The sequence below is a fragment of the Ornithodoros turicata genome, chromosome 1 (genome assembly GCF_037126465.1).
Source record: "Ornithodoros turicata isolate Travis chromosome 1, ASM3712646v1, whole genome shotgun sequence".
NCBI classification, from domain to species: domain Eukaryota; kingdom Metazoa; phylum Arthropoda; class Arachnida; order Ixodida; family Argasidae; genus Ornithodoros; species Ornithodoros turicata.
Window position 1 is genome coordinate 120,749,471 of NC_088201.1, and position 72,089 is coordinate 120,821,559.

Here is a 72,089-nt window from a genome sequence, read left to right on the forward strand (position 1 = left end):
ACAGTGTGCGCAATTGTGAAACCACAATCTGCCAGAACAGAATCTTCTGGCAACAGATTGTCCAGTATACCACATGACTGTGTGATTGTTTTATCGCTTCTCCCCCCACCCCAACCTTCGGAAATGAAGGTAACTACACCTTGCGCTGCAATGCCTATCAGGTACTTGACATTATTGTGATGCTTATAATGAGATCATGTGAACGCTTTTGCAAGATATGTCGATGATCTATCGATAAACATCTCAAAGCAGTCTAATATTACAGCAACTTGCACGCCAAACGTGCTTCGGAAAGTCATTGGCATGGACTTTCTCAAACATTCTCGTAACGGCCAAATTATCAGACCCTTTAGACAGACATACATCGCATTTATCCACTTCTAAACAAACAAGCCCATACTTGTTTGTATGGGCTTGTATGTGCGTATGGGCACAGCCTGGCCTTCAGTGCTACGGTCGTTGAAAGCACGATCCTAATTGGCGGACCCTTAGTAGTTACGTCACGTCGACGAGTAAGCAGGCTTTCTGTATCTAGGGTGATGGTGGCCTGGCTGTGGTCAACCTGACAACCAATAGGAAAGCGCCAAATAACTAAATTCGATTTAGTCTTTGAGTCCAACGTCTGTGGTGATTGTATTTGTTCGTCTCAATTGTTCGGAGCTCTGAGCCTGTAAAGTCCACATGGCGGCTTTTGCGGCTTCAGTTCCTGCTACAAATTATTCGTGGAAATAAACAGGAAAAAACAGTGTTTAATTTCAATGTGGAAATAAACAGCTTGTTTTTATTCGAGATTTCGTATTTATACAAATACATATAAGAGCTGTTAGCATTGATTTTCTCTGTATCCCCAAGAAGTGAAACGAATTCCGAGAAACCAAGGCCGGTTAAATTTGAACTGAGATCAAGCGTTGCTAAAACTTGGAAGCTAACGCTCAATTCTGTTTTGCAAACGCTAGTTGGTGACGTGATGAATGTTTCAGTAATAATAACCGCCTTCTGTGAAGCACAGTTAAGCGCTCATTTCAAGTTAAGGAACCGTTGATCTCGGTCCAAGCGCTAATCGGCGTTGGTGAAACCGGGCTTAACAGGTAAGGGCAACTCGACAACACATGCCTAGAATGCTGTCCCAAAACACAAACACAGATTCCATATAACGGCTACGCACTGCTGGGCACATACAGTTCGGTGACAGGGAGGGGTGGTGTTTTTCTATTTTTATCTTTTCGTTTTCTTTTCCCTTTCTGTGGGGTTCACATAGAGGATCTCTGTGGGAGTAGCGGAATTAGTCAGGTGACGAATTCAATATCTTCCCTTTTTTATATATTCAAACTAATTTTCTCTGTGCATGAATAATTGACTTCAATAGTGAACACGTGAACAGTGAATATCGAACTTCAGAATAGCGAACTTGCGAGCAGAGCACTTGAGAAGTAGTCAGTAGTAGGTAGTAGTAGTAGTTTTTATTTTGTGTTGGGGGAAGGTGGGAGTTTATGTTAGGAGTAGCAGAGCACGTCCGGAGACGAGTTCAATTTCTCCTTCATTTTTTCTTCTTACAGACAAACAAGAAGCAAACATTTTCGCAGGTGGGTTATAAGGTCCCGACATCCGGTACCACTTCTACGTGGCGTAGTAAGGCGTGTGCAACTGGTGAGCGACTGATTGGCTAAATTTCATTAATGGGCTTATTAATTAGACATCTTCTGGGAAATGCGTGATAGAAGAATTGGAGCCAGCCATTATTCGAATCCATCCGTCCTTGTTAAACACCCTGGGAAGCGAACGTATCCTGAGATATAAATTCCCTAATTTTGCTATGCAAAGGATCCGAAACCAGGACTACGCGCATCTCTAGCGCAGACACCACACGACCTTGGCCTTATGGGAGCTGCAGGTGGAGGCGGCGTGCAATTTCCGAGCGATCTGCCTGCCTGCAAGTTATCTCAGGAGAGCGATATCGACGACCCTGTCCTGACCATCCCCCGTCTTTCCTCCTCTCGATGGCGAACGTCTTCCAATCTCCGAGCATGAACGTTAGCCGAAACGATACACTGACATTTGGATTGCACTCCACGACATAGATTTTGGCCCTCGTGCACAAGTGAAAGCAGACGTGAAAGCGATGCTGTGGATGCATCGAAAGGGTCGCGTACCCGGCATGCAAGAGCACTTATGAGAAACCTCTGGGTCTGCTGCCAGGGGCTTCCTGGTAACGCAGAATAGCAGGCACCACCTGGCATTTTATTAAAATTTATCGGCCGCCCCACGGAGACCACATCGGCGACCCGCCTTAGGAAAAGTCGCGACCTCTCTGGAGGTCGTGAACCACAGTTTGGGAACCACTACTGCCCTATTGCTGGTGGGTGATGTGGACCTTCGAGTAAAAAAAACAAACAGAATCTATATATCTGTGTATGTGTAAATATGTTTGTAAAGCACATAGGCCTTTTCTTTTCTTTTTTTCCTGACTTTTACCGTGTGATCCAGTTGAGATAGTGCTTCTGGATGTGGAGTGTGACGTCCAGACGACTCTGGCGGTAACTTATGGATCCTGTCCTTTTTCCTTGCCTACCACTGCACAGCTACATAATACGTTCCCCTTCTTCGTTGTATCACGTTGATCTCCTTGGGTAGAGTCACGTTTAGACGTCACTAAATAAGCTACGCTTCAGAGCATCGACACTGAGGAAAAAGGGCGAATTGCAGCCGCCATGTTGTTTCCGTTTGACTTCCAGCCCCACCTCTAGTTCGGCAGTAGAAATAGATGAAGATAAAGTTGGGCAGCTGAAGACAACACTTCGAAGGGCGCTCCATGGATGGCGTTAGAGGTAAAACGGAAACAGCATGGCGACTCCGATTCGCCCTATTGCCTCAGAGTGGATACTCTGAAGCGTAGTTTATTTAGTGACTCTAGTCACGTTGACTTACCTGCTTTCCCATTTGTGCCCTTGTTGGCGTCAATAATTTTATTTTTATTTTTTATTTTTTTTGCGGCCTTGAGAATAACTGCAACTCTCGCCAACTTTGTTTCCAAATAAGTTATAGCCAAGGATTTTCCTAGCAACCCCTAACACCCCCCAAATCTTTCAACACCCTAAAAAAAGTATGACGCAGAACGCCGCAAAAGCAGCTGATACAGTATCACGTCCCGCTTAGAAGACACCCTCCTGCCCCGATGTGAGAACCCTGGGAATATCCCTGGTTATGGCCGTGGGCCATCCTAAGAACCGACATAAGCCCTCCCCCTTTCCATCAGACTCTCTGTGGTACCCGTTAACTTATTAGCCTCAGTGGCTGAGAGTTTGCTGGAGTTATACACTGCTTCTTGTGACGGTCCTGTAGAAGAATATATGAGGGAACGTAAATGTCACCCGTCTGGATGCCTTCCCCTAGCGCCTGATTTCATCCCCTAGTCAGTTTCTTTGCTGCGGGATGACTTTCGTGAACTATGTTGATTTCGTCATCAGTATCACGCACGTGATCCGCACGTGATCGTGCATTAGTTCTTCAGCTTAGTGCCTTCTGCATTCTCGCACATTTGTACAGATGACCTAATGCGTGGTTCACACTAAAACTTCTCTCCGTTGCGGTTACGGTGCGGATCCAGTGCGGAGGCGGCTGTCGTACGACACGCTGTTCAGACATATGCGTTCTTGATACGTCAAACGCTTGTGGTTGACCAATCACGTCTCCACTCCACCACGTCTCCATTCCACAGGTAGCCATGAACGGGCAACGTGATGTGGTCGGCGAAACTTTGAGGTGTATTGAAGCGTATCTGCGTCATACAGAGCGCGTAAACTGGCCACTTGTTGTTCAAATGGCAGCAGCAGCGCTTCTGCTGAAAAGAAGGAAAAAACGTTGGAAAAGCACGCGACAGCACAGCAATGATGCGCTTGCGCGGAGCGCGTTCGCTCATTGGTCAGCTGCATCTCCGCAGGTAGCCCGTACCGCATGGAGTTCGGTCGAGCTCAACTCTTGCGGTGCGTGTGCTTTTCGGAGTGTCGTGCTTCGTTGTCATGACAACCGTGTCGCGCCGCATCCGTAACGCATGAAAATGCAACAGTGTGAACCAAGCATAACTCCCAATCATCATCACTAAATAAAGTTGTTGCTGTTTGGTTCTGCCTTCGTGAGAGCTGTGGAGGGGTTCCTGAAGTGGCATCAACATCACCATTCTCCACGAGGAACGAAGGGAAGCAGAAGACGTTTTTGAGGAAGAAGAAGAAAAGGAAGCCACCCATGGCCGACCCACCCGAGACCAGCGGTACCAGCGGCCAGTCGAGCCCGGTGAAGAGGGTGGGACCGCACCCGTACGTAGTCTTCGCCATCTCCGGAGTCATCATCTGCATCCTTGCCACGGGTTCTTTCTTCGCGATCAAGAACCGGATCGAATTCAACCCTCCTCATCAAGTACGAACAGTATCTGACAACGGCCACATCCATCGTGCCCATCAGAAACGAGACACGGATACAGAGACTGAGACCCTGCCCACTTTGCCTTATTTGTCCGGCATGCACAAGAAACGCGCTTCAAGATTCAGCGGTTGACAGTTTCTATTATTCTGCGTAAGCATCATGGGCAATATCAACGACCACGAGAAAAATGGTCTCAATAAAGTATTAGAAGAATCTCTGGCTGAAGGAGTTGTGTTTTTGTCTATGTCAAATATGATGAGAAAAGCATTGACAGTACCGACTGAGATAAATGCCAACGGTGGAAACTGTTTTTACTTGACCAGCTCCCGTGGCATAGCGGTTAGGATGATCGCTTTCCACGTTGAGACTGGGAAGTGACACGGGTTCGGAACCTGTCACCGGCTGTGCTGTCTGAGGTTTTCCCTGGGTTTTCTGAAGACTTTCCAGGCGAATGTCGGCACAGTTACCCCTAAAGTCTGTTCAGGACGCATACTAACCCCCTTGTCCCCACTACTTCCTGCTGTCCTCCTTCCATCTGCCCACAACTGTACGCCGCTCATAACCACAGTTGCTTCGTTGCACAAACGTGGAATTAATTTTTACTTGAGAATCAGCTGGCAAGAAAAATGCAAATGACATAGGCAAAACCTAGAGGATTTGCCTAAGCAAATTGGTTGGCACGTCAAGAAACAGCTAGCATTCGGAATAGGGCCAGTGAGGGTGCTGCAACGGACAGTCGGCGGGAAAACCAGAGTTCGACCGAACCAGGGTTCGGTACAAATTGGCACTTGCAGGGTTGACACTGATATTTTTCAGTGCCTCACTCCAGAAACCGAATCGGGCCTGCACGCCGCATTCCTACCCTACAGTTTTTGTTTTGCCTTCGTTCGCAAACCAGGCTCACCGGTCTTGACCAACGACACTTGTACTTAACTTTGGTCTCAACGCTTTGCTGCACATTTTTGATTCACAAACTTCTTCACAAGTGTTACGCGTGTGATAGCATTTTCAACAGCTTTCGTTCATTTTGTGTGGTACCTTACTCACCTGTATTAATTAACAATATATTCTAGCAGCACCGTAAAAATCGTCGTACACTGTCTATGTCACTGCTTCACATCTGGGTGGCAACATACGCTTTATGCAGTTCCTCATCGATTGCAGGCACAAAGAAAGTGGCAGCTGCCCTAAAAAAATTGAGTGCGATTAATGTAATTAAAGGGAGACTCAAGGAAATCCGAAACTATCATAATGGCTGTGTAACTAAGTCCAGTACATTCTTCTGAAAAGAGAAATAAAGTTTCTTACGCAGTAGGGGACTCGCTAGTTGCCAAAAGAGCTGGGAAGCTCAAAACCAAACCGAAACTTCTGAAGGTTCCCTTTCCGACCTCCCTGTACCATGCGTGACGTCACCGGTAGTCTCGTGTGGGCCACTGTCTCTTTTTCGGACATGCGCTTTGTAACTTCTTCGAGCCACATGGATGACCAGTCATCTGCTTCCTCCATTTCGTTCTGAAATATTTGCTAGCGGTAAAAGCAAGACCTACAGAAAGCCGTACATGAGGAATACTGGGGAGGTGAAGCCCAGTGTTGCTGGACTGCTTTTAAATGGAGGAGCGCCTAGTCACTCAAAGGAAATATCCCTTTTCTAATTATCTGTGCCACTTGGGGAAGAGAACTGTATTGATGAAAGAAGGAAGTCACTGAAAGGTTAGCCAGCTGTAGGACAGCCCTACAGGACTAGGAGGTAGGACTGTCCTACAGCTGGCTAAACTTTTCAGTGGCGTAATTAATTTCTCAGGCTGTTGAGGCCTTGTATGTATGTGTCCCTTGTATGTGTTCCAGCCTAAGAACATCAATTGCCATCTTGTTCAGAAATTGTATTTACTGAAATATTATGCGGTACGGATTGATGTCGCATTGTCACTTTTGGTGCGGAGTCTCACTTTAATGCGATGACGATGAGTCGGCATTATACGTTCGTCTTGCCTCTCCTATGCGTCTTTTCTGCTCTTATATTTTTTAGATGCTTTGATTAGTATTTTCACTAGTAGAAGATCCGGGATCCACTGGAGAGCGTTGCAGTTTAAACTACCACACGACATGAGACACAAACTCAGCCACTCGCGAAACTCTAGGTGAGCGCACGAGGCACGTCTGAATACATCCTGAGACGAGGGGCAACTGATGGTGCTGAGTATATTTCCCCGCTTTCGCGCTTCCGCGTGACGGAGAAGAGCAAATCAGCTTGCGGAGCGCAACCTGATTGGCTCTTTTCCGTCAGGTACCTCGCTGTGCACGGACACCTCTCTTAGCCCGCTACGACGTCGGCTTTTCTCCAAAATGGGGCTTCTAATGCTAACGCAATAAAAGTTGCACATTACTATTATTTGGGAGCTCGCTGACAGACATCACTGTTGCTACTGTATTCCTCCGTCGTTAGGGGAAATGGGGAAGGCTCCAGATGCGGCGTACGCGAGAAGTCGTATATTTCCTAACTGCTGGGGAACAGAAAGCTGCTTACGATCTTCCACGATGTCAGCGTGATGACAGCGTGAGTGTCCCATGACAGAATGACGTGCGGCCCATTCTGGAGTTTTTTTTTTTTTTGTCTCTGCCTGACTGGCGGCTAACCAAACTTTACATGTTGGAGCGACGAGCCCTCCGCCTCTGCTTCGGCCTTCCCAGATATTGGACTAATGATGCAACTCTGCTTCAGGCCCGTATGCCTTCAGGCTCGCTTTCGGCTGCTTATTGTGAGCGCCTACCTGTCACAGTGTCAGAATCCTCTTGCACTGCGAGACAATGCCTCTCACAAGGATGCTCGGGTGTGGATAACTCGGCAGTGGCACCCCAAAAATATTCCGCAATTAGTTTCGTCCCGCAACTCCTCCTACCATTAAAGGTTTCGCTCTTGGATATCCTCCCACTTGATGCCCCTCCGGACCCTCCTTCTGCGCGCGTCATTGACATCTTCCTTATGAGTGTTCGTCATGTTCACTTGCGTACCCTGCAGACAGTGCTAACAGGCAATCTCCATCAATTTCCGCACCATCTAGTGGTGGCGACCGACGCATCTGTCTTAGAGAAGCACTCTCGGGAAGACCTCTTCTTCCTTCAGCTCGACTTCCAGTTCCCGATGCGGCTCCTGGATTTCACCCCTTCATTTCATAGCGAGTTCCTTGCGACACATTTAGCCCTCAGGAGGGTCCCGCCCTCCTGGGAGAGGGTACTCTTGCTCTCTGACTTCCTTTCAGAAGTTTCCGCTTTGACGACCCCCTCCCAGGCCTTGTACTCCCTACTGCTTCCTCTTGTTCCCTCGCACGTGCGCGATATCATCATTACGTGGGTTTCTGGCCACCGTGGGCTTGCTGTAAACGAGACTGCTGACTGCCTCGCGAAAATGTCCCTTTCTGGCGCGGTTGTTGGCCTTTCCCCTCCCCCTCGCACATGTTCGTGTCGCCAGATACAAACAGCTATTACGCTATCCTTTGGACTCGTCTTGCGTCCAGCGTATGTCCACCTGTCGTTCTCGTGGCAGCCGACTTCCTGCTTTTCTCGGCAGACAGAAGTCTGGTTGACGCGCGCCCCTTCTCTCGTCCTGCCTCTTACTTTTACCTTCACCGAGCCGGCCGCTCTTTATTTCCCGCGTGCCCCCACTGTGGTCAGGGCGAGACTTGTCGATCACTTCCTCATGCACGCTAGCCTTCGAGGTCCCTCCATGTCCTTCTGCTAGGAGTCGCCGTGTTCCTGTCAGTTCTCCTTTCGTTTGGAGCCTCCTGTTGAGATAGGTCTATGGCAGCGGGTCTTTCGTGTTTCCTTTCCACGCACAAACACAATATCCGTCAGTTTGTCACAGTCGTCCCATAGTCTAGTTGGCCAATTCCATAGCCGTGGCCATCTCCCTTGTGCTTAATGGACATTCTCCATGGGTAGAAGAAGAACGAAAAGGGTGTCCCATGTAGACGATGTTGCTATCATTGGGAAGAAGAAGAAGAAGAAAAAGTTGCTTCCCGAGGTTCTACGGTCTTGATATTAGAACCAAAATAGCCTCCCACTTGCGTCGTGGACTCGAAGAGAATGTGCTCGCGTGCTACACTCATGCCACGTTACTTTGCGGGTTGGCCACATACCGGCGCTAGTCTTTTCTGAAATAGCCCATTAGGGTAGTCACCCATTTTTACGTAGGCGCAATCCTGCATACACATATACTCACTTATCCACGAACATTCGTCATACGTCATATATACGTCAGATATAACCTGCACCAAACCTGGCCTTATATTTCATCACTGCCACACAGATGTCATCTGGCCGAATTGCCGAGGTGAATCTCCCATAGTGGCTCATATTTTGATTGGACGAAGAAGAGGAAGAGTAGTCATATCAGCGGCCGGGACTGTTCTTCCGATCAGAATGTCATGGCATGCTTGGGCTTTCTACTCATCTCTCGCTCTTTGGACGATAGCCATGCTCTTTGTAACCCCCGAACCATCCAAGACTGGGTCCCATTGCAACTGGTGGAACGTCTTGCTAACCCTAATCTCTGCAGCCATAATGTTCCTGGGCTACATCAAGCTACGTGTCATCCACAACAAGACGCAGTCCCGTGTTCGACGAATCAGGTCCACAGGAGCTACACGCAACCATTCTTCCGACGATGAACGGGAGAAAATCACTCAGGTCCCGCCGCAAGTCATCCGTTGTTATGACCAATTGTCTGCTTTCGTGGCCAGGTACTCGGAAGAAATAATGCAGCTTGACGAACATGTGCGTTCCGAAGTTCGGCTTTGTATAGATGATATGAGCAGATGGTATGCCGTGCTTCGTTCCCTCAAGCAAGGCATGTGTCTGGGAAGAACACAGAGTCTGTGCGATGTTCCTCAAAAGGATGTACGAACAACCAAACCGTCCGACCACAGAACTCTCCAGGACTGGAAGACCTCATCAAGGAAACGATCGGGCAAAGATAAGACTGAGGTAGATCTGTACTACGATGCACTGGCAAATGACCCTTTCCGAAGATTGACATCAGCTCCTACGGCTTGGGCTGCTGTTCAGGCACTGCAGACTGGCTCGATGAAAGCCAAAGATATCAACGGTCCACTTTCGAGGCGAGCGAGTTGGGACGTCGAAGAAAATCTACGCGTTGGTGGGTACGTACTAAGATTTCCCGGAGAGTATAGTGCCTGGGATAGTTTGTTTTCAAGACGAAACAATATCACGGAACCGCAGCATCACTCCATACCAGATCTTAAGAGCATACAAGGCGGAAGTGTACACCACATAAGAAGTGAAGGCACGACAGATTCAAGTGTGTTGACCGAAGACAACTCTCCTCAATAAATGTTCTTCTTACCCTGCTATAGTGTCTGTTTGCAGTACCAACCAAAGCTCGTACATTAAATACTTCTTCATTCGTACGTCTCTTTGATGTGTATTTTTTTTTGTATCAGAGAATCACTTTCTTGTGATGACATAGCGTGTTCGTAGTGATGTGCTGCATAGCCTCCTATGTAGCCTCTGTATACAGGAGGCTACGTGTGGTGTGATGGTGTCTCTGACAACACCGGACTTCTCGCACGCTCACCTGGTCCACTGCGTCTGTCACTTTTACTTTTACTTGTATTTTGCACATCGTTACATACAGAAGTCGTCTCCTATTCGGCGTGCGAAATTTGGCGTGATACTGCTACGCTGGCTATTCCTTGTTGCGGGAAAGGGCCTCCTCCTCGTACCCGACCCACAAGGCCTGTCACCCACAGCGTTTGTGGTGTCTGTTTCTTGGACTTATTATTCTCTCTGGAGATGTACACTGCAGTTCTGAGCTCATCCGACTCCAGTACTACAAACCCAATAAGCTTACTTATCAAGATGGTCTGTTTATGGGCAGGTTTGCATTCAGTCCGTCGAAGGATTCGCTGCTTCAAAAAGAAGTATTTTTTTCTTTCATATGGGTAATTTCATTTTAAATCGATCAAGGTCCGCCGGTGACATTTTTTTATTTCAATGAAAAAAAAATATATGTTACAACCGACCATAAGCGAAGACGAAAGCAGGTACTCGGAGCAACGGAGCAACAACAAGAGCGTACTCGGAGCTTCCTACGATCAACCAGTCCACAGATGGTGAGGGGGTAAGGCCAGCCATCCGCAACTCCCCAGAGCCCACACAACACTGGGCACAAGACCAATGAGAATGCAGCGATTGCTCCCTCAACCCTCCAATCAGAAGTCCTTCCATCCGGCTCGCAGTCTGATCGGTCCTGGCTCTTGCGGACTTCTGCTTTCAATATGTATCTTCGATTTGGTCTGCACTAGCTGCACTAGTTCTGAGGAATGCGGCGAGGGTGCAGTGCGCGTGCAAAGCCAGTTCGTGCAGTGCAAACAGTGGTGCCCTGCCTTGGCTTTCAAAACGAATGATTGAGTGCAAGTGCAGGCCTATAACATCTGCTCCTCGGGCTTCCTGCGTGCGCGTGTATGCTTTTGGTGCAGCGTTCTTCATTTGTTTGCGGTTTTCCTGACCGAGGTAATGCGAATACGCGTGCATCATGGCCAGGCAGCACTGCAGCTACTCGCTTCAGACAGCGAAGAGGAGTTGGACGAAGTGTACATCTCACTTGCTTGTGCCTTGGTAAGAGAAGATGGAATTCGTATTCCCAGCTATTGCGAAAGTGCGGTGGCCAGGTACCAAGAGCACGAATGTAAGAGACTCTTCCAGGAGTCTCGAAAAATGTTCGGCTCCTTAGCCTCTCGTTTCAAGGCATCGTCTTTCTTTCCGAAAGCTGTGCAAGGTCGGCGATATCAGCTGAGAAGACTTGCCATCGTAGTGGATCGCATTCGTGTTCCCGGCTATCAGGGGATAGGAGTCTTGTTTTCCCTATTCGGTCCTTCATCTCTGTATATTTTTACTAAAAGAAAAAGACACGATTCTCGACCGCTCCAAAGCTTGCGCCTTTTTCCAACACAGCAAAGACAAGTGTAATACACTCCCCGTGCAGGCAAAAATTCGAATCACCCGTTCGATAGGTCTCTGATATGGCCGCATTATCGCTACCCACGTGTTTATCGCGACAATGCAACTGGTATCGCATCGCACACATACCAAGTAACCTTCAGCGTTACAGACGTGTCGTCTGTTCCGTGCACTCGTACTGCACTTTCTCTCCAGCGAGTGCAGCCCTCCCGTGAACTCGTGCAGAACTAGTGCTGCACCGTAACAAAACGAATACGCGAGCGCAGAGGGCACGAGCGGCACTGACAAAACGAATACAGAAGTGCGGCACCGCCTGAACTAGTTCAACGAGTGCAGCCAAATCGAAGATACCTCATATTGCCGTAGGCCATACTGGCTTGGGCTTGGCCGATCCCGGCTACCACTGACTTGTAGCTTTCATTCTCGCCGTAAAGCGATTACATGCTCCGGAAGCAACTCTGACAAGTGTTGTAATAACAGAGATTTATTTGACTCATTATACTGACGCAATTGCCTGGCAGGTTGGTGCACTTACATGTACTGAGCGTACTGAGTCCATTGTGTAGTGCTTCCTGCACCCTGCAACAAAGTTCAAACTTGCAAAGCACGCATATCGACACAGCTTATTCCCAACAATGAACAACTGTCATATATTTGCGCACAATCTCTTGATGAGCATTGGCCATCCTTCCTCCATTTCGTCTTAAAGGATTCGCTAGCTGTAAAACCAAAACTACAGAAAGTCGTACACGAGGAATACCGGGGAGCTGAAGCCCAGTGTTGCTCGACTGCTTTTAAGTGGAGGAGCACCTAGTCACTCAAAGGAAATATTCGTTTTCTAATTAGCAGTGCATCTTGGGGAAGAGAAATTGTATTCAATGAAATATCATACGGTACGGATTGATGTCGAAACTGTTACCTCAACACGCTTTTTGTGCGGAGTCTCACTTTAATGCGATGACAATGCGTTAGCATTAGACGTTCGTCCTGCTTCAAATTGCATCTCGTATGCTTTTTTTTATTTCTTATATTTTTGTATACATTGACTAGTAGAACATCCGCGATCCATTGAATAACGTTGTAGTTTAAACTGTCACACGACATGAGACACAAGCTCAGCCGCTCGCGAAAGTCTCAGAGAACGCAGGGGTCCTATTCCGAGCCACTTTCGAGCGCCAGCGACGGTGTCGATAGAGGAGTATCGGTAGAAGGCGATAACGAGCGCTGGGAGCGATACTTGCCAGTTTTGGTATTCCCATGTCGCTGTTAACGACAGTGCGCTTGGTTCGTTGACTGCCGTTAGAGGTTAGGACGTCTGGGAACGAGACGCCGCGCTGTCAGCCAATACTGTAGCAGGAGGAGAATCACGTGGGATTCCTTTTGTTTTGGAAGCAGACGACGACGACGACGCGTTGACGATGGAGAAGAAGTCTCGCGCTTCTCGCTCAACACACGAATAATATGAAATTGTGTTGCAGTTGGTGATAGAGCGCAGCAATTTATTCACGGATATTTTGCTGACGACCTACACGCAATTGGAGTCAGTGGGCAGAATTAGGCGCGATATTAAATTCCCAAGTGGAGGAATGTAAGTTTTAGGCAGACCTTTGCGTATTGTGCTCTGACATGCAGGGATAGTGAGGAGTTGCCTCCGCGGTGAAGCAGTTTCAATAAAGACGTTTCATTTGATCCAAACACGTTGTCGCCCGACCTAAACACCGGCGCAAGTTGTGGCGGTGTCCATTAGTGCCACGCGGAGAAACTTGCAGCCACCTTGACAGCTCTCGCTCCAATTAACGACAGTATAACCCACCATAACGACAGGGTGGAGGCTGTCGTTCCCGTGAGCGACACCATCGCGTACGGGCGACGCGTTTGGAGCGCAGGGAATACCACATTCTCATCGCTAGCGTTACGTTGCGTCACATACCATGTGTTCTCGCTCCCAAACGACACGTTCGCGCTACCGACATAGATCGGAATAGGGCCCCAGGAGACACGTCCGAACATATCCAGAGACGAGGCGCAACTGAAAACGGCTCCAGGCTGGAGGTCATCGCCAGGTTCCAACAGCTCCCCATAGCGCTCATAGTTTGAGATAATTCACACAACACTGGGCACACGACCAATGAGAGTGCAACGTTGTAGAAATTATGCAATGCCAGTCGGCCAATCAGGTGCCTTAATTTTGGCTGACCTTTCGACCGGTTCTGGCTACCATCGACTTCTACCGGATTTCACGTCTACCGTCGTTACCCAATATTCAAAATAACTGAAGCTTCTTTTGGCTAAAAGAAATATTTATTTGACACAAGGCACTGATTCAAAGATCCGATAGATGAATGCACTGTGAATACAAAGTCTACTGCGTTGCTGACGCACTGTAACTAAGTTCGAACTTGAAGCAAAACGAACACAGCTCTCGAAATCGGACGGGGCCCGCGCTTGTTCTTCACTCTCCAACCGCTCCAACGCACCAAGCATTACAGTTCCGGAGTTGATAGACTGTTCGTTGGATAATAGTCGTGTCCAGGAACAGCACAACACACATTGAATCATATCAACGCATGAATAAACCAGCGAACACTTCTACAAACTGTTCTGCCGATTGACATCACCGAACCACGGAGCGGAAAAGGCGCTTGTGTGGCACGTAATCGTAATCCTGTCTTTGTTGTCAGGCCTCAAAATCTGACGGCGCCCGAACGCGTTCTTCACGCTCCAACCGCACCAGCCCACGAAGCATTCCAGTTCCGTAGTTGATAGACTGTACGTGGGATTATAGTCGTATCCAGGAACAGCACAACACGCGTAGAATCACAAACTGTTCTGCCGATTGACATAACCGAAACACGGAACACAAGACGGACGGACGCCGTGCCGACCGATGCGAGCTATTTCGAAGCTATGCTGAAACCAGCCCTCCACAACTCCCCATAGAGCCCATAGTATAGCTAAATTCACACAACACTGGGCACATGACCAATGAGAGTGCAGCGATTGCTTCCTCAATCCTCCAATCAGAAGTCTTTCCGTCCGGCTCGCAGCCCGACCGGTTCTGGCTGTTGCTGACTTCTGCTTTTCATACTGGCCTGTACCGGCTACCCCTCACATCAGGTCCCCCAAACTCACCTCGGAAAAGCGTGCAACGAAGAAGGACGCCACTAGATACCCCACTGTTGCCGTTCCGGCTCACTTCAGCGCGCTAAGTTTAGCGGCAAAATGTTTTTGTTGCTTCTGCGAATGAATCTAGTCTTTATATGTCCAAATAAAACGCGTATAACAACTTCCTCTGTCGTGTTTCACTTTTTGGTCCCGTTTTTAAACGTGTTGAGCGATCGGAAGGATCTAGTGCACGGCTGCGTGCATCACATAGCGTACCTGTCGTACCAGGCGCCGCAGGCGCTGCAGTCGTCCATTTCTCCTTCGGTGACTTGGCCTAGCTTGGATTGTGCTTCAACTGGATCTTTAGCGCGCTACAATCCCCGGAAGCCAACGTCTGGTAACAATGGGGTATCTAAGGGCGGCCTCCGGTATTGCACGCATCGGGATAGGAACAAATACATGGGAAAATGGCGACCTTGGGGGACCTGCCTCACATTTAAGTCTACTAGCTTTCATGCACGTCGTAAAGTTATTCCGTGATTCCCAAACAACTCTGAAAAGTGTCGTAATGAACAAATTTATTTATACTGACACAATCGGCAGGTTGACACATATACATGCACTGAGCGTACTGAGTCAATTGCGTAGCGCTTCCTAGCACACTGGAACAAAGTTCAAACTTGCAAAATACGCATACCAACACAGCTTATTCCCAGCAACGAACAACTGTCACATACTTGCGCACAATCGCTTGATCATCATGTCCTTGCCTGCTACACGTCAAACATAAAATGCTCCTTCATGAATCGTATTTTCTTGTCACCGCTATGCAGATCTGACGGCGCACGAACATGTTCATCGAGCCAGAATTCACGACAACACTTCAGTTTGAAATCCGATTGGCTCTTCGTAGACCGATGCTTGTGGCGAGAAACAGTACAACACGATCAAAGGCACCATAATACACGGATAAAACGGCGATCGGCGAACGCACTTGCCTCCCAACGAAAGACACCGCCAACGCGGCGCCCACCGTTCAAATTTCAAATGAAACCGCCGAAGGAGAAGCGGAGAACGCAGCACGCAGGCGAGGAAGCGCGAAGTGCCGTTTTCAAATTCTGGCAACCAATCAGGACACGCTTGTGGCGTCCGACCAATAGAGAGGCACGGATTGCTTCGTGCGCAGTAACACGCATTTTGATACAGATTTTGCGAGAGCTGTGGGGGGCTGCTGAAACGGCCACCGGGACGCTGCACACACATGCGCGCGTACAAAATGCGATCTCAAAACGTTGTCCAGGGATGGGACACTCCCATTGCTCGCAATGGGGACGTTTTTCGTGCAACAGCAGCGCCAAATACGACCCCAGTAGTTGCAAGACCAATTCTGCGCATGCGCATTCGCTATGATTTTGGATAAGGCGGTGGGTACCGCATTCGTCACGAGGACGCTGTTTTTCATGCTTATCCAACATGGCGGAGCGCTCTGCGGCCTCTCTGGTGCTGCGGTTCTGTCCCTTTCATTTATTATTCTACTGGTTTACAAGTCGTACGTCAGAAAGTGACACATATATTGGAACGGAAACACTGTATTCATCAAGCTTATTCATAGATATGCAAATAAGATGTCACTACTTTTCTCGAAATCGCTGCACAGGCGTTGCAAAGAAGTGAAATTACATAGTTAACAAACACATCACAGGGTTTCTTCGCAACAAGTCCCTTCTGGAGCAGGCATGCTTTGTGACTTGCTTTCCAGTATCATGAAGCTTGGCTTTCAGGCGGTCTTGATATTTGCAAGGTTTTTTGGCATGTCCAATGTGGATTTCCGTACGTACACAACGCTTCCGGGAAGCAGTTTCGAAGGAGCTGAAAATAATCGATCCAATGTGAATCCTGAAATTTCTGTTTCTGCACGCACTAACGACCTTCGCAGAGATATGAGTATCCTTACCAGTGCGCTTCTGCTTGGCGTATATCCGTGTATCCGGAACTGGTGTCTATCACATCTGCGCAATACAAAATCACATAGCAGTTCATCCACACACCCAGGCACATTCATCATAACTCATAATATTTCTACGGTTGCTTACTTTGAAAAATACAGGTTGGTACAAAGCGCACACTAACGCACCAGCTTCCATCTTCCACTGCTGCCACTCCGACGATCAACGGTTGAAAGCTCGCGCCCAAAGTTTCGGATTGCTTGCTGGCGGTTGAAGGAATGTGACCACGTGACACACACATTCTAAATCGAAGAGAAGGAGTTTACTCAAAGAACCGTAGGCTCGCACTTTGTTCAGTTGTTGTAGAAGAAGTACACCTATTAAGTCAGGTTTTGTTTTCGTAATGAAGAAGTCTTGCGAAGTGATGGCGCCCCAATCGATACTACCGTGGCGACATACTTGGCGCGGCCGCGAAACTCTGGTAGTGGCCCTCCTGTGCGTTGTCGACCAATCGGAACGCGCACGCAGCCTGGGCCAATGAGCTCGCAACGTTGTAGACTGGCGCAGTGGTACATACTCTACAGCCGCATCCTCGGTTACCTGAGGAGGACTGCCATCGCACCGCGAAAGCGAGGAAGGAATCTCAGCTGGAATCTTTCCTCGCTTTCGTGCTTCCACGTGACGGAGAAGTGCAAATCAGCTTGCGGAGCGCAACTTGATTCGCTCTTTTCCGTCGGGTACCTTGCTGTAGACGGACACCTCTCAAACCCCGCTACGCAACTGATGACGACTCCAGCTGAGTTTCATTCCTCGCTGCCAGCTGACGGAGAAAAACGAATCAGTTTGCAGAGGGCAGCCTGAATCGCTCTTCTCCGTCACGTGCCGCGCTGTACACTGACACCTCTCTTACCCCGCTACGACGCCGGCTTCTCTTCAAAATGCTAACGCATTAAGAGTCGCACATCACTACAGCTTGCTGACAGACATCACTGTTGCAACTGTACTCCTCCTTCGTACTAGAAATTGCCTCTTTTCTTGCCATGAAGATTCCAGTTCGGGCGTACGCAAGAAGTCCTATATTTCCTAACTGCTGGGGACAGAGCCATAGCCAGGCGAGTTTGCTCTCGGGGCAGCGCAATTCTGAAGCGCCTCCCACCACCATCGCTGCCTTCAAAAACCTCGTAAAGAAAGAAAGAAAAACGTCCATTTGCACTTCTGGGACCGTAAATTCTTGTCTTCGTGTCTCCGGTTCCAGCGTTTTGTATGCACCAGCTTGTCTGCGCCCTCTCTCTTTTGCCGTACATTCAAATTCTCTTCATTCCTCCTTGATACTGTCTAACCAACCTGCAAGGGATCGCCGTTCGCCGCCCTCTCTGGCGAGGGCGCCCGGGGCAGCTGCCCCTCTCGCACCCCCGTCGCAACGGCTCTGTCTGAGGAATAGAAAACTGCTTACGATCTTCCACGACCTTGTGATGACAGAGTGAGTTTGCCATGACAAAATTATGTGCGGACCATTTTGTTGTTTAGTTTGGAGCTGTCCTTTTTTTATCCAAGCCCGAGTGGCGGCTAACCAAACTGTACATTTTGGAGCGGCGGGCACTCCGACTCTGCTTGGGCCTTCTCAGATATTCGGCTAATGATGCGATTCTGCTTGAGGTCCGTATGCCTTCTCTTAAGGCTCGCTTCCGGCTGCTTACTGTGAACACGTACCTGTCACAGCGTCACAGTTCAATGCATCTCTCAAGGATGCTCGGCTGTGGCTAACTCGGTAGTGGCACTGCAAAAATACTCCGCAATTAGTCTTCGCCCCGCAACTCCTGCTGCCATTAAAGGTCTCGCTCTTGGATAGCCTCCCACTTGATGCCCCTCCGGATCCTCCTTCTATACGCCTTCCCCATAAGTATTCGTCATGTTCCCTTGCGTACACTGCAGACAGTGCTAACGGGGCACCTCCATCAGCCCCCCACAGCTCTCGCAAAATCTGTATCAAAATGCGTGTTACAGCGCACAGAGCAATCCGTGCTTCTCCATTGGTCGGACGCCAGAGGTGTGTTCGGATTGGTTGCCGGAATTTGAAAACGGCACTTCGCGCTTCCTCGCCTGCGTGCTGCGTACTCCCTCGGCGGTTTCATTTGAAATTTGGACGGTGGACGCCGGGTCGGCGGTGTGTTTCGTTGGGAGCCAAGTGTGTTCGCCGTCTTATCTGTGTATTATGGTGTCTTTGACCGTTTTGTGCTGTTTCTCGACGTTCTCGTCACAAGCATCGGTCTACGAACAGCCAGTGGGATTTCAAACTGAAGTGTTGTAGTGAATTCTCGCTCTATGAACACGTTCGAGCGCCGTCAGATTTGCAAAGCGGTGACAAGAAAATAGGGTTCATGAAGCAGCATCATTTTCTGTTTGACGTGTAGCAAGCAAGGGCATCATGATCAAGAGATCGTGCGCAAGTATGTGACAGTTGTTCGTTGCTGGAAATAAGCTATGTCGATATGCGTGCTTTGCGAGTTTGAACTTTGTTCCACTGTGCCAGGAAGCGCAATGGACTCAGTACGCCCCGTGCATGTAAATGAGTCAACCTGCCTATTGTGCCAGTATAATGACTTAAATAAATTTCTGTTCATTACGACACTTTTCACAGTTGTTTGGCAACCACGGAATAACTTTACGGCAAGCATGAAAGGTAGTAGACCTAGAGGTCAGGGGTAGCCGGTAGAGGCCAGTATGTAAAGCAGAAGCCAGAACCGGTCGGGCTGCGAGCCGGACGGGAAGGCTTCTAGTTATGTTTGTTCGGGGGACGGTGCGTGTTTTCCGTCCCGATTATGTAGATACTATCGACACATTACAATGGAGTACGACTAAGAACCAGTTACATTTATTTCCAAAAGCCCCGGAGCAGCCCTACATCAGTGGCGTCCAGAGAGCATCTCCCCGCGTTTTCCCTTTCCAGGCCGCGGTTCGTCCCTTGAAGTCCCTAAAATCGGGGTTCCGTCTCTGTTTCTCGGAACGCGCTTAACGAGCGTCCTTTGGCTATGTATCACCATGACAAGCAGGGCACATGTTACTCAAGGTCAGTCCCCATCGCCATGGACTGTGGAGAGACACTTAACAGGACAGTGGAAAGACACTTAACACTTCTGATTGGAGGATTGAGGGAGCAATCGCTGCATTCTCATTGGTCGTTTGCCCAGTGTTGCGTGAATTTACCTATACTATGGGCTCTATGGGGAGTTGTGGAGAGCTGCCGCCATAAGTTTCCGCACAATCTGGTGGTCGCAACTGGTCGCAAAGGGTCACGCCCTCCTCGGAGAGTGTGGGAGAGGGAGCTTTTGCTCTCTGACTCGCTTTCCGTCATTTCCGCTTTGGCGACCCCTTCCCAGGCCTGGTTCTACCTACTGCTTCCTCTTGTTCCCTCGCACGTACGCAGTGTTGTACGTATCGCCGTTACAAGTAACGCTGTTACAGTAATCGATACTTCTTCGGTATCGGAGTGCGTATCGCGATACATTCTTAAGTCGGTATGGGGAAAAGTATTTCTGTTACAATTTTATGGTAACGCGATCTCTGGTAACGCAATCTCTGTATCGTTACCGATACCGATACTTTTTAGTGCCCCACCCTTTCTTCACCGACCATATTTCTCACTCTTATTCATTGTCAGTGGTCCGCCTAGCCCTTGACAAGAAGCTTGTGGGCACGCCTACGCGCTCTGTAAGAGGAATTATGGAATTACACCAAACACGTGTTCACCGTTTTTCTATGAAACTGAAGGAAATAACCACGCTGTGTTCAAAAGACCAGTTGAGGTCAACGAACAGAGGTCGAGACTTTGACAGTGCGCTCTGGATTCCACTGGTAACACTGTTAAAAAAGACCGTAAATTTACGGAACGCCGCCCACGGAATCAGCGCTTCTCTTTTTCATTGCTCCTCCAATTCCGTAGCGGCACATGAACCGTTGCTATCCCGTCGTCTTTTCCAGGAATGAGTAGAGCAATATCGCTGAAAATGAAATATTTTGTTCAGACCACGTCACGATTATGCTAGCAGAAATATGGAAGACGATACATGTCTTCAGCGAACCACATATTTACCGTTTTTAAACGATCCAACAGTGATATTGCAATATTCGGGCCTAACTTTTTGCTCGGATGAATGTGGCAGGCTCAAGGACGCCGGCGTCTCGCCGTTAGCGAGTGCGCAGCGCGGAGCAATACAACATTGTCACCTGAGCCGCTAACTGGAAGCCCGCGAAATTCTTTCCTCGTAGACGCATGAGACGCTCCGTGAAGTTTTAAGTGTTTGGAAGTGCATCTACTGTTTGGTCTTTGGCCGACTGTACCCCCGCAAAGCAAAGGTGAGTTCAAAACCTGTTTCGTTCTTCCACCGCTATACCAAGTCAAATACGAGCACCACTTGTAAGCATGGTTGCAAAAATTGTTTCGTTGCATACGCGTCTCAGCAAAGGTGTGCAACAGCAGGAAAGCAGTGTCTGTGTGTGTCACCGTGTGTAGATCATGAGTAGAAACGTAAAGAGTTGCCTAACGTTCAGTCGTGCAGGGGGAGGCTACTGAAATAATTTGTGTTTTGCTGTGATCTCGCACAAAAAATTGATAAATGTTGTGACTCTATTTCCCCCCCTTGGAGCTGGAGTAATCGGAATTCCTCTGTTGTGGAATGTTCGTGTGAAAGTGTCCCAATCTCCAAAGTGAATATTATTCCGATATGGCCTGTTATACTGTCCATTGAAATCTGTTGCATTTGCACTATAGGAAGGCCTCCTGTTTGCAAAATTCCGATCCTCTACAGTTTGCAATTCATCAAAGAGGTCACATTTCACAGTCTTTCCAAACAAATGTACCTTTCACTAGTCTTAGCGGCGTCAAAATTTTCACCAGTAACGGTTTCATGCTCGCACAGCTGAAGGCTGTTTATAAATGGATCCCTTTTTTGTACTCTCTTGGTAGGTGATATACGGGTGCACTTTGTTGCTGCAGAAATTTTCTCCTCGTCGAGCTCTTTTCGACCATCTGCTATCACATGAAGATTTTGCAAGTGGTATTCCTTATACCATAGAGGGACGTATTGCTGCTTCCAAGAACTATAGAACCAATTCCTCCATGAGTCATCCTGACGAAATGCCAACACATTCAACACAAAAAGTATTGTCTAGAAAGTTTTGTTCTGTGGCTTCTTGCAGCCAGCCGTGTGGACAGTGAAGAAGCAGATATTGCATGCTGAAAACATCACCTCATCACAGGTGCATTGTGCACTGTGAGTTGACAGTCCCTTCTTGTGTGCTTCAACAATCTCTATTCTTGGGACTCAACATACAACAGGACACTATCTTGTGGTCTCCAGAGACGAGTACAACCTGCGCTATGGGAAACCGGTACACATCTTTGTGGAAACTGGCCCTGAAGTGATGCCAATTTTTCTTTTTCGCATAACACCATCAAGCCTTCTACCAGACCTCAGGCTATACCATCTTGAATCTCAGAGACAAGTGTATATTGTTGTGTGCGACCCTCAGAGTTAATGGACAGTCATCCATATTCAGCTTATGAAGTAATAAACTCTGTTGTTGTCTCCCTCAGAATATCGCTGCTCAGCCATGATTATGGAAGTATCTAGTCTGTTTAACCAAATTTTTGCAAAATATATACGCTACTTCCGGTTTTGCTTAATAACTTAGTTTTCTGACACAGAAAGTTCCATATGAGAGGTACATATCTTTCCCTGTGCATGCTACAGTTGTTGCTATATGTGTGTGGTTTTCAGAGCTTGCTCAGTGCTGCTTCTTTTTCTGTTTTTTTCTTGTTTACTAGACGTTTCTGAAGATCAGGAGTAGAGATCACAAAACGAAAAACTTTGTGTCAGTAACATGTCTTGAGGAGCTAATCAGTGTTGCTGTGGGTCATGGAATTTGTCAGGAAGGCAACATACAGGTATGCCACTTTTGTTCTAACGTTTATAATGCTCGTATGAGCTTCAATTGCATTGTTGTTCTAAAAAAACTTTGTAACACCAGTTATTTCTTTCTAGGTGTATTTAATGGATGAGTTATCACTTCGCTCTATGGTTGCTGGTGCTGAGAAATGCCTCGATGACATTTTCATTGTTAAAAATGGACTATGGAAACAAGGTATAGTGCATACATCTCCAGATGCCACTTTGCCCTCTTGCTTGGGGCTTTAAGTGCCATTTTTTGTTTTGCTTTCCTGTTTAGATCAGTCAACATGTGTGAGTGCACCTTCACCAATCCCACAAATGCCTCTGCACTCACGAATTTATTACCCTTGGGAGAGCCTCAATAAGACAGTACTTGATGCATTGGAAGCAGACAATGTTCTGCTTCCCTCTCAACGATAGCAAGTGGCACACATGGCAGCGTCGTGGCCCTGCATATCCATTGAAACTGGGAGGCACTCCTGATACTTATTCACAGGTATATTTGCTGTTTGCATGGCTTACCTGGATAGAGTACAGCAGATATAAAAAAAATGTTGTGATATGCATTGAAATGTTGTAGGAGAGCATATCACATACTGGCAAAATATAGCATTTTGAAACTCATGTGATGTAGTAGAGTAACAAAAAACTGGTTTGGAAGTTTAGATGGTGCTCTAGCTTAGATTATCTGCGGGCCTGTCTCGCAAGAACCCTCCTTATATTATACTACATAATTACTTGGCTGGTACGATACATACTGCAGTAAATACAGCAGGCGATGTAACACATACGCATAGCAGAGGCCATATCAACTGCTAACCTTTCAGAGACATTGATATGCTTCACATATGGTGGTGTCTCTGCCATGCTGAACTATGCTCATAAGCATGTTTGACGAATGAAAAAAAAAATCCTATCTATGTGCTCAGAAATTTGTTGTGCCACTTGCAGTGGTGGACGTGTAGTGTTCTCCATAAACTTATTTGGAATAGTTGGCAGAGAAATGGAGTGTTTGTCCTAATCATTACACCATGTGAAACAAGAATATTTTATGCAATTACAGTCGACCCCCGTTTATCCGGACTTCATTTATCCGGATCCCGCGGTATCCGGACAAAAGGCACGGGAACGGATTTTCCTCCATGTATTTTGTTCTCGTTTATCCGGACTTCAGCTTCCGGACTCGGACAAGAATTCCAGGGAACGAAAGTAGGAAATTTTTGTAATCCAGCTTCAGTTATCCGGACTACCGTGAGTAAGAAAAGACGCTGACCCCGCTTCGTCACCCTTTTCGCTGTGTTGGGGTTATTCCCGTCACACGTCAGGGACCTACATTCCTCCGTAGGGGAGATAACCGTGCACGATGACCCCCTTTTCTATTTGTGTGCGTTGGGTCACGTTGACCAGTCGAGTCATTTGGAAATATCTCGAGCAACTGTCCGGTTCTAGAAGGGAAAACTCCAATCCGAGGGCCTGCTGCTTACGGCCCGTTGGCCGATGAAGACATTCCCCTAGCTGAGCTGCGATCCCTGATGCAGAGGCTTACTGCGACTGCCGTAGATGATGCTGCGGTTTCTGACTACGTTGACGTTGATAAGGATGATGACGCGTGTGCAGCTATGACTGATGACGTTGTGATTGCTGCTGTTGATTCCGATGATGTGCAGCAAGACGGTGCCGAAGACGCCAGTGAGAAACAAGGCTTCGACATTGACACTTTGCGTCCGCTCAGACATTCTGCGAGCAGCGCAACAGCGTGACTCAACTCAATGCAATTAGCAAAAGTTTGCAGGAATCGAGTGCCTACACCACTATGTAACAGCTGTCATTGACGAGATTTCTGTGTTTTAATTAAACCTTGCTCTGTAGGACCTTTCTATTCGGTCGTTTCATTTATCCGGATGCCCCGGTATCCGGACGATTTCGCCGGGAACGGCACCGTCCGGATAAACGGGGGTCGACTGTATTTTGAATACTCATAAGGAAATTTTATTAAGTGGTTGTGATTTTAGGCACCTGGTTGGTATTATTGAGAACGAAGGGAGCCAGCAGGCATAAACAAATCAAGAGGGCTACATACATAAATGCGTGAGGCAACGAGGGCCGCAGATGAATATAGCAAGAAGTGGGAACATGTAAGTTGTAAATCCTTCCTACAAGCATATTACATTTCTTTATTCATCAAATAATTTAATTTGTTGTGGAAGTATTATGACTAAGGAGGCTCAGTAATACTCTTTTCTTTTCAGCTCATGTGATACACAGCGGTCAAATGTTCCGCCACCAAAGTCATGCACAAGTTATTTGTAGTCTTTTCAGTAATTTCCAAAATAAAGGGTTATTATTGAAAAGCTATCCTCTCTGGGCACACAAAACATGAGAATTGAACAATTAAAAATGAAACAAAATCTCTGGACATCTCGCATTGGTCATAAGGACTGTAAAGGAAAACAACAGGAAACCAGCTAGCATCATGGTCGACAGCATTTATCCCTGTTTTAAAGCGGAATCATCGTTTCATTACTGCACAGGGCCAGTCACTATAATTAGTGAATTGCTGCCGTAATGAAGAGGCACATCACGAGTACAGTTTCCTATACTTACTGATATACAGGGTGTTTCAGTTAAATCCCCGGGCTAAATAATTCGCGAACCGGTGCACCAATAGAATAACTTTCTTTTTTACAAGTATCTGTTCAATACCGCCTACAAGATGCGCACCGTGTGAATGAGCGGGAGGCGCTCATTATTTAAATAAAAATGCAAATGAGTTTCGTAAAAAAGCGTAACTTCTAAAGCAGGGCGCTGTCGGTATTAAAATGGGTACTACCCCTTTTGGGACCTTCAGTGGACACCTTTCAGAGAAAAATCTGCCACCGAAGCGGGTCATTTGTTGCAGTAATTAATTGGTTTCGGTTTACGTATTTTTGTCGCGGCTGGTCGCGGCGAAGCGCAAAAAGGTTACTTTGCGGTTTGGCCGCACGTTGGCGCCAGTCTTTTCTGAAATGGCCCCTTAGAGTAGTCATGCATTTTTAGGTACGGACATTCCTATTCGCCATCGCATATTCGTCATACATCATATATTCGTCAGTTATCACCTGCACCGAACCCTGCTTTATATTTCATCACTACCACACAGATGTTATTTCGCCCAATTGCCCTGGCCAATCTTTCGATCTGTCATTCTGTGTCAAAATGCGTGTTACTGCGCACGAAGCAATCCGCGCCCCTCCATTTTGCGGACGCCGCAGGAGGTTCGGATTGGCTGTCGGAATTTAGAAACAGCACTTCGGGCTTCCTCGCGTGCGTGCCGCGTCTCTCTCTAGGCGGTTTCAGGGGCACGAAGCAACCATAGAAACCTATTGTAGCGGAAAACTCACATGACCTCCGGAGCTGGACCAATGACTAAGGACTAGCCGCCCTATTTTTTTCTTTTCGATTATGTTGTCAATGACTAAGAATGACGTGGCGCCCGTTACTCCCGCACTACTTTCCTCCTTTCTGCTCTGCTTCCCGTCTTTTGTTCTTGCCGGTTCTTGGTCCCTGTTTCTCTCCTTTGCTGTTGCTTGGTTTGCGCCTGTTCGAACGACGGAGCCTTGGCTGTTTCGTCACATTAAGTATTTTATTGCGCGGTATACGTTTACGCAAGACACAGGTACCGAGCATGCTTGAGGTAAGGAAAACTGCATGACATTAATATTGCTCCGGGATTCTCTTGAAGAAGCATGATAACGTCGACTGCCTCGGGCAAGGACTGCTACAGGACACTGAAGCTCAGTGTCTGCAAGATTAAAATTAGGATAAGATATATAGCTATGTATCTGAAAGTTGCAATGTAAACACAAAGACTAAAGGTGCTATTGAATGCGAAAAATAATAAATATTATGGTACGGTTGGGGAGCTCGCAGCTATCGGATGTGACAAGCGACATAAGTACAAAAAATATCCTTCATTGCGCTAGCTAACATTGATATATACAGGTACCCAGACAAACCTGGCTTTGGAGCTACGTACAGGACAGGTACTAAGTTAATGGCGGGTGAAACTTTTCGAGCGAAATCACCGAGAATCACAGACTTACAGTAGTGCCATGCCTTTGGAGACTACGACGTGAGCGGGTATTTAATCATAACATGAAAACGATATTGTTTCAGGAAAATAAATATAATCTAGCATCGTAACTGCAAAGTTACGCGGTCGGTCACAGCGTATTCACCCGCATTTACAGTGACTGCTGAGATACTACAAAGAGAGAGAGAGAGAGAGAGAAGTGAGTGCGGTGTTGTAAGGAAACAAACAATAACAAATGACTTACCTGTCGACGGTCATTGACCGGGTATCGGAAGAACCAGCCGTTCGGACTCTCGAATCGTTTCTACATCCAGAAGCAGTGCAGAAATGTTGCGCCGGCATCTTCCCTGGCTGCTGTGACTGTTCGAGGTCCAGCCAGCGTTTTTAAACAGGAAAAATCGGAACTCGTAGAGCAACCCAAACGCTATACACAACATGAACCATCCGAGACGGACACCGGCGACTCTGTGGAGACCGGTTCCAGCCGGCACAGCCGACGCGCTGGTGGTGGCGGTGATGGTGAAAGGGCTTGCCGTTGTCGGCCTCACGTATGTGGGCACGTGAGCATGTGGGCATGTGTCACGACTAACGCCCTGGGGAAATGTGCGTCCTGGGCCGACGCGCTGTCGTCTGTTTTGGCGCCCGCGAAGAAATTTGAAAACATCCAATCATCGCTCAGAGAACAAATTCATCCTCATGGGAACCAATCAGTAAGCACAAGCCACCGGATGTAGCCATGACGTTAAATTTATGACGTTTACTGACGTCCTATAACGTGCAACTTGACAGTTTCGTCTAGTTTCATCTGAAATTTGAACGGTGGACGTCAAGTCGGCGGTGTCTTTCGTTGGGAGGTAAGTGCGTTCGCCGTTCGTCGTCTCATCCGTGCATTATGGTGTGTTCGATCGTGTGTACTGTTTCTCGACACCAGCATCAGTCTACGAACATCCAAACTGATTTGTAACTGAAGTGTTGTCATGGATTCTGGCTCGATGAACACGTACGAGCGCCGTCAGGTTTGCATAGCGGTGACAAGAAACTAGGATTCATGAAGCAGCATCATTTCATGTTGGACGTATAGCAGGCAAAGGCATGCTAATCAAGAGACTGTGGGCAGGTATGTGACAGTTGTTCGTTGTTGGGAATAGGATATGTAGATATGCGTGCTTTGCAAGTTTGAACATGGCTCCAGTGTGCAGGAAGCGCTACACAATGGACTCAGAACGCTCAGTGCACGTAAATGCATCAACCTGCCAGACAATTGCGTCAGTATAATGACTCAAATAAATTGCTGTTCATTACAACCATATATCGAGAAGTTACCCGTCAAAAGGAACTCGTTACGAGCTAAGTAACCGTGTGAAAAATGTAACGAAGTTAATAACTATATAAGTTCTTCAGCCTGAAATGTAACTCGAAGTTACGGAGTTACTTAAAAAAAGAACGAGTTACTTCCAAGTTACTTCGGACACAAAATAGCACTACACAGGTGCAGTGCGCGTGAGCAGTTGAGTTTGAGGAGGCGACTTCTGTCTGTAACGACGTGCATAACACAAGTAAAAGTAAAAGGGACAAACGCAGTGGACCAGGTGAGCGTGCGGGAAGTCCGGTGTTGCCAGAGACACCATCACACCACACGTAGCCTCCTGTATACAGAGGCTACATAGGAGGCTATGCATCACATCACTACGAACACGCTATGTCATAATAAGAAAGTGATTCCCTCAGTACAAAAAATACACATCAAAGGGACATACGAATGAATAAATATCTAATGTACGAGCTTAGGTTGGTACTGCAAACAGGCACTATAGCCGGGTAAGAAGAACATTTATTCAGGAGAGTTGTCTTCGGTCAACACACTTGAATCCGTCGTGCCTTCACTTCTTACGTGGTGTACACTTCCGCCTTGTATGCTCTTAAGATCTGGTATGGAGTGATGCTGCGGTTCCGTAATATTGTTTCGTCTTGAAAACAAACTACCCCAGGCACTATACTCTCCGGGAAATCTTAGTACGTACCCACCAACGCGTAGATTTTCTTCGACGTCACAACTCGCTCGCCTCGAAAGTGGACCGTTGATGTCTTTGGCTTTCATCGAGCCAGTCTGCAGTGCCTGAACAGCAGCCCAAGCCGTAGGAGCTGCTGTCAATCTTCGGAAAGGGTCATTTGCCGGTGCGGCGTAGTACAGACCTACCTCAGTCTTATCCTTGCCCGATCGTTTCCTTGATGAGGTCTTCCAGTCCTGGTGAGTTCTGTGGTCGGACGATTGGGTTGTTGGTACGTCCGTTTGAGGAACATCGCACAGACTCTGTGTTCTTCCCAAACACATGTCTCGCTTGAGGGAACGAAGCACGGCATACCATCTGCTCATATCATCTATACAAAGCCGAACTTCGGAACGCACATGTTCGTCAAGCTGCATTATTTCTTCCGAGTACCTGGCCACGAAAGCAGACAATTGGTCATAACAACGGATGACATGCGGCGGGACCTGTGTGATTTTCCCAGGTTCATCATCGGAAGAATGGTTGCGTGTAGCTCCTGCGGACCTGATTCGTCGAACACCGGACTGCGTCTTGTTGTGGATGACACGTAGCTTGATGCAGCCCAGGAACATTATGGCTGCAGAGATTAAGGTGAGCAAGATGTTCCGCCAGTTGCAATGCGACCGAGACTTGGATGGTTCGGGGGTTACCAAGAGCATGCCTATCGTCCAAAGAGCGAGAGATGAGTAGAAAGCCTAAGAATGCATTGCATTCTGGTTGGAAGAACAGCCCTGGCCGCCGCTATGCTACTCTTCTTCTTCTTCGTCAAGTCAAAAGATGTCCCTTAGTCACTACGGGAGATTGTGCAAGGCAATTGGGAGAAATAACATCTGTGTGGCAGTGATGAAATATAAGTCAGGTTGGGGTACTGAATCCGAAACTTCGCCCAAATATGTAAACTGGTCCAGTTCGAACTGGCACCACCTCACACCCAGTTACTACCAGTCCAACCTGAACTGGTAACAGTTCACTTTCCAGTTGCCACCAGCCCAGCTTGAACTGGTTGCACATAGTGCCCACTTGCCACCAGCCCAGCCTGATCTCGTACCAGTCCACTTTCCAGTTGCCGTCAGTCCAGCTTGAACTGGTACCTGTTCACTTCCCAGTTGCTACCAGTCCAACTTCAACTGGTACCACAAGGTGCCCACTTGCCACCAGCCCAGCTTGAACTGGTACCAGTTTACTTTCCAGTTGCCACCAGTTTGGTAGCAGTTGGTTCCAGTTGACCACCAGCTGGTGCGAACTGTGAACGAGCTGGTACCAGTTGACTTCCCAGCTGATTTTTTCGCCTGGGTAGGAATGTTCGTACGTAAAAATACGTGACTACTCTAATGGGCCATAGAATAGATTGACGCCACCGTGAGGCCAAACCGCTAAGTAACTTGGCATAATCGCAGCTCATGAGCATGTTGTCTTCGTATCCATGATGCACATCGAAGGGATATTTCGGTTCTAATATCAAGACCGTGTAACCACAGCAAACAAGATCACGGTCTGTTGTTCTAAGGTGGTGGTGGTGGTGAAAGGGCTTGCCGTTGTCGGCCTCACGTATGTGGGCAACGTCACGACTGACGCCCTGGGGAAATGTGCGTCCTGGGCCGACTTTTAGGGGAACTGTGCCGACATATATCTGAAAGCGTCTGAGGAAAACCCAGGAAAAACCCCAGACAGCACAGCCGGCACCGGGATTCGAACCCGGGTACCTCCCAGTCTCGACATCCTAGTAACCACGAGGGAGACTATGACGATGATATGGCTATGACAAACTAGACGGAGAATGTGACGGTGGAGGTGGTGGAAGTGGTGAATGAGGGCTGCTTAAGTTTGCGCGAGATGACGAATAACGGTGAAGGAGAGATTGTGGGTGGATGGGGGATGATGTAGGTTGGGCTAGAAGCGGCGGGAGCGCAAAGGGAAACAAGAAAGGCCCGCTTCCACAGCTACGTCCTAACTGGAAGTGTGAGAGGCTCAAAACGAAAGGAGGACTGACAGGAACACGGGAACCCCCTGCGGACGGAGAGGGAGACTCACATGGGGATCTCGAAGACTAGCGTAAAAGCTGCAGTGCATGAGGAAGTGATCGACCACAGTGCTGACCACAGTGGGGGCCCGCTGGGGATAAAGAGCGGCCGGCTCGGTGAAGGTAAAAGTTGAGAGGCAGAGCGAGACAACGAGCGCGCGTCAGCCAGAGTTTTGTCTGCTGAGAAAAGCAGGAACTCGTCTGCCACATTGAGGATAGGTGGGCGTATGCTGGATGCAAGATGGGACCAAAGGATAGCCGTTAAAACTGTTTGTATCTGGCGTCACAAACATGTGCGAGGAGGGGGGAACGGCCAACAACAGTACCAGGAAGGGATATTTCGCGAGGGAATCAGCAGTCTCGTTTACAGCAAGCCCACGGTGCGCACGTGCGAGGGAACAAGAGGAAGCAGTAGAGACAGCAAGGCCTGGGATGGGGTCGCTAAACTGGAAAAGACTGAAAGTGAGTCTGAGGGTAAGAGCACTCTCTCCCAGTTGGGCGGAACCCTCCTCAGGGCTAAATGTATCGCATGGAACTCGCTATGAAATGGATGGTTGAAATCTGGGACCCGCACCGGGAACTGGAAATTGAGCTAAGGGAAAAAGAAGCTGACCCTTTAGCGCTCCTCTAATACCCCTGTTACACGGGCAGTCTTAACCGCGGTTAAAGGGGCAATAAACAGGTATGCAAGGTGCACTTTTTTCTAATGCAGTGTGATTCGTTTCCTACAGTGATGTTTAGCAAAAATTTTTGTCGCAAAAAAGTAAATAATGGCCCCAAACCGACCGAATATTCACTGCACTCTTTCGCGCTCATGCCCCGCCCTGCGATGCCCGGTCGACAATAGACACACGTCATTTTGACGTCGCGCACCATCAACCATTCAAAATACGGGACGCATATACATTGATTTTGTTTTAATAATCGGGAAGTGAGGTCAATTCTAAACATATTTACACTTGTCAATCCCAAGGTAGCCAGATGAAAAGGTACCAAAAGCCCACAATATTCCATTTCATGTGCGCACTATGTTTTCAGCGCTGTATGGCTCCGTGACTTGTATTGACCGTGGCTTGTATTGCTCCCCCATCTCCAGTGGCTGGAATGCAGCTTCGCTACACGTGCGAGACGTGTGACGTAGGTGCTCTCCGAGTATGAAGGAGAAACTCGCGCGGATTATGCTCTTTGAAATGCATTGTTTCGTGGTAAAGACGCTTGCTCGCAGTAAATGAATTTCATAATTGGATATCGTGAGCCACGTTCTTTCATAGAGTATAATAATTGGAGAATATTCGTGGATTAGTTTAGTGCCCCTTTAAGCTAACCGTGGACACGAGTAACTACGGTTGCCACAGTTACACGGCGAACGCAACCGCAGTTACCCGATTAGCCGCGGTTAGCGTAAACCTCACTTGGCAAGCTCGGTTTGTGCTGGGTAACCGACAATATATCTGGGGGTTGCATTTCAACGCAATGTGGACTACACTACTACACTCTAACTCGCCTTTAAAGCTCGTCGTTCGACCTCAAAACGCGTTGTTTTAGTTCAAAACCCATCAAGTCTCTGCTTTCTTTATATTGCAAAACAAAAAACAAACAAACATATCTCCTGCCCAACCCAAAACGCGATTGCAATATGCTGTACTCCCTCTCAAACCCGGTACCGGACTTCAAAGTCGACCACGCGACTCCAAAGCGCATCACTCCGGCACCAACTTCCAAGTCCTCCCGACGTCAACCTGCAATTTAAGATTTTTTTTCGGCAACGGCCCCTGTTCGAGATCACAAACACAAAGATACACTGTATCAAACCTCATAACTGAGTTCCGATGTCTCGCGCATCATCGTCTATGGTGATATCTGCGTGTTGTATTTCAACGCAAGGCGTACTACACTCTAACTCGCCTTTAAAGCTCGTCATTCGACCTCAAAACGCGTTGTTTGAGTTCAAAACCCAAACCCAGGTATGATAAAGTGATGACGATGGAAAGGTGTCCGGTTAGAGTTCGTCCATTAGTCCTGTGCTGGAGAGGAACTCAGCAACAGGTCGTAGGCCTTGCATCAGATGTGAGGGGTCCAACCATGGTCCGAGAATTTTGGCTAAGTCGAACTGGCGTTGATCGACGCGTAAGAGAGCAGTTTCCATGAGGGCGCGCTCGCGATCGTACTCTCCGCAGACCAGGAGGACGTGATGTACGTTTCCACGCAGACCACACGTGGAACAGAGGCTGGACGCGCCGACACCGAGGAGATGTTTGAAGGCCGGTGTGAACGCCACATTAAGTCTCATGCGGTGGAAGAGTGTGGCAAAGGAACGCGGCACTCGGCGGGGGAGAGTAAGGGACAAGCTGGGGTCAACGGCGTAAAGCAGAGATTGGGTGGTGATGTCATGTTGCCATTGAGACTGCATCATGGTGCCAGTGAGGCTTGAGACGAGGTAGCAGCGATCCCCCCGAGATAAGACGATGGGGACACGCCGGGTGTACCGGTGCGCGGCTGCTCGATCTGCGTCCTCGTTTCCGCTGATGCCCACATGACCCGGGATCCACTAGAGGACGATAGAGTGGCCCTGTGCGCTTGCTTTCTTGTATACTTGTGGAATTTCAATGACCACAGGACTCAGGAAGCCGCGAAGTCCCATAGCCTCCACACATTGCAGTGCAGATCTCGAATCTGTCAAAACGACCCAGGAGCGTACGGGGCTGTCAGTAATGTTCAAGGCGAAAATAATAGCATAAAGCTCAGCGCATGTTGATGATGCTTTATGTGAGAGATGATGTCCATCTGAAATTGACTCGGAGGGAATGAGAAAAAAGGCATACGACGAACTTCCCCTCTTGGTTGAGCCGTCCGTGAAAACTGCGGTGGAAGAATCATAACACGAGCTCATCATATCGAGAGTGAGCTGCTTCGTCACGCACGCAGCGACGTTGCCTTTCTTGCCTGTTAGCCCAGGCACCGACAGAGAAATGCAGGGCATCGGAAAAGTCCAAGGAGGAGTGCTGGGAGCTGTGGGAGCGACCACAAAGTCAGGTATACTCGCCTTCAGTTGAGACACACATAGGTGTACACTGCTGTGCTTGCGTCTCCGAAGCTTCCTAACTAGCGGACGCCGCCGATGGTGAGCTAGAAGGCGTAGGTACTGCCGACACGTCTCCCCATAGCGAAGCACTTCAAGTGGGGCTTCTTTAGCCTCAGCAATGACCATATGGGTCCCTGCCCCGAGAGGGACTCCCAAGCACACTCGGAGACTGCGCGCCAGGAGGCACTGAAGTTTATGGACTGAGGAAGGTGGGAGACAATTCAACACAGGCACACTGTATGCAAATGACCCGCGAACCAAAGCTCGGAGGACGGCCATAAGCGACGCCATGGTACTGCCCCACTTCATGCCTGCAAGATGCCTGATCACCGCAATCCACCGGTGGACCTTGGCTTCCAAGCTCGCTATGTGCTTCACCCACGACAGCCTGGCGTCTACCGTAACACCTAGGAAGCGATGAAAATATGTACTCCTCAGTTGTACACCAGCAACTGAAAGAGGGAATGGATGCATGTTCCTTCTCGTAAACGGGAGTGCCATGGACTTTTCAGTCGAGATGTCCATGCCGGCCGTTGTGAGGTAGTGCTCAATACTGTTCAAAGCTTGTTGCAGGTGCCGCTGCATGGCCGGACGGGATTTGCCGCTGGTCCAAATGCAGATGTCATCCGCGTAGATCGAAATTGACAGTTTCTTTCCAATGCATCCCCGAATACCAGCCATGGCCACGTTAAACAGAATCGGGCTCAATACACTCCCCTGTGGTACTCCATGGGTCATCGATACATGCTCCGTATCAAAACCGATCACGTCTCTGCTTTCTTTATTTTGTAAATAAACAATTCTTCCGCCCAACCCAATACGTGATTGCAATATCCGTTGCTCGAACTCAAAACCGTTACTAGAACTCGAAGTCGATCACACGACTCCAAAGTTCATCACCCGGCACCAACGTCCAAATCCAAGACCTGCCGACGTCAAGCTGCAATTCAATTTTTTTTTTTTTCAGCGACGGCCCCTGTTCGAGATCACAAGCACAACGATACACTGTATCACACCTCATAACTGAGTTCCGATGTCTCGCACATCATCGTCTATGGTGATATCTGCGTGTTGTATTTCAACGCAAGGTGTACTACACTCTAACTCGCCTTTAAAGCTCGCCATAAGACCTCAAAACGCGTTGTTTAAGTTCAAAACCCAACACGTCTCTGCTTTCTTGATTTTCTAAATGAACAAATCCACCGCCCAACCCAATACGCGGTTGCAATATCCGTTGCTCGAACTGAAAACCGTTACTAGAACTCGAAGTCGATCACACGACTCCAAAGTTCATCACCCGGCACCAACGTCCAAATCCAAGACCTGCCGACGTCAAGCTGCAATTCAATTTTTTTTTTTTCAGCGACGGCCCCTGTTCGAGATCACAAGCACAACGATACACTGTATCACACCTCATAACTGAGTTCCGATGTCTCGCACATCATCGTCTATGGTGATATCTGCGTGTTGTATTTCAACGCAAGGTGTACTACACTCTAACTCGCCTTTAAAGCTCGCCATAAGACCTCAAAACGCGTTGTTTAAGTTCAAAACCCAACACGTCTCTGCTTTCTTGATTTTCTAAATGAACAAATCCACCGCCCAACCCAATACGCGGTTGCAATATCCGTTGCTCGAACTCAAAACCGTTACTAGAACTCGAAGTCGATCACACGACTCCAAAGTTCATCACCCGGCACCAACGTCCAAATCCAAGACCTGCCGACGTCAAGCTGCAATTCAATTTTTTTTTTTCAGCGACGGCCCCTGTTCGAGATCACAAGCACAACGATACACTGTATCACACCTCATAACTGAGTTCCGATGTCTCGCACATCATCGTCTATGGTGATATCTGCGTGTTGTATTTCAACGCAAGGTGTACTACACTCTAACTCGCCTTTAAAGCTCGCCATAAGACCTCAAAACGCGTTGTTTAAGTTCAAAACCCAACACGTCTCTGCTTTCTTGATTTTCTAAATGAACAAATCCACCGCCCAACCCAATACGCGGTTGCAATATCCGTTGCTCGAACTCAAAACCGTTACTAGAACTCGAAGTCGATCACACGACTCCAAAGTTCATCACCCGGCACCAACGTCCAAATCCAAGACCTGCCGACGTCAAGCTGCAATTCAATTTTTTTTTTTTCAGCGACGGCCCCTGTTCGAGATCACAAGCACAACGATACACTGTATCACACCTCATAACTGAGTTCCGATGTCTCGCACATCATCGTCTATGGTGATATCTGCGTGTTGTATTTCAACGCAAGGTGTACTACACTCTAACTCGCCTTTAACAACAACAACATATATATTGTGATGATGAAGTGGGGAGGTTTTCCACTCTAGGAGTGGAACGCTACCCCATAGCTAGGGGTCTAATATGAGTGGTGACAATGATCAGTGATGACGATGAGAGATGACGGGAATGATCGAAGTGCGATGACGATGCTGGACGTGATCGTGGTGGTGGGAGTGTCCGAGGGCGCTGCTGGGGTCATAGTGAGTCCTTTAGGCCTGTCGCCTCAAAGAAGTCAACCACGCGACGTAAGGCCGCCCTGGAGTCGGCCGCGGTGTCCCAAGGGCCGAGGATGGTCGACAGGTTGAAGGGGCGGCAGCCAAGGGTGGCAAGCTGCGACTGCAGTGTACGCCTCTCGTTGACATAGGTCCGGCAGCGGAGGAGTATGTGCTCAACGTTGGCAAGTACGCCACACTCGTTGCACATAGGGCTAGCCTCACAGCCTAGCTGGTATCGATAGGACGGAGTGAAGGCCACATTCAGACGTAGCCTGTGGATGAGTGACTTCAGAGGACGAGGAAGCTTTGCAGGCAGTCGGTATGATAGCGTTGGGTCTACATTCCCCAAAAAGGACATAGTTTGAATGTCGTGTTGCCACTGTAGGGTAGACCAGGAATCGGACAAATGCCTGAGGAGGGATCTTCTGTCTCCTCTCGAGAGTATAATGGGCATAGAAGGTCGTTGTTGGTGTGCAGCGGCAGCGGCAGCGTCGGCCTCGTGGTTCCCAGTTATTCCGCAATGCCCTGGAACCCACTGAAAGGCAACGTAGTGGGAGCGATCTTGTAGGGACTTCAGGGCGCACAGGATGTCTATCACCACTGAGGCAAGGGAACCGCGGATGCCCATGTTTTTAATGCACAAGAGAGCTGCTTTGGAGTCTGTGTAAATTACCCAGTGCCGCGGTTCACAGTCATCCGCATATGTCAAAAATAACAAGATAGCATAAAGTTCAGCGGATGTCGATGAGGTACGGTGAGATAGACGACACCCACGTGTAACAGACTGTGATGGAATGGCAAAGGCTGAAGATGAAGTGTCCCTGGTCGACGATCCATCCGTGTATACAGCGGTACTGTTGCGGTATTGAGCCTCGACGAAGTCAAGGGTAAGTTGCCTAAGAATAAAATCGGGATAGTTCTTTTTGTTGTTCTTGAGACCGGGGATGGAGACTGTGACAGACGGCGATGGCAACGTCCATGGAGGCACTTTGGGTGCCGTCTGGTCGACTATGAATTTGGGGATATGAGGTCTGAATGATGTCACAGCAGCATGAACCGTCGCGTTCCGTCTAGCGTGAAGCTTGCGAATCAGAGTGTGACGGTTATGATGGGCACGTAGACGCAGATAGTGGCGTGCAGTTTCCCGAGTACGGAGAACCTCAATGGGGATGTCCCTGGCCTCAGCCACTACTAGACGGGTTTCAGCGCCTCGTGGGACCCCAAGACATACCCGAAGGCTGCGCGCTAGCATGGCTCGAATCCTTTGAATCAGTGTCTGAGGAAGTCCGTGTAGGACGGGAAGGCTGTACATCACTGAGCCACGAACCAGGGCATTGTGCAGCATGAGGAGATCCTTCTCGTCTCGCCCCCATCTCATACCTGCGAAGTGACGAATCACGTTGACCCAGCGTTGGACTTTCTGTTCAATGACGTCTATGTGGCGCTTCCACGACAAATTCCATGATAGAGTCACGCCTAGGAACTTGTGATGTGTCACCTGCTCCAGTGGGCTTCCACCAATATACAGGCGATATCTATGCATGTCTTTGCGCGTGAAGGCTAGAACTGCGCTTTTCTCTACGGATATCTCCATTCCTGCCTGGAGTAAGTAGAGGCGAATGGCATCTAACGTGCGCTGAAGACGCTGACGGAGTGCTGGACGGGAAGTGCCAGTAGTCCAAACACAGATGTCATCGGCATACAGGGACAAGTTGACTTTCCGCTGAATGCAGGTTCCAATGCCCGCCATAACGGCATTAAAGAGCAGCGGACTTAGGACGCTTCCTTGTGGTACCCCCTGAGAGATGGGGAATTGCTCTGTGTCGCCTTGTCTTGTCCGGACGAAAATACCTCGTTGACTGAGGAAATCGGCTATCCAAAGCAACGTTGTACGTGAGAGCGCAGCGCTGTATAGAGCATGTAAGATTGATGGATGGCTAACGGTGTCGTATGCTCTCTTAACTCGCCTTTAAAGCTCGCCATAAGACCTCAAAACGCGTTGTTTAAGTTCAAAACCCAACACGTCTCTGCTTTCTTGATTTTCTAAATGAACAAATCCACCGCCCAACCCAATACGCGGTTGCAATATCCGTTGCTCGAACTCAAAACCGTTACTAGAACTCGAAGTCGATCACACGACTCCAAAGTTCATCACCCGGCACCAACTTCCAAATCCAAGACCTGCCGACGTCAAGCTGCAATTCAATTTTTTTTTTTCAGCGACGGCCCCTGTTCGAGATCACAAGCACAACGATACACTGTATCACACCTCATAACTGAGTTCCGATGTCTCGCACATCATCGTCTATGGTGATATCTGCGTGTTGTATTTCAACGCAAGGTGTACTACACTCTAACTCGCCTTTAAAGCTCGCCATAAGACCTCAAAACGCGTTGTTTAAGTTCAAAACCCAACACGTCTCTGCTTTCTTGATTTTCTAAATGAACAAATCCACCGCCCAACCCAATACGCGGTTGCAATATCCGTTGCTCGAACTCAAAACCGTTACTAGAACTCGAAGTCGATCACACGACTCCAAAGCACATCACTCGGCACCAACTTCCAAATCCAAGACCTGCCGACGTCAAGCTGCAATTCAATTTTTTTTCGGCGATGGCCCCTGTCGGAAATCACAACCACAAAGATACACTGTATCAAACCTCATAACTGAGTTCCGATGTCTTGCACGATGAATATTGCCTGACAGCCAGGGCAATCAAGGGAATCGAACACTGAGGCTCAGAAAAGCTGTTTTCTATAGGGATCTGATCCAGAACTGAGACATGAGTAGCCCCGAGAAAGCACCAGGGTTTCTTTGAATTTTAGATGTGTCAGCTTTTAATTTCCTCCTTCCCCCTTTTTTTATGTATAGTACCTGATTACTTTAGCAGAGCTTTGGAGATTGAGGATGTGGAGATTATGTAAGAGGTTGAATTAAGTTTTAGGCACAATGAGGCAAAGTGTGACAACATACCTTGTGAGAATATTTAGGTATCATTCAACCAAAGAGAGTCTAGGTATTACAATAGATGTTACATCTTTATCAGGTTTTGATATTTATTTATTCATGAATGTACCACAAGCGCCCTTGCGGGCATTACATGAGGGCGGACATCAACATGGGTCCCTTAACAAATACAGAAGTTACAAGGAACATACGTATTTGAAAGACAGACTCTGCTTTTCAGTTGTTCACCAGTCTTGCTCAAGAAATTGTTCAGTGCAGCAACGGTACACAATGTCACGAAAAGAGTGCTCATCTATCGTTCCGCAAGACTCATTAAAAAGGACTAGTGTTGTGTTTCAACACATCATATTGAACTCATGAACCATGCATCATCTGTGACAGCTATAAGTCATTCTAAATACAGATGCTGAATTATTTTAAATGCGATAGACGAGCTGTGCAAAGAGGTACCTCCAGTTAGGATGTTGGGTACTTGAAGCCTGTGGCAATTACCGTGTGGAAGGCTCGCCATATCCTGTTCACTGCACAGGCTGGAATGACCATGCTCTTTTCCCAAGCTTGTGTTTTCCCAAACACCTTGCAAACTGCCGATATGCAGTATATCCATATCGTCTACGCAGATGTACATAAAATATAGTTTAGGCAACTAGGTAACCGGTCACAGTACAGGGTGTGTGTCGTGGCATTCCCACATGTACTTAAGAGTGACTGCAATTTATCTGCACACACCCTGTATATTACTACACATGCTGTATTCTTTTAGAAACCAACATTTTTTTAGTTTTCAGTGAATCGAAAGCAAGAACGCTCAATATGGCTAAAAGCCTACGCTAAAAACATAAGCACAGGGCAATACATAAAAAGGTGACTAAAGAACAGCACATTGATAATTACACAGTTGCCTATATTGCTTTTCTCCAATTCACAGTTCTGTATTGTGTCGTCTTTTATGTGCTACGCCCTGTACTGGAATTTTTAGCGAGTTTAACAGGACCAAACCAAATTTGAGCGCCTAAATTTTAACATCGTTCGACAGGGCCACATGTAACTTACTTGTGAATAAGGTCGCTCACAGGTTCGTGCTGCCTGCGGAATTCAAAATATGCCACCTTCAGGACAGCCGTATTGAGTCATAGAAGTTGGAAACCTTCGTGGGTTGTAATGCACTCATATTGCTGTCATTCGACTGCGCTTTCGAGCTCCTTGCAGCACAAGGATTCGATCTCCTTCGGCATTATGACACACCAGCCGCACCGGCACATTAAACAGCAAGTACGCATTAAATATGAGTACACGAAATGTCAGAGACCGTTCATATGTTCGATCACAGTGTGCGCTAAAAAGCTCGTCGCTTACATGTCTGTCGAAGACAGGCGACTGATCCTGTTTGCTTCATCTGTGACCGATGTTCGTAGAGCTTTGACTTCGGCTCGTATTTGCGGCATCGGCGACGTCTCGAAAGTGAGGCTCCCACGCACACAGCATACAGAATTTCCTTCCCGATCGCAGAAAGGTCAGAAAAAAGTTCTGGGCTCGAAGTCTCCGCATTTCTTGCTTCCACGTCCATATTGAAGAACTCTTTCCGGATGCCACCGCTCTCACAAACTCACTAACAACATAACTTCCGGTCCGGGCGCCCAGTGAAATATGAACCTCATGTTTTCGTTACGCACACGTAAATTGGCGGATATCCACTACAAAGAGGCTAGATTTCGGTGCCGATTGTGCGAGTTGAGGAGGAAAAGCCTAGGTGGTTGTCAGCTCCCCGTTTGGCAAACTTTTCCGCCGCGCACAGTCAAAATATTTCCGTGTGGCTTGGTGGCATATTATACCTTCCTAATAGATGCAAACCAAATATTTGTTGAACTTCTGGTCAGAGTTCCTTGAAGGAACATTTGGAGTCCCGACACTGAGCGCCTGCGTACCCGTTCCATTTGTGCGACCCGTTGCATTTGTGCCGACACTACTTGAAGACCGGGGCAAGTGAGAAAAACGTACGAGTGAAAAGGGGATGAGGGAGAGAGTGGTTGGTTTGTCCCTTCAGATGACGCCCCCTGGGAAGTCATATTAATAATAATTGGGTGTTTACGTCGCGAGACAACTGAGATCATGAGCGACGCCACAGCGGTCGGTCTGTGGATTGCTTTTGCCCACCTGAGGGTTCTTTAACGTGCGATGAAAGCTCATCACACGGCACCCCGTATTTAACGTCCCTCGCGGAAGACGGCGTGTCTAAGCAACTTGTACCCTGCCACCAAGTTGCTGGCGTCCTCGGCCGGGTTCGAACCCGCGATCTCGGGATCAGAAGGCGAACACGCTACCGACTGAGCCACCGAGGCCGGTACCCTGGGAAGTCGCTGGGGAGATGTTTTAGCTTGGCTCCATTGCTAGAGCCCTGGACCTGTAATCCAGAAGATGTGGATTCGAGTCCTACAGCTGGCTAACCTTCCATTGAGTTCCACCTTTCATCAGTAAATCCCGTTCAGCAATCAAAGCATCGAAGTATACGTGGGACTGAGGGGACAGAGAGGTTCCTCTGAGAACTGCTCGTATCTTATCACATATGCGGTTGAATTCTCGAGTGTGCCCCTTGTCACGACGCTTTCCCCGCTCAATGAAAAGGGCACGTAGCTCGTTTTTTGTCTTTTGCCAGAGTCGCAACGAAGGGGTTACAGTCGTCGACAACAGGGTTTCAATCGCGCTGATGATAATCGCAAAAGAGAGGAGAGTTCGGTTCTGCCGCCAGAACGTGCGTATACAGCAGGTGGGTGGTCAAGTTCTAACATGGGGAACACTGCAGAGTGATCAAATTGATAAAGAGCAGTGGATGCAATACTATGATTGCCATAAGAGATTATGTTCGCACGGAAACTGTCGGGGACATAAAAACAGTCTAACCGGGAGCCAGTCACCCCACGCTGCCAAGTGACACCCACCATCTGCGGTCCATGACCATGAACTACTCTCCAGGAATGAACGAGTTGGATCTGATGCACAAGGCGAATCAGCTCACGAGCGTTCCATGTAGAGCGGCCCTGACCATGCCCCATCGCATCCACCTGCGAGTATTCTACACAATTGAAGTCACCCGCAACAATGATGTTACCGGTAAAGAACAATCTTGTGTCATGAGAAAAAAAACAAAAAAAAAACGAGTTCGTCTGGCCAACACTGCCAGGGGCATAGACATTGACAATGTGGTATGTCCCTCGCGAACATGAAAGTCAAAACATAATAGTCGCCCGTCAGAGTCAGAAGTGCAGAAGAACCGGTTCAGCTGAGCATGATTAAAAACTAGAACAGCCAATCCTCACGCTCTTGGCGAGCATAGCCTAGCACAAACAGGAATATTAAATCGTGTTTTAAACTGTACCACATCCCTAGCTGAATTAAAGTGTATCCCTTATAATAACAATATGTCAGCAGGAAAACGCTGACCAAAAGCAACAACATCTGCCTGCTTCGCAACGCAGCGTAATCTGTTAGTGTTTAAAGTGGCAATTTTAACACACATGTTGACAAGTTGGGATATTGCCTCGCATCACGTAAAGACAGTTTCCATGATTGGTCAAAAAAGAGAAACGCAGCTACGCACTGTCAGTCTCCTGGGAACCAAATAGCTCGCGGAAGAGAGTCGGATGTTTCCTCCTTCTTTTCTTCGGGTGATATCCCCCGCTGCTGCCTTCACACCACATCGCTGCGATGATGAGCCGTCTTGCATTGGCTGGTCCTCCACACTAGTCGACTACGCACTCACATCCGAATCATATGCACATTTAACATTTAATACCAGTAAGATCGCTTGTCACAACGGGACTGGCAATTGGCACATGCACGTCAGCAAGAGAAGACACTTGTGGCACAGACGAAGCACTGGCAGAGGTGCGCGGTAAAGGTGTCGGTGCTCCTGGCAGCGAGCCTGTCACAGACTCAACCTCATCTCGGCTCTTGGTTTGGTCCACGGGAGGATCATCTTCACGAATCACCACGGCATTATCCTGTGTAGCCGAGGGACTGCTATTGCTCCGTTGCGCCGGGGGAGCTGCGGGAACTGCACGCTGGCTACGGCTGCGTAAGGCGCGGGGCAAGGTCCTTTGGTATGCCTGATGCGGCACCGACGACAACGTGAGCCGCATTCATCCGTAAGGTGACCCAAGATGGAGCAAAGTTCGCAGAAGGGCACTTTGCAGGTAGACCTGAAGTGCCCCTCCTGTTTGCAATGGCGACAGACGCACTTAACACCTTATTTCCATAAGGGCCTTCTTATTTCCAGTCCTCGATGTTCCACGTCCTTTGCGATATAGAAGCGTCACGTCATCCATCTTGAGGACCTTCCCATACTTGGTTGAGGCCCTAATCAAATTGTCATCCGTCGTATACATGGGGACCATCTTCAGCAGAAAGCGAGGACCGTAAAGCTCAAAAGAGCAGGACTACTCCGCAACCGTCAGGACAAATTCGAGGACACGGTCCAGGGCGGACCGCGTTTCAAGACCGACCTTACAGAGGTTGCCTCCACGGTGGGAAACCCCGTAGACGGTCCGGAACCAACGACATCAAAGGTCACATCGACCTTATCATCCATCGTGGAGAAGTCCGGTACACGAACGCCGAAACACCATTCCCGGAGGGGTGGGTTGTTGTTCATCCTCGCAAGGATCCCCGCGGTGTACCTGGTACCCCTTAAGGACTAATTTAAATCCAACACCAGTATCCAACACCAGTGGGCTGGGCACTGTACACACACCATGTTCGCGCACACCACAGCTGGTACCAGAGCTCGGCTACCAGGGCGATGAACGTGGCCTACTTCCGCTTCGGCACCGGAAGCGGCTCAAGAAAACACACCGTGTCGAAGCACACTGCGGGGAGCCGGTAGAGTGCAGCCACTCTTCGCCACAGGGCTGCTGCGTTGACGCAATCGTAAAACACATGGCGATGGGTTTCAACGGCGCCACATATGACACACATATCCGTCCGGGACAATCGAAGCCTCTCTCTCACAGCCAGGACCTCGTGCGAAATCTGCCACAGGACGTCCACCCTTGAGGACTCGATGAGGGGTGAGGACAAACATCGCCGATTCGCGTTCGGTTGGGTGCCCTGTACCGGGAAGCTGACCTCACAAAGGGCCTCGTACAGCTCCCGCGCCGATCAGGTGGTGAAGTCTGTGTCCGGCAGCTGCTGACGGAGGCGTACGGCAAACTTCTTCAGAATCCTATAGGTGGTCACGAGCCCCTCGGTGTGCGGCCGAGTGTGTTCATATGAGCCTTCAACGTAGCGGATGGACGTGCCGAGGAAGAAGATGGCGAGGTCGTACGAGGTGTGGGTCTCGTCCCGCAGGATAGCTAAAATAAAGGCGAGAGCCAGCGCGGCATAGAAGAGCCGCACATCCGGGAACTGCCAGCCACCCATTTCCGTCGGCCACATCATGAGCACTCTTTGCACACGTTCTGGACGGCTGTTCCAAAACCATTGGAAGAGCATGCTGTTGGCCCTTCGTGCAGTCACCATTGCGGGCTGAAATGAAGTTGCCGAAGTACCGGAAGCGAGAGCAGAGGTGGCGCGATACGACCTCAGCCCGCTCCCGAAAGCATAAGGCAACTGAAGACAGTGACTGAATACGGTGAGCAGTGTCTCGCAAAGCCAGCCGGTTGAAATGATTGCAGAGCATGCGGCACGTCTCCTTCACCGGTATGCCGAATACATCAGTGTACGGGAACTCAACTTCAATGGCAAGCACGGGCGACTTTCTCTCGTTCACCTTCGCCCTAGAGGCACGGCTGTACTTCCTGAGGCAGTCGAGGACCTGCTGAAGTGGTCCGGGTGGCGGTAAACAAACGGTCACGTCGTCGGCATAGGCGAATAACGTCGGGAACCGGTGGTTTCCTGGAACGGGGAGACGAGGCCCTGCAAACACTGACGAGCCTCTTCCGTTGACGAGGATTCTGCTTCCCGCCCCGGAGTACAGGCCTCGGAGAAAGCGCTCAAAGCGTTCACCGACTCCCGCTTGGTTTAGCACGAAGAACAGGAACTGATGGCACACCCGGTCGAAAGTGACAAGAGCCGATGATCTTTGGTCGGCCACCCAGTAGAAAATGTCACGCCACGCGAACAGATGTTGCTGTATGCTTCGGCCAGGCACCGAGCAGGCTTGAGCGATTGAGATTACAATGTCACACGCGAGAGACGCATCTGGAGCGCTTTGACCAGCAGCTTGTATTCCGTATTTAGCAAGATGATCGGGCGCCAAGGTGAGAGCTCTTTGGAGCGCGATGCGGACTGCAGAAGAATCCCCTTGTCGATGGCTATAGCGTAAACCTCTGCTAGTGCCGCGCCAAGATGGCCCCGAAAGCGCAGATAAAATTCCAGTGGAAGACCATCCGGCCCCTGGGTCTTTCTCTTCCGCATGGCTTTGGCCGCTTGAAGTATTTCAGGAATGGTGATGTCCATATCCATGTCTGCGGACTGGCCAGGTGTGAGGCTCGGGAGGTCGGAGCAAACTTCGTCCCACAGGGAAAGGTCGACAGGCTCTTCGGAGAAGAGGCGGGCTTAGTAAGTGGGACACGTGCACAGAAGTTCTTCAAGCGTAGTGGCAGTCAAACATCCTCCTTAACGAACTCGTCCTGCTCCACACGGGGTGAGTGGCGGTCTTCCGCGAGGGCCGTTCGCACATGCCCGGGAGTACGCAGACGTCGTCCAGGATGAACATTCGGCGCTGACCAGCCTTGCGCGGACTGCCACAGGTGAGCCGAGAGCTCAGCCTGCAACCCCTTGTACGCTGTGATCTCCTCTAGGCTGGACAGGCCACCTTCACGAGGCTCCCGAAGGCCAACTTGCAGATCGCGGATGTCTCTCTTCCACTCACCTGCTCTCCTCTTTCCCCATGCTACAATATGTCCTTCACGCCATCCTTGACGCTGTTCCTTCACTGAAGCGACCGGTCTTCTTGTAGTCTACCCTCCAGATACAGCTCGACGTCAGTGATGACCCGCTCATCTTCCAAGTGGGAGAAATTGAGGTGCCCTTGTGTGCCCTTCCACTTCCTCGTGGCCAGTGCCGACAGTGCGGAACTCTTCGAGTGTTCATCAGGTCTTCGGATCTTCAATGCCTCCAGAGCCCAGTGCAGTCCTCCCAAGTCCACCCCTTCGAGCTTTCGACGACCCGTCTCCAAGAATCAACAACACTGACCGACGAGGTATAACACAAAATGTTCTCCCTGACTAGACACTCCTCAATCTGGTTCGTTTCTCAGGACCCGTAACTTGTTAGACGAAAAGGCGAGATTTGTGTCGTATTTTCATTTCTACTCCGACTGTATCGGACAACATGTTGTTCCCAAAGGTTTGATCCTCAATGCATGCCCCGCTTTTACAATTCAATCTCCCGGCAGTGCCAGGAGTTGGTCTAATGCTCTAAGGCATGCTGCCATAAGCCTCATCAGGACGTTGCAAACCGAAGCTTCTCACACCATTAAGGATTTAGATAGCCAGCTTCGTCAACTAGCCCACACATTATCACCGGATGAGCTGGAGCTGCTACGCTCCTTCTCTGCCCGTAAACTTTCCAGCCAACAACATACCAAACCTAAGAAAGCAAACCGCGATGGTATTCACCTCACGTCATTTGAGAACCTTGACATTTGCAATGTTCTGGAAACAGCTGCGAACTCAAATTCGCTCTCAAACAGCGTTGTGTTCAATCTTTCCAATGTGTGACTAACTAGAGCAGAAGTGAATGTATTGCTCAAAGGGCTTTCCTTCGTCCCCACCGCTCTGCGTATCGACCAGTTTGAAATTCTAAATGACCTCCTAAACTTAGTCAAAAGAATGCATTTGCAGACGTTTTTCATGGCAATGAACGCACTGATGTCACGCCTTTTAAGAACCCTTCTTGCTGGACCCCAGATCCAGCTGAAACGAGCCCTATGATTGACAATTATATCAAAGCGGTTTACAATGACATTAAAGGCCCAACTAACGGTAACAGCAGCTCACGTATTTTTAACCTATCAAAGCCGGAGAGAACAGCTTTGAACAACCCCAAAACACGTGAAGATATTGCTATTAGACCGGCAGATAAAGGTGGTGGGATAGTCGTCATGAATACTCCTGATTACATAGATGAGGCCAACAAACACCTCCAAGATGAGACATTCTACAGACCTCTTGATTGTGACCGCACACATTCATTCTGTCGAATAATCAACAAGAAGATCATGGAAATAACCAAGGATAACATTCTTCTGCGCTCCGTAGCAGATTTCATGAAGCCCAAGAAGACTATACCTGGCAGTTTTTACCTCCTCATTAAAATGCACAAAGAAAATAACCCCGGCAGACCCATAATCTCAGGTATTAATACACCGACCGAGGAAATTTCTCTCGTCCTGGATCATTGTATTAAACACATTCCTCCAGCACTTCCCTCATACGTGAAGGACACTAACGACTTCCTGGCTAAAATATCTCGTATCAACAACCAATTTTCTGACCTTGGTAACGTTACTGTGGATATGACATCATTCTACACAAATATTCCCCATGATGAAGGTATCAGTGCTGTAGAACACTATGTCTCATTTTTTTCTTTCAGATATTCTTGAAACTTCAGCTGCCGTCTCACTTTTGGGATTAGTATTTTAACAACAACAAAGACAAAACAAAGTTTGTCTTTAACAACAACTATTACGTCCAAATTCGTGATGCAGCTATGGGCTCACGTGTGTCCCCAAACTACGCGAATCTATTTATGGGTCAGTTTGATAAGACAGCCCTGGACTCATTTCCGATTACACCACTGGTATTCCTCAGGTATATTGATGACATTTTTGTTGACAAATCCTCACTACTTTCCTTCTTTGACCATTTCAACTCTCTTTGCACAATCTTATCAAATTCACGTGCAATTACCCCGACACATCAGTCACGTTTCTAGACGTCTCTGTTTCCATTACATCTGGAAAAATGGTTACAGATCTATGTAAGAGGTCTACCGACAAACGACAGTATCTTCATTTCAGTAGCCACCACCCGAACAGCCAGAAACGTAATATTCTTTTTGGACAACTAACACGCGTTAAACGGATTTGCTCAAATACAGAGGATTTCCTTCAACATGCCAACGAGATCAGAGACGACTTCATAAAACGTGATTACCCTGATAGCCTCATAAATAATGCCCTCTCTAAAGCTATGGCCGTAGATAGAGAAACCTTACTGTCCCGGGAGCCAAAGAAAGCACACAATAATAATTTTTCTTTCATCACTCCTTACAACCCCGCGCTTAGTAACTCTAGACTCATCTTGAAACGTCGCTTTAAGGGGGTGCAACACCCTCCACGTTTCCTCAATTTTGATCAATAGATGGAGCACAGGAGGATCTAATTGATTACCTAGCGTTCATTGCGGAGGCTCCTGGTACTACGGTGGCAGACGGTTACATGGTACATTACGCGACTGATCCACCATATCAGCGGAAAGGATTACAAGACACTCTTTTCCTCTTGCTTTGTTCTTTTACCTTCGACCTCTAGCATGCCTTTATCATCTTGAGAACAGCGTCCGCGTGTTATCTGTTATTTGTGCGTGTGATAGCAGACGGATCGACAATTTCATTAAACAGAACCTCTCGAACACACCAAGTGTTTCCAACACTCGTTGTGGAACCGCGAAGAAACAAAAAAAAAAAAAAAAACAGAGAAGAAGAAAGAACAGTATAGCTGATTGCGCAGCCCTTCTACATTAATTTGAATAACAGTTGCTGGCCTATTGAGAAAGCACTGAAGTGGTATGGCTTGCGGCTGCCCCAATGAATTCATGAAATTCATGGCAAGCTCACATGTGCTTCTGTGTATTTCGAATCGTCGGGATCATTTCGTGAACAGCAAAATTACTGCACTATCGTCAGCCCAGATTATCAGTGCACTGTCATGTAAAATTATTGTGGTCTGTTCCACGATAACACGGTGCTTTGAAGCTGGCACATCTAAAGCTGTGTTTTTGGTTCAGTGTGATCGGTAAAGACGAGTCAAGTTGTGTATTCGGCATTGCGGTCTTACATGGCGTTCATTCTCAGTTTTGACGGCATCTGATCACCTGAACAGCGATGGGTATCTCAGTATAGTTGACAGAGCTGTTCTCGACTCATTTACGCCGACGTCACAACTTCGACACTCATATTTGTATGCAAACTCTAAAAGACGGGAATAAAGCTGCATATGACAGGGCGGCAGCAGTTATCTTCACGAGCACAGTGCCAGCGGTACAGTACTTGTGGTGGATTGTACAGCGTGCGGGGGCGTCGGGCAGGTTGCTGGTCACCATCGGTAGGCAGCAAGGGTAGGCTTTAACAAGCGGAAAACTTGATAGCCAGATGCTTTTGTAACGAGGTGGCATGCATCAACAGTCGTGCACTGGAATTTCTAAGGCGAGCTCAGTGCACAAATTGTGACCAATGAGACGCGGACGCTGACCATCGGTGATCGTGCTTGCAACAAGTACCTCCGTTCCCTCACCTGGAGAAGGGCGATCTGGCGTACGCGAAGTTCTATACCAAGTTCTATGCCACGTTCTACACCAATGTTTTAACTGTCAGCCAAACTGTTCGCTGCCAGATGTTTCAGTGGACAGAATGCAGAAGATCGAAATTGTAGAACTGTCACCTGTGGCACATTAGTGTTACGTTCCCTGTAGTATTTTACCCCATGAAAAGAAAATTAAGCTGGCATGTGAACGCTATGTTAAACATGAGAGAACTGATGTTTTGAGGCTGGAACAACATAGAAAGGAAAAACACATACAAAGCCTCAAATTGCCTAAGAAATTAACGAGGTAATTGCAATTAAATTAGTTTCTTCGTTAATTTCTTAGGCAATTTGAGGTTTTGCATGTGTTTGTCCTTTCTATGTTGTTTCAGCCTCAGAACATCAGTTCTCTCATGTTCAACAGTTGCTGCTTGCGTCGATCTCGTCGTATGAATGTGTGTATGAGTAAGCAAAAATGTAAGAGTGAAAGGAAGATGAGTGAGAGAGAGTGGCTGGGTTGTCCCTTCAGATGGCGCACCGTTGGAAGTCGTTGGGGAGGTGTGTTAGCCGTCCTTGAAAAAAAAGTGTTAGCTTAGCTCAATTGGTAGAGCCCTGGACCGAAAATCCAGAAGATGTGGGTTCGAGTCCCACAGCTGGCTAACCTTTTCTGTAACTTTCCATCTTTCTTCGTTAACGCTGTGTTATTTCACTGAAACTCACGCATCCCTCATACAGCACCTCTTGATCCACAAGGAGAGTTCAAGACAAGTAACTAGCGCTGCTAATGATTTTAAGTTCACAATTAGACAAACCTTACATTGTAATTCTTTCAACCTTTGTTACATGATTACGTGCAAACTATGCAACAAACAATACATCGGCGCAACTCGCAACACTATCCGCGGAAGATTCTATGGGCCCAAATCGCATATCGTAGCGTTACATTTTAACCTCTCGGGACATGATCTAAACACTCATTTACTTATTACCATCTTGGGATCCGGTTACAATAATGACATTAGACGAACAAACCGAGAATCCTATTTAATTTCAGAATTCGCAACCTTGCAACCGCACAGCATCAACGTGTATTGTGGCCCGCTACAACACTTTCAACTGTGAATTTTTCTGTCTTTTTCTCTTTTTTTTTCCTGTTTATTTTATATACGCCCCGCATTGCAGGTCTGCAATTTTTCACATTTTACATCATCTTGCCCAAACAGTAAACCAAGCACTTCGCACCATGTTCCCAGAGCCTGGAAGCTCTTTGCCAGGCAGGTTCTCCGCGTCCTCAATCCTTCGCCTTTGAGCCCGAATTCCGCAAACGTCTAAGAGTCTTTTTGTGCTTTGTACCTAACTCGCCGCTGTGTCCATTCATATGTCGTGCTACGTCATCTGTATGTCTGCCCGAACTTGTCTAACCACCTCCTTTGTAGTACATTTGTTTGTATTCTCGTCAACCTTCGCCCTCTACTCTTTTGCGACTTCGGCTTGATATATTCTTGACCACTTGTAGCAGGTCCTCAAACCTGAAGAAGTGCAGCCTACTGCACGAAAGTCTCGGTTTTTTAGCAAATTAAACTATTCAAGGCTCTCAACCTAGCCTTTCTCTTTACTTGTGAATCGTTATAGCCGGAAACTTGCACATTGTTTTTTCACGTTCTACGATGCCACGGGGACGATTGAGGACCAAAGCCTGCCGGATCGCTGCACTCCATACGACGGCCTTATGGTCGGATAAGAACTGCCGTGAGGTGCCGTCTTGTACTATGGCACAGTCCGTCACCGACGCAAGCACGCTTCTCGAAAGATAGAAGCGGTCCAGATGGACATGCCGGTCCTCTGCCCTGAAGGTGAATCCAGCCGTAGAACCGTGAACGTGGACCCAGGCGTCGGTGAGCCTGCATGCCGAAAGAAGATGCCCAGCTCCTTGGAATTCTACGGCTAATGCCTCGATGTGCCGCCCGTCGAGAGTACCGTCAACAACACTGTTGAAGTCTTCTCCAAGAAACACATTCCCCTTCCCATGTAGATACGGGTCAATTCTTCTGAAGAATTCGTTTCTTTCTTGATAGACAGTTGGGGCATGCAAAGACAGAATACGTTGATCACGACCTTTAACCTGACACATCAACTGAAATTAGTCTCTCCTCGAAATCGAAAGAGCGCCTCAGCACACTACCAGGAAACCGCCGGGTCAGCATGACGGCAACTCCTTTGCGTTGCCGAAGCTGTAGTAGCCCTTCAACCCGATCCTGTTTTCGAAGTCCTTTGCTTCAGATCAGCCAGAGAAATGTGTTTCCTGAAGGAGTGCTATGTCGACTTCTAAGGAGTCCAAGTGCGAACCCAATATCCTCTGCTTCGCGTGCTGACGCAGTCCGCTTATATTAAGTGTGGTTATATTGATTATCTGAGCTGGGGTGTGGGGACACTGACTGCCTGCCGCTATTCCTTGTCTTCTTGTGATCCGCTCTTCTACGGGACCTGGCGCTCTTGACAGTCTCTCTCTCTTCCTCTCCCTGAACGTACACTGCCCCAGACTCTTGCGACTGACTGGAGGTGTGAGGTCTCTTAGCGGGATTAACAGCTGAGGAGGTCTCTGGTCCATCGGACAGTGGTGACAGCGGTGCTGGGACATCCTCAACGACGTCAAAGTCAATGACCAAAGGCACGTCAGAGATATCGCTGGCAGACTGGGAACCGATGTCAGTCAGACGGTCCTCAGGAGTAGAAACAGGTGTAGGGCACACAACCGGGCGCTCCACGGTGGCCGAGGCCCCGACTTCCTCCCCTTCCTCTTCAGCCAATCTGTTGGCGGCAACTGTAATTTGGGTCCGATAGGGGGTCGCAGTGGCGGCCACCTTCCCGAAGTTCACAGGCACTTGACGCGCCTCTTCCTCTCCTAGCAGGCTCAAATCCTGACGGAGCTCCTGACGTAGATCAAGAGGAACGTCGGATCCTTCATCCCAAACGTGCATGGTGGTATCGTTGGTCACAGTAGCATACGCCGTTATGCGGCAGCGGCTAGTTCAGTGGTCCGCGCCGGATGTCCTGCAGCCTCGTGGCCGTAGACAACGGTCCGCCTGCACCGAGGTGCAGCACGATCGGTGGCTAAATGGGCTTCCTGGCTACAACGACGGCACAGGCGACGCATGCCCGAGTAGAGGCACATCGCCTAGAAGTCACGAACGGTGATGAACTTGGGAACTTCCTTCTACATCTCGAGGAACACTTTGCGTACCCCCGCCTAGGGAGTGGGCAATTCCCTGAAATTCTCGCGGTGGGACTTGATGACCCTGCCTAACCTCGACATTACTTGGTTTACGTCTGCGTCGGGTAGCTTCATTGGAAGACGAAATACCCTGATGACCTTCATTGAATAAGTCAATAACACAAACGGGTAGTTCTAGCTCCCAATGGTCACAGAACCTTGGGCGCGCAGAACTCCCACGGCCCGCACCGCGTGGAACGTCACGTAATACTTTCCCGAACTCGGGGTACGAGCTCCGCGAAACTCGCGAAGGGGAATGATCACAAGAATCGCATCTAGACTTTGCCTTATTCTCACTGATGGCTTGGTATGCAGAAAGAAGTTCACGAATGGTGGAACTGCTTCGCCGCCTTCTGAGGGAACCCATCGGAACCCATGGCGGGGTGTTGCAACCAAGACTGGCCGTCAACGATAGAATAATTTGGCAAAATCGTAAATTTATCAGAGAGCTCTGTGAAAACACGGAATCGAACGATCATCGTCGCCATCGATTCCAAAAGACCAGTACGCGGATTTGAAGGGAGGCCAGAGCACATATCCTACGAGGGGTGTTCAAGTCAAACCGGGACTTTTCATTTTTTGCAAAAGTAAAATGAACTTACAGGCGAGAAATTAGTTTTATTTTTCAACGTAATCTCCAGCTGCGCTAATGCACTTGTCCCAATGTTTCACGAGGGTTGGATCCCAGTAGCGTAGAAATCCATACCGGCGGGTCGCAGCCATGATCGGACCGCATTCTTGACCTCGTCGACGCAGCTGAAGTGGCGGCCCCCAAGGAACGCCTTCAGTATCCCGAAGAGATGAAAATGGCTGGGGGCGAGATCTGGACTGTAAGAGGGATGTGGCAGTAACTCCCAGCAAAGTTCCTGTAAGGTGCGTGTCGTGAGATGCGCGGTATGCGGCCGTGCATTGTCCTGTAGGAGGAGGACTCCTTTGGTGATGAGGCCCAGCCACTTTTGCTTCAGCACCTTATGCACATCCCTGAGAACCTGGCAGTAATATGCACTATTGATGGTGGTACCACTGGGCAGAAAATCAACATGAACAACGCCAGCCTTGTCCCACAAAACCGTGGCCATGACCTTAGCTACAGACGGGGTGCTTCGGAACATCTTTGAAGCTGCCGAGCCCGGATGCTTCCACTGTTTTGATGCGCGTTTAGAATCAGGAGTGCAATGTTGCACCTACGTTTCATCGCATGTGATGATCCGATCAAGGAACGGCTGTCCTTCAGTGTCGAAACGGTACCTTAGCTCTTGGGAGATTTCCAGTCTTCTCTGCCGGTCAAACACGGAGAGCTGGCTCGGGACCCAACGGGCACTCATTTTCTGAAACTGGAAGTCTTCATGATTGATAGTGTTCAACGTTCCCACAGAAATGTCCGTCGTTCGAGCCAGTTCGAGACATGTTATCCGTCAGTCCTTGAGGATCAGGTACTCCACAAGCTGGGTGTTCTCAGGAACTCTTGACACTGGGCTCTGAGCCGCCACGGCCGGGATCGTCCTGCACTGATGTACGGCCGTCTCCGAATCGTTTGCACCGCTCAAACGCTTTGCCGCGAATAAGTGTATTGTGGCCATACTGAGCTTACTGGCCATACTGAGTATGGCCATACTGGCCATACTTTCATTGCAATCTGGGGGCAGAGGTTCGAACGTAGACGGAGACGTGCTTTTCGCGATGCTACGTCCACTGGGTCGTTCCATTCACCATGGCCCTGAGTTGGCCCGTGTTCCAGAGATGGCGCTGCTCGATCTGTGAACCTAGGGACGCGCGTTCCTTGGGACCACGAAAATGGTCGGCGATAAGTACTGTGTCTGAGCGATGATCGCGTTTGTCTGTTTGTTTGTTTTTGCTTTTAATGAACGTTTTATGATGGCTTGTTTTTGTTTTTAATAAACGCTTCATGATCGGCGTCTCTGAGCGATGCCCGCGTTTGTTTGTTTGTTTTTGCTTTTAATGAACGTTTTATGATGGCTTGTTAATAAACGCTTCATGATCGGCGTCTCTGATTGATGCCCGCGTTTGTTTTTTTTTTGCTTTTAATGAACATTTTATGATGGCTTGTTAATAAACGCTTCATGATCGGCGTCTCTGATTGATGCCCGCGTTTGTTTGTTTTTGCTTTTAATGAACGTTTTATGATGGCTTGTTAATAAGCGCTTCATGATCGGCGTCTCTGATTGATGCCCGCGTTTGTTTGTTTTTGCTTTTAATGAACGTTTTATGATGGCTTGTTAATAAACGCTTCATGATCGGCGTCTCTGATTGATGCCCGCGTTTGTTTGTTTTTGCTTTTAATGAACGTTTTATGATGGCTTGTTTTTGCTTTTAATAAACGCTTCATGATCGGCGTCTCTGAGCGATGCCTGCGTTTGTTTGTTTGTTTTTGCTTTTAATAAACGCTTCATGATCGGCGTCTCTGAGCGATGCCCACGTTTGCTTGTTTGTTTTTGCTTTTAATGAACGTTTTATGATGGCTTGTTTTTGTTTTTAATAAACTACTATCAACCAAACACGGGCGCAACGATTCCGCGGACGTCTTATCAAGATCATTCTAACAACGCGTGTTCCATATGTTTAATAAAGCAAACAAACGCGGGCATCGCCCAAGGACGCCGATCATGAAGCGTTTATTAAAAGCAAAAACAAGCCATCATAAAACGTTCATTAAAAGCAAAAACAAACAAACAAACGCGGGCATCGCCCAAGGACGCCGATCATGAAGCGTTTATTAAAAGCAAAAACAAGCCATCATAAAACGTTCATTAAAAGCAAAAACAGACAAACAAACGCGGGCATCGCCCAAGGACGCCGATCATGAAGCGTTTATTAAAAGCAAAAACAAGCCATCATAAAACGTTCATTAAAAGTAAAAACAAACAAACAAAGAAACAAACGCAGGCATCGCTCTGAGACGCCGATCATGAAGCGTTTATTAAAAGCAAAAACAAGCCATCATAAAACGTTCATTAAAAGCAAAAACAAAGAAACAAACGCAGGCATCGCTCAGAGACGCCGATCATGAAGCGTTTATTAAAAGCAAAAACAAACGCGGGCATCGCTCAGAGACGCCGATCATGAAGCGTTTATTAAAAGCAAAAACAAACAAACAAACGCGGGCATCGTTCTGAGACGCCGATCATGAAGCGTTTATTAAAAGCAAAAACAAACAAACAAACGCGGGCATCGCTCAGAGACGCCGATCATGAAGCGTTTATTAAAAGCAAAAACAAGCCATCATAAAACGTTCATTAAAAGCAAAAACAAACAAACAAACGCGGGCATCGCCCAAGGACGCCGATCATGAAGCGTTTATTAAAAGCAAAAACAAGCCATCATAAAACGTTCATTAAAAGTAAAAACAAACAAACAAAGAAACAAACGCAGGCATCGCTCTGAGACGCCGATCATGAAGCGTTTATTAAAAGCAAAAACAAGCCATCATAAAACGTTCATTAAAAGCAAAAACAAAGAAACAAACGCAGGCATCGCTCAGAGACGCCGATCATGAAGCGTTTATTAAAAGCAAAAACAAACGCGGGCATCGCTCAGAGACGCCGATCATGAAGCGTTTATTAAAAGCAAAAACAAACAAACAAACGCGGGCATCGTTCTGAGACGCCGATCATGAAGCGTTTATTAAAAGCAAAAACAAACAAACAAACGCGGGCATCGCTCAGAGACGCCGATCATGAAGCGTTTATTAAAAGCAAAAACAAGCCATCATAAAACGTTCATTAAAAGCAAAAACAAACAAACAAACGCGATCATCGCTCAGACACAGTGCTTATCGCCGACCATTTTCGTGGTCCCAAGGAACGCGCGTCCCTAGGTTCACAGATCGAGCAGCGCCGTCTCTGGAACACGGGCCAACTCAGGGCCATGGTGAATGGAACGACCCAGTGGACGTAGCAGCGCGAAAAGCACGTCTCCGTCTACGTTCAAACCTCTGCCCCCAGATGGCAATGAAAGTCGACTCCGCCCACGCGTCCTCCCATTGGCGCGCTCCGGGTGGGCGGGGCGCGCGAGGGAGAGGGAAAATCCTAGGCCAGATCTCTAGAGAATAGTCCCTTCCGCATCCGTTCGCCTCGCCGGAGGTAGTACGAAACAACCATTCAAATAGCAGAGAAACAACAATTTATTACCATACTTGCATACCCTGCGATGCCAAGAATGGTATGCGGACGTTACGGTACAGGACCTTTCGGTACAGGACGTTTCGGTACGGACATTTCGGTACATGGACATTTCGGTGCACGGACACTTCGGTACACGGACATTTCGGTACACGGGCATTTCGGTGCACGGACATTTCGGTACACGGACATTTCGGTACAAGGACGTTTCGCTAGGACTGCCTACACGTTGTCACGTTGCTTCCGTGGTAGTGATAAATTGATGAGATGCTATCGCCTTCGGACGCTTCGGTACAAGTCGCCGGCAACATTCAGACCTACTACGCTTGTCGATGTTTTTGTACCACTGTTACAGTTCGCGTTTTCTTGGAGGAATCGCTGCATGCTGCGGTGACGGACTGGCGAAAGTGTGCTGGTTCATGAGGGCAGATAGTTCAATGACACAAAGAAAAGAAAACGATAAGGTGGAAATATCAGCCACTACAAACGGCTTGCTGTTCCCAAGAAAAGGAAAGAAACGAGAAGAAAATGTAGCAAAAGAGAAAAAATACAAATAAGCAGAAGGAAATGCAGCAAGACAGACGAGTTTATTCAATCAATACACCACACTTTTTCTGTCATTACACAGCAATTTACTTTGCGAGAACATTCATCCGCAAAATGTTTTAGTGTGAGAACTCCGAGACAAAGAAAAATCAGCAGGTAAATATACGTGTAATGTGCCACCATTCTACCCAGGCAGACAGCTCGTCACCCAACGTAGAGCGGACAATTCATGAACAATGGACATTCAAGTGGACAATCTCATTATTTATCTTCCGCGCTATATCACATGGTTTTAACAAATCGGATTCGAAAACAACGTGAGCTGGGCCACGGTAAAAAATTTGGGAGATGAATAATTTAAACCTCACGCCGGCGTTGAAGATTTCGAGGAAAGGGTGTGGACATTAAAAAAAGGGTCGCCTGCTTTGTGAAATATTATTTTTTTTGTCATCAAAAGCTTTGATAAAGAAATCGACTGATAAACTATAATCAGTAGTATTGACCGAATCCTGTACCGAAAGGTCCTGTACCGTAACGTCCGCATACCGTTGGAGAAAGCTTACAGCAGAGATAGTGAAAGTAAGAGTGCGTTCAAATTGGTTTGCTTTGTGTTATATCCTAAGAAGGAAATTGATTCCGAGAAGGCAAGCCCTGAGACAGTGTTGTATGAGAATGTTTTAACACGTGTGATGTATTTCCGAGAACTTTGAATTTCGTCACAGCGCCTTCAAAAGCCGCGTGCGAACATTGACAGTAGTATAATAGTATTCGAATTAGAAGACACAAAAAACTCGTGGGGGGAATATGTTTATTAAGAAAAAGAAAGGAAAGGTCAGCCAGACGGAGGTCGGCTTGCTATTCCAAAAAATGGAAAATGGGGGAAGAAAAGAAAGGAAAGAAAAAGAAGAGAACAAAAGCGGAGGACAAAGAAGAAGAAAAACGAAAAGGAAAAGAAGAAAACAAAAGGAAAAGACAAAGAAAAGGAAAGGAAGAACACAAAACAAACTGGAAAGTCACATACACGGTCACACAATCACAAGGCGTGGGATTTCCGTCAGGGCATGCTAAAACCGCATCCAAGTACGGCTCGCGTAGCTTTATCATTAATTCTGTACCGCTTGAAAAAACACCCTCTTATAGTGGTGTCATCACACAGATGCTGTTCACGATGATATACCAATGCATTATTCATCAGTATCCCACTAACTGGCAATATTGTTGAGTATATATATAAAATATAGGCTCCGAAGAGGCGATAGCATCTGATCAATTTATCACTACCACGGTAGCGACGTGACAACGTGTGGACAGCCCTAGCGAAACGTCCTTGTACCGAAATGTCCGTGTACCGAAATGCCCGTCCACTGAAATGTCCGTGTACCGAAATGTCCGTGTACCGAAATGTCCGTGTACCGAAATGTCCGTGTACCGAAATGTCCGTGTACCGGAACGTCCTAGAGCCGCCAAGAATCCGTGACCAGCTCGAGGATCCCCCGGGAAGTGTCACAATACAAACACGCCCACCTTTTTAAGGGTATCGATGACAGTCTTCAGCGCCCCTACTACTACACGTGTACGATATCAACGGACGATAAGCGGCTGCACCGGCCGCGAGATAAGCCACTATCTCCAAACCCGACACTCCCCCGACCAAAAAACTCGACGTGCCGTCACGGCACTGAAACACAAAAGAGGTCCCAGGGCGCGATCACATACACCAATTCAGTTCATATTTTCAGAGAAGGTCGTCTATGTCGTCGTCGGGAATGTCGATTAGGACGTCATTTCCTCTTGGCGGCTCTGCCGGTTGCTGCTCCATGTCCCGTAACATTTCGGGTCTGTGTCTTTGGATAATCGCAAGGGCTGCTACCACATCGGCATCTCGAACCCTCGAAGCCCGGGCGGCCTCTGTCCTGGCGCGGTGGAGGGACGCGGAGGTAGGGCCTCCTGCGGCGAGAACTGCTGTATTCCGAGTTTGCTGGGACGCCTAAAATAAAAAAAGGAAAGGTAATACAGGAAAGTGACCAGAAGGAATCTCCTGGCGAAGAGGCGTTGTTGGACCCTCTAATCACTATGAAGTCGCGGTCGTGTGAATGACAGCGAACTGAATGCCAGGACGAGTCAGGAGCAGTAGGTCCTAGTGACCGACGTTTCGGCGGCCACCTACACGGCCTGTAAGGTCGCATACTGTAGGCAGTACTGTACCGGTCGTGAGTCCGTCTGCATGTCGGCGCTCAACCGAAATTAATCCCCGTCGAACACGTGCAACGCGGTTCTAACGCCTGATCCGGCGTAGGCGGGGATGGTATTCGAGTTCAGCTAAGAGGTCGCCTTCTATAGCACGAACTTCCTACGGCATCCTTCCCGGCTGGTGAAGTGACGGGCTCGAAAATTGGGCGAACGCGTGAGTGGCACTGACGGATAGCCGATGCGACCTTCCGCACTTCAGTCGCAGAGGAAACAACCCTACTGAACGGCCGAAGTGAAGCCCGAACGAATTCTACATGGCTCTCGTCGCAAAGCTGAGTACGCTTATGCAGCTCCTTTCGGAAACTGCGTTCGTTATCCGGCAGGAGAAATTCGTTCATGAACCGTGCTGGGAGTCATGGAATGACGTGCAACTCGGCTGCAGCCGATGCCCGCGAACGGCCTCTCCGAGCGTGCCGCCAGCGTAGCTGACGTGGCGTCAGGTAGCGGTAGCGCGTGCACTGCGGACGCTAACCTATGCGGAGTCGTGGATGAGACGCCATCGATACGTCGGACTGCCGCGCGAGCCCTGCGGGTACTACTGCGACCAAGTCAGGCGTCCTACTAGAGCAGGGCCGGGGAACTGCGAGTGCCTCAGTCTTGCTCCAGAGTCGCAGCCACGTAGCAGCTTACAACTGACCGGGAGCGACGAGCTGGTCACGGAGAACAAACATAAAACAATTAGCAACGCCGAAAACAACTTGCCGGCCCAAACCGCCAACATACGTGGCACATGACATACGGGAACCCTCCACAGAACGGACTCGTGCCCCACGTTGGGCGCCATTGTGGGAAAACTACCGCCCCTGCCCAACTGGGCACAGGGCTCCCACTCTCGGGGCCTTCCGCATCCGTTCGCCTCGCCGGAGGTAGTACGAAACAACCATTCAAATAGCAGAGAAACAACAATTTATTACCATACTTGCATACCCTGTGATGCCAAGAATCCGTGACCAGCTCGAGGATCCCCCGGGAAGTGTCACAATACAAACACGCCCGCCTTTTTAAGGGTATCGATGACAGTCTTCAGCGCCCCCTACTACTACACGTGTACGATATCAACGGACGATAAGCGGCTGCACCGGCCGCGAGATGAGCCACTATCTCCAAACCCGACAAGTTATAAACCCAAAATCTCCACCGGTAAACATCCAACTGAAATATCGTGATGGTAATTTTGTTAGAGATAACCAATGTTCTCTTATCTTCGATAACGCATTTGCAAGCGTGTTCACCAACGAAGACACAACCCCCCCCCACCCACCCCCCACCCTGCCGCGCCTCCCACATCCGTCTTCAATAGCATGTCACCGATAGCGATATCTCCTGCTGGCATTGAAAAGATTATCTCTTCCATCAAAGCTTCCTCCTCTGCTGGTTTCGATGGAATAAACAGAAAAATTCTTAAAACCACAAAGGCTCACTCGAGGAGATTTCTTGCTGCAATATTCCAACAATCACTTAATAGTTCAGTTCTGCCAGTCGGGGAATGATAATACCAGTGCATAAAAGTGGTGACACCCATTCACCGTTAAACTATAGACCAATCTCCATTACCAGCGTCCCCTGCAAAATCACGGAACACATTATATATTCGCAGGTAATCAACTTCCTAGAGTCAAATGCTTACTTTTCCCCCTGCCAGCATGGCATCCGTAAAAATTTCTCGTGTGAAACACAACTAGCTGGTTTTATCCGCGACCTCCATTCAAATATGGACAGTTCCACTCAAACAGATGCCGTGTTCCTGGACTTTGCTAAAGCCTTTGATTCTGTACCGCACGCTAGATTAATGGTAAAACTCTCACAGCTAGGCCTTGATGCATATGTTCTCTCCTGGATTCATATGTTCTTAACTGACCGCCTCCGGTCCACTTTCGTCCCTCCTCTTCTCTGTCTACATCAACGACCTCCCTGATTGTGTCTCATCGAGTATACGCCTATTCGCTGACGAATATATCATCTACAGATCAGTCCGCTCATCACAAGATAAACATCTTCTGCCTGTGACCTACAGGCTCTGGAAACTTGGTGTGAGAAGTGGCTTGTTTCGTTCAACATATCTAAATGCTGTTACGTCCCTTTTTCTCGCACTACTGCAACCATCAGCCCTTCCTACACCCTATGCGGCTCCGCGATTCTTGTTAATAATCAGTACAAATATCTCTGAGTCATTATTTCTTCTGACACACATGGAATGATCACGTTTGCTCTGTTATAAGCAATGCTTCTCGTACCTTTGGTTTTCTTCGCCGTAATTTGAAGCTTGCTTCCCCTGAAGTTCGCCATATCGCATACACTACTTTTGTTCGTCCGAAACTGGAATATGCCTCAGCAATATGGGATCCCCCGCAACAATACCTTACACACCGTGTCCACATCGAGTGACATCGAGTCCATCCAGAACGATATGGTCCGGTTCATTGTTTCTAATCACTCATATTCAGCAAGTGTCACAAGCATGAAATCATCATCAGGCATTCCATCTCTGCAACATCGTAGGTTCATTGCAAGACTATGCTTATTCCACAGGTTCTATCACAATCCTCCTCTCTGTAGAGATAACATAACACCAGCGCGAACAGTTTTTCCACGCATTGACCATCCTCACAAAGTAGAACGACAACAGTGCCGTACGTCTCCTCCCCCCCCCCCCCCCCCCCATTTCACGAACTCATTTTTTCCGCCAACGGCCATTTCGAGGAATATCCTCCCTAACCACATAGTCGAACTTACTAACTCTCATCAATTTCGCACCGCTGCATATCTGTGCCTGTTTAGCCGTGTACTCACGATTAACGTTGTATTGTATCTACCAGCCTCTATGTGCCAACCCCCATGTAATGCCCTGTTAGGGCCTTTGCGGTATGTGAATAAATAAATAAATAGCATCATAAGGCGCGAGCGATCCTGGGTGTTGGACATGGGCATGGGTTGTGGGTATACTAACAGATCTTTCATATATTTCAAGGTAGAAAAAAACACTTTGTTGCCCCACTCGTGCATATATACGAAATCATCTACCACCCAAGTACATTTCCGTATCCTGCTCCTTTACGCACAGTCCGCGCGTTTATCCGTGCATCTCTGTATCCCTGCCGCGTGTCCGTGCATTGTAATACGGAGTTCCTACACTTTTTGGGTTAAACAGGAAGCGATGTTGACATCTCGGCGCTGCAGACCAAGATTAACACGTGTGGACAAATGAATACAATGCATCCTCTGTTGGTGGCCCCGCGAAAAAAAAAAATCATGGGACAAGCGGCCCTGATGGCGTGTGTGTTAGCAGGAATCAGCTCTGCACCAACGATGTCTGTTGCGATGTTTTGTTGCAATGGACCTATAATGGCCATTCAGTGAATAAATGCAAACGCCTAATCACTACGTGTACGTACAGCTCTAGGTGAGAAATGGACCTTAAAGGGAGATTTCGGAACAATTGAAAGAAATAAAATAAAAATAGCTGAACACGGTTCTTGGTGCATAATAGCCTCCAAATACCTGCCGTAAACTTTGATTCGTTCTTATGTGATGAAATGTGCTTCAAAAGTGAAATAATCAAACCGAAACTGAGACGTGGAGAGGAGGGCGCAAAAATTTTCTTCCTCCAAGGCAACTGCGCCGGCGGTGGCGTGACGTCACACTACATCCAGCGGGCACGCGCGACCCCGCCGGAGACGCCGGACGGAGTGAACAGAGGTACGCTGTCTTGCAATTCCGAAGGCCAAGCCGTACGACACTATGGACGGAGATTTGGGATCGGAATACACGGACACAGACGAAGGTTATTCGCAGCGACAGCTTGATGTGGACAGTTCCGTGCGTGTGAGACGCGTATTCGCCACGGAGGATGATTCTCTGGTTTCGTCCGACCCTCGTCCAGTTGACAGTGCAAGGCACGACGTCGATTCTGAGGAATCCGAAGAGTCCTATGTTCAGGATCGCTCCGATACCAGGAACTGGTAAGGATTCACTTCACAAAAAATGCGCATAACTCGCGTATGATGTTTTTTATGTTTATGCACCTGCGGGCAATGCCGTCCACAAGAGCCAGACGAGTTCGTCTGTTGCATGGAGCTTGACGATTTGGCAGCGTTGTGCGATGAAGAACCTGCAGACTGTGTCACGCAGCACGAATTGTTCAGGAAACAACTCGAGGTGCGCTGCAGATTCCTTAGGAGAGACGCTCCAATGTACATGGAGGGCAGCAACGGCGACAGCAACGATCACAGGTATACAACATATCTGGCGATAAGACTGTACATAGCAGCAATCGTAGGAACAAAACTGAGTAATTGCAGTTAGTCAAGCTGGTACTGGCAGTCACACCACTATTTCTTGTGCCACACCAACATGCTAAAGGAATTATTGCAAACATAGCTTGAGCAGTTTCTGTAGGGCTGTGGTCAATAATTTGGCTTTGACTGTTTTTTGTGACACCATTTGGTGCCATTCCAAATCTGAGGTCTATATGCTTATGAGAGTAGAGATATGATATATGTGTGTGTTCCTTTTTGTCCATGATATTTATGCCGTTCTCTCTAGGGCTTTACGGCACACCGCATACCGGGAGTTTGTTCTTGCCTATGGAAGAGGGCTTGGTACAGGTCAGAGGAGAAGGATCCCTGGCTGTGCATTGAGGCGCATACAGGAGAAGTTTCCTTCTCCTGCATATACCCATTTCCGATGGACTTAGGTATGTGATCAAGTGGTTTTCCAAATAATTTATTTGGTGAAGCGAACATGACATCGGTATCCAATGATATTTGTAATTTACAAAACCAGATCTTAGTATAGGTATATACCTGGAAAAATGGAAAAAAGTCAAGATCATGTGGAACAGAAATCAGTTATCTGTAACCTTGACAATTCTTATGAATAAATTTAAAGGGTAAACGAGCAACCCTGAGCAATGAGCAAGTCTGAGAGGAAAAAGTGACATGAAAAGAGCATGAAATGAAAGTGAATTAAAACTTTCCTCGTAGAATAAACTGCCGTTAACTTTGAAGAAATGATTGATGTAGTATGTTATGCTCAAAGTTGTCAAGCAATGCAAACAAGACACTTTTGTGCATTCCCAATCTGGGTTATGAGTACAATTCACATAAACACGCACATCATGAAAGACTGGTATATGGCAGTTGCTGCGAGCACAAAACCATGCACAAATATCTAGTGCATGGCAAATGGCACTGCCCACAACAACAACAAATAAGTTAATGATAATGGATGGGGAAATTCGCCACTTAAGGTGCCGCCCACTACCCCAAGGCACAATGGGGCAGGATGTGATGTGTCCTGATGATGAGGTGATGAACGATGCTAAATAGGGATAGTCAGTGGAGTCAGTATGACATCAGAACGGTAGGCAAAACCACAGCACACAAAAATACACACACAACACACAGGTACGCAGGCAGATTATAGGGTAGAGAGGAGACCAGTGTCCCGGAGAAAAATCTTGAAATACTCAAGAACTTGACGATGGTCAGTCTGGTTAGACCCAGGGCCGAGAATGGTTGCCAATGTGAGTGGTGCGGCCGTGATCGACTGCAGGCGACACTGTAGATCTGCTCTTTGGGAGGTGTATAGATGGCAGTCGAGGAGCACATGCTTGGTGTCCGCCAAAACAGCACAGCGAGAGCAGAGCATCGAGTCAGAGCGGCCGATCAGATGCTTGAAATGGGGGGTGAATGCAACCCCAAGACGAAGCCTGTGTATCAGCGACGCAAAATGGCGAGGCATACGAGAATGCATGGTGAAGCCAAAGTCAGGGTCCACTTCACGCATCAGAACTCTTGATGGAACGTCTCGAGACCATTGCGCATGTGCGAGAGGCCTCACCACATCATTTAGGAAGGTTCGCCTGTCGCCTTTGGGGAGGGTAATCCGCACGCTTGATCGGGAATGATACGCAGCTGCTGCAGCCTCGTCAGCCTCTTCATTGCCGCGGATGCCGCAGTGGGCAGGAACCCACTGGAAGTAGATAGAGTGCCCGCTGATCTCAAGACGGCTTAGTTCCTCCAGTATGTCCACCACCACAGGCGCAAGTGATCCACGAATACCCATGTTCGCTATATACTGGAGAGCTGCCTTGGAGTCGCAGTATATCACCCAGCTGCTGATAGCGGCTGATGCAATGTGCTTGAGGAAGAACAAAATGGCATGCAACTCTGCAGACGTAGATGAGGTGCGGTGCGAGAGACGGTATGCGTGGCACGACGACATAGTCGGGATTGTAAAGGCAGCAGTGGAGCCGTGTAAGTTGGTCGACCCATCTGTGAATACTGCAGTGTGCGAAGGATAACGGCACTGCATCATGTCTAACGCAAGTTGTTTCAACACGGGTGCTGCAACGTGATCCCTCTTGCTCTTGAGCCCAGGAATGGTAATGGAGATCGAAGGTATCGAAAAGACCCACGGAGGGGACCTGGGGACGACTGCGCTTCCAACAAAAGCCGGTAGCAAGGGCTTTACAGCAGCGATGCAGTGAGAAATGTTGCTCTGCCTCCGCCTGTTGAGCTTCGAAACCAAGGGGTGACGACGGTGTTCCGCGACGAGACGTAGATAATGGCGCACAGTTTCTCTGAGACGTAAGACCTCTACTGGCAGCTCGCGGGCCTCTGCCACCACCATGCGCGTTTCAGCGGCGCGGGGTACACCGAGGCAGATCCTCAAGCTTCTGGCCAACATACACCGAAGTCTCTGTTCAGATGTTCTTGAGATGCCATGTAAGACCGGGAGGCTGTAGAGAATGGTTCCCCGAACCAATGCCCCATGAATCGATAGGAGCGCTTCCTGATCAATCCCCCATGCAGCGCCAGCGAAGTGAGAAATGACATTGGTCCAGCGTTGAACTTTCGCTTCCAGGTACCTGATATGGGCGCTCCACGAGAGATTGGCATCCAAGATAACACCCAGGAATTTGTGGCACTTCACCTGGCTGAGTGTATTATTGCCTAGCGAAAGAGGGAAGGCGCGCATGCGTTTCCGCGTGAACGGGAGCACAACTGTCTTCTCAGCCGAGATGTCCATGCCAGCCTTGGTGAAGTAATGCTGAACAGCATCCAACGAGTGTTGAAGGCGGCGTTGAATCGCTGGCCTTGATTTACCTGTGGTCCAAACGCACACATCGTCTGCGTATACGGAGAGCTGAACTTTGCGATGAACGCGACGCTTGATATCCGCCATAACCAAATTGAAGAGGATGGGGCTTAATACACTTCCTTGAGGAACCCCTTGGGTCAAAACTGTTTTTTGCGTGTCCCCTTCCCAAGTGCGGACGAAAATGGTTCTGTTGGACAAGAAGTCAGCCACCCAGACAAAAAGCCTGTGAGTCACTCTAGCCCGGAGGAGGGTGTGCAATACATAAGTGTGACTGACCGTATCATAGGCACGTTTGACATCAAGGAAAACAGCTTCGACAATCCTCTTGCAGCTCTTGGCGACTTCAACAGCAGTCACAAGGTCCATAAGGGAGTCAACTGAGCTACGGTGCCGACGGAAGCCCGCCATCTCAACACTGCTACCTAATTTACATCTCTTGCAATAACATGCATGTAACAGTTCACATCGTGACCTGCTTGCCATGTGCATTGAGCTTCAAGGATAAAGACATGTCGGTCACAAACAGAACAAAGAATGTCCACCTGACTCACTTCTGTCATGGAGGGTGGCCCGCTACCGAACAGCCGAACACTCTGCTCAAAAGAGACAAAAAAATGTTCTGTCTCAAGTAGCTAGATAAGCTACGAGGTAACTACACCATACTCCACCATAGCAGTGCCCAGTTGATTGCATCCTTCTCTCAAAACATGCCACAGAGGGTACTATATTAAACACAAGGTAAAACGCAATACAATATCTTCACGAAAATCCTCAAAACAGATTAAAGTTAGCTGAAAGGTGGCCAATCGCAGCTCTGGTACGAACAGATCCATCGGCGATTCCCTGGAAGTTATTCTCACACACATCACACAACATTTGCTGAACCAGTTCAGTCTCGCTTGCAGTGCCCTGCACTAACAGCACTAACCACGCTGCTGATGCCGTAACAGTGTCCAAAGCATGCAATAATTGTTGAGTAATACGTTTCTTGTTACAGATGACACATTGCCTTGTCTCGCCAGCAGTCGGTGACCAAGTGGTCACTGGGAGGAGGTAGGTTCGAATTCTACCGCTGACTGTGCTATCCCAGTTTTTCTGGCACATTTTCCTGGCTGATGTCCACACATGAAGCAAATTTCTGTGCTTACTGTTCCCGTTCAACTTCAGTTCCATATGAACTTGGCGTCACCCTAGAAAACGAGCAATGAAATGTATTACACTCACATAAAATGTACAAGATGCGGTACATGGTCAAGATGGAAACTGTTTCACTACGTACTCATCACTCTCATTTCGATTATACAAGGTATCGTGGGGGTCCATTATCCTATGTTTCAAAATGAGAATAACAATAAGTGAAGGTGCAAATAAGTAAAAAGTACAAAGACTATTAGGCTAGGTGATGAGTTTAAAAAATGATTTGGGGATGCAACAGAACATGTCTGTCATATAAGTAATGCGTGAACAACAAAATAAGAACTTGAACATTTATTCCATTAGCATATGCTTCAACTTACTGCACTGCATCACCGTCATCATCAAGTGAGACAGGTCACTAAATACCAAGTCGTGCATGTCCACATCATCATACTGAGGCAGTGGAGTTGACGCACGTCGAGAGTCTCAAGAGCAGATGAAGTCTGTCTGAACACAAGTTTCCACGTACTGCTTAGGAGACAGGGGTGGTGCCGGTGATGCAGTTATTTGAGTGCCTATGAAGTCGATGCATGACATCATACAGCAGAGCAAGCAAGCATTTATCAGTACAACGTAGTACTTTCATCTATACTACAAAACGCGTGGCAGGGGTGAGAACTGTAGTGTTCTCTATCATCATAAGCTTGGTTCATTTTGATGTAACACAGTCGCAATGCTAACTTTTCATAGAGCCCGATAGTATAACATACCACGGCTTCTCTTTTTGAATTCTGTCTGTGTCGATCTCGTGCCAGTACACGTAACAGTTTGTGCAGCAGCGTTTCTAAGTAGAGGCTTGTCCCAATCCTCATGTGCTGAAGGTGCCAAAAGAACAGTGGGCATCAGAATGATGTCTGCCACGTCGGGATGCTCAAGCAGATGCGAGCCTCCAGGGCTTGTCTCTGTACAAGGGATACCTACTCAGGTTATATACATATATTATATGTTACATATTTATAAGTACGTGACGACTACACAAGGTAATCGTGCAACGTTCATTACTTACAACGAACAGCGGGAACACCTCGAGCTACGCGTACATACGTGATTCAAGGCTGCAGTGAGATTCTTCTGTCTAGACTTCACTTGCGCCGATGAATGTTGACCGGCAGACTCGAGCGTGAGGTCGCTGCCAGCGAGAGATGTGCTACATCCTACGTCAGCCGAGGGCATGAAACTGCTTGCTTCAAAGGAAGAAGGAAGCGCGCTCAGCCGCTTCCCTGAGAGCTAGATCCACCATCTGTATATTTGTACATTTATCGAACATGGGTACATTAATAGGCTGTGAAATACGATGACTGATGATGCATACATCTTTGCGTTGTTGTCTGTTGTACGCGTCGCACTTGGTCGGCTTCGCACAGTCGGGAAACAGCGTTGGTATAGCGTGACCGGCTAATACTTTTCGTTCTCTAGATACGCCGAGCTCATGCATGAGACGTGATCTAATGTCGAACATCTCAGCTGTGAAATGGTCGGAACAAATTCTGCTGTATGCTGTTTTGTTCCAGTTCGTCTTTTGCAGCGCTGCCTCCCACTGACGACGACGCTCTTCATCTCTCGGAAAGGAGAAGCAGGATACGCCCGTCGTCGAGACTGACGTATTGCCACACGCTTTGATGCAACACCTCGACCCACCTCTCTTCTCGCTCATTACCGGAATTAATGCAAAAAGTAGAACAAACAGAAGGAGAATTAGCAGAAGGCACGTAGAACGTATCACGTGGGACGCATGCGCGGGGTGACGGCTGCCGACCAGTATTACCCGCAAAAGACGCCCATCAACGCAGGCTGGCCTGAGCCGGTCTTTCCCAAATTTCAAAAATCGTTACAATCGTTTTTATTATTCCTGCTCCGTTCTCAACAGAGATATTTCATAACCGTGTTCTCCTAATGTAAATGATTGTAGGAATAACAGAAACACGAAATCCATTTGGTTCCCAAGTCTCCCTTTAAGTAAACCTTTCCTAATTTCTGTGTGGTCATCACGATGCCCTTCTGTTTGGAGTTGTCATAATCTGTGATCACTATATGTATTTCGAACTGGTATGTTTCATTAAACCGGATGTGATTTATTTTTCTGTGTTCTCGTCTGGTATTGTAGCCTGGGTGAGGAAAAGGGAATACAAAGCAAACGAAGTGCGCGAATGTAAACGTACCATGACTAATTATGCACTACTTATTATTCCTACTGCTGACGCCACCTCTGACGTCATTTATTTACAGTCGTAGCAGTCAGCGCAACGTTTGGATGGCGCTGACCGTCTCTATTATGGCGTCATTGTGAAGACACAGGGGCCTATGAGAGTTGCGACACCTGTTTAGATATACCTTGCATGGTATATACAGTGAGCATACATGAATTGTATACAGTACACTGTCACAAGAAACTGTACAAAAACAACACTAGTCTAATTGGGAATTGTACAATGCTTAAACCTCAAACTTAAACCCAAGGCAGAAGTAGCCCAAGATGAGCCAATCAATTTAACACAATTAGAGGTATTAACAAAACGTCCTTTACATTTCATTAGTTGTGCTTGCAGAAAATCAGACCTTTCTTAACTACGAAAACATCTTCTGCCTGCCAGTTAAAGAAAAAGCCTCCGGTTTCATATAATACAATTCTTCAGTCAGAAATTTGCGTATCGCAGTACGATGTTTGGCGACTTCTCCACGCATTAGGAGGAACCCCTTGTGCTTTACGAGCGCCCTGTTGCGCACCTGCCACAGAACGTGAAATCCCAAAAACGTTGCTAATCTGCAGAGGTGGTGGGTTGGAGTCCGAGGTGCAACGCGCAGCGCCTCCCACTGTAAGGGAGAACGCAAAGAAAGAGAGAGCGCTAGTTGTTACCAGAAAGACTTTGAGGCCGGGCACTGGTAGAATACATGGTGTATGGTCTCCGTTTGACGACAGATAATAAGTTAAGACAGAGTTAATTAAGTTAATAATAAGACAGATAATAAGACAACAACGAGGTTGTTGTGACAGCCATTCGACGAAGTCGGTCGAGGGCAGGCAGCGCATTCCACCATACTTGCGACATGAAATCCTGCCATTCTCCAGTAAGGTCGTTGAACATGCCACTACGAAAAGAAATACGTATGTTTCGAAGTCGACCTCGTGCCTCGTCATTGCTGGGTGCCAGACGCTTCGATATACTCACCGCGGGAACCTCTAAGATATAATTGGCACGGAGAAAGAGCTCGACTTTGCGAAAGAGGGTTACGAGCAAGCTGTGCAGCAGTAGCCGTTTGCGGAGCACGAACACAGTTTGTGAATGAAGGAAGGCCCGGCAGAAAACGCTCTAGAGTGGAGCAGAAGTAAACAGCCAAAGCATGTACTGGACGCTCTGTATCCCGGAGCACACGAAGGAGGAGCTTCAGTGCTAGGCACTCGCAGACGACTGAAAGATCTGGAACACGCCAGCCACCCAGCGACACCGGTAGTCGCAGGGTTGAGCGATTAATAACGGCCTGCTTCTCGGGTCAGAAGAAGGAATACAAAATCGTGCTCAGTCGCATGACGATTCTGGAAGGGGGAGGGAGAACCTGTCCCAAGCGTCAGAGTTGGGCGCAAAGAATCGACCGGATGAAGTAACTCCGTTCAGAGAATCTGAAGGAAAAGAACTGTGCTGATGCCACCTTTGCTCGGGCTGTCACTATGGCATTGTCCCAGTTGGACGCATGAAATCCCTCGGCTTTGGAAAACCACACAAAGAATGGGCGGGGAAGAACACACGGTGAAGGGGACTGCAGCAGGTAAGGTGAAGGAGCCTAAAGTCATCAACCTGCCCTTGGATTAATTGAGCTGGGCACCCGAGGAGACCGAACAACGTCGAAATACTTCGCAGACATTGTCGTGACACAAAATAACAGTCTGACGTCGTCCACGTGTATAGACACTTTCATTGATCCACCGCGATGAGGCCGCGAATGCCTCCGTGCGCCAGG

At 48.2% G+C, this 72,089-nt stretch overlaps 2 long non-coding RNA genes and 1 other non-coding gene across 3 annotated transcripts; 2 read left to right on the forward strand and 1 right to left on the reverse strand.

Moving 5' to 3' along the window:
* Window positions 1-8,802: 8,802 nt before the first annotated feature.
* Window positions 8,803-9,780, forward strand: LOC135368488 (uncharacterized). Its single transcript, XR_010414787.1, has 2 exons — window positions 8,803-9,572; window positions 9,652-9,780. It is a non-coding gene; the product is annotated as an uncharacterized LOC135368488 (long non-coding RNA).
* Window positions 9,781-28,275: 18,495 nt separating this feature from the next.
* On the reverse strand, window positions 28,276-29,254 carry LOC135368491 (uncharacterized). Its single transcript, XR_010414798.1, has 2 exons — window positions 28,484-29,254; window positions 28,276-28,404 (listed from the first exon to the last, which is right to left on the reverse strand). It is a non-coding gene; the product is annotated as an uncharacterized LOC135368491 (long non-coding RNA).
* A 20,960-nt stretch (window positions 29,255-50,214) lies between these two features.
* Trnaf-gaa (transfer RNA phenylalanine (anticodon GAA)) lies at window positions 50,215-50,287 on the forward strand. Its single transcript has one exon. It is a non-coding gene; the product is annotated as a tRNA-Phe (tRNA).
* The last annotated feature ends 21,802 nt before the right edge of the window (window positions 50,288-72,089 follow it).